The sequence below is a fragment of the Populus trichocarpa genome, chromosome 1 (assembly GCF_000002775.5).
Source record: "Populus trichocarpa isolate Nisqually-1 chromosome 1, P.trichocarpa_v4.1, whole genome shotgun sequence".
Taxonomy (NCBI): domain Eukaryota; kingdom Viridiplantae; phylum Streptophyta; class Magnoliopsida; order Malpighiales; family Salicaceae; genus Populus; species Populus trichocarpa.
In genome coordinates, this window is record NC_037285.2 from 44,792,585 (window position 1) to 44,854,062 (window position 61,478).

Consider the following 61,478-nt stretch of genomic DNA (forward strand, 5'->3'; position numbering starts at 1 on the left):
TTCACCATCCGGCCGGCACACATAAATCGAAATGCGTAAGTACTATCCACACTGTTGGTAAGGCTTAACATCGCTGATTTTTGGATAATTAACTGATCATCCAAATTTTTAATGTTTCAAGTTCTTTAAACCCCTCTTAGGGCCTAGGATGTTATGAAACTATCTATATATGGCTAGCTAGGGTTCGTCGTAATTGCAATTCTGATTCCCTAAGGATTTGCACTAATGATTAAACTGTCTACAGAAATACATGAGGTTATAAACGGCTACTGATTCTGAAAGAATATATGAACTAGGGTTTATCAAAGCAACCAAATATGATTTGGAACAGCAATGATCAGTGCACAGTTGGATTTGAATTCATGATCATTCCTCCATGTTGGAAAAACTGATATATAAAGAACAAATTATTGTTGATAAACAAAGAACAAAGAACAAAGTCTAAAGTCTTTACAGTTGAAAGAACAGGGAGCAGAAAATGTTTCAGATAGTTACTGCCATCCCTAGTGTTTTATTTATAAAAGGAAACAAACATTACAGAAAAATAAAAAACTAAAGAAACGTACCAGCTATGTTCTCCTTTATCAAAGGAGTTGTATAACAAGCTAGTCTAATCCTAGATAAACTTAAACAAATGAATTGAAAGAAACATCCTAATCTAGATAATGCTATCAGCTAACAGATAGATAGCTATCAGCTAATAGATAGATAGCAATGCAGTAGATTACTACAAAGTAATCCTGTTCCAGCTTTGGTACCAAACTTCAACACTCCTCCTTGGTTCCAAAGCTAAACATTCCAATTCTTCCCCTCAGATCTTCAAACATGTTTTTTGTTTCTAGTTCAACTGCTGCTTTGAATTTAACAAACTCAGCAAACGCATAAGATTTTGATTTCAAAAAGTAAATCCAACAGAATCTACTATAATCATCAACAAATAAAAGAAAATACTTTGAACCATTCAATGATTCATTATGCATCGGCCCACACACATCTGTGTGTACAAGCTGGTGTTTTGACAGTGCTTTGAATGCATTATCAGGAAAAACAACTCTAGTTTGTTTTCCTAACTGACAGGCTTCACAAATACTCTTTTGTTCCTGTATATCTGGTAAACCATGAGTCATCTGCAGGTCAGCCATTCTCTTTAAAGTTGCATAACTGAAGTGCCCCAACCGTTTGTGCCAAAGAACAGATTCATTGTTCTCACAAGTGTTAGCACTCAAACATACTTCTCTCCAATCAACATTAAAACTTCTGTTCATCATTTTTGCAGAAAGCAATAGCACTCCATTTTTATCTTTAATATCACATACTCCATCATTAAAGAATATTGAGTAACCAGATTCAATTAATTGTCCCACACTAACTAGATTATGATTAATCTTAGGCACATAAAGAACATTTTTAAGAGTTTTTGTACCTGACAAAGTTTCTACTTCAATTGCTCCTTTTCCTTCAACCTTCACATAGTCTCCATTCCTAATTCTAACTCTAGATAGATAGTTTTTATCCAAATCTTTGAATAAGCTCAGATCTGCTGTCATGTGATTAGTGCAGCCACTATCAATAAGCCATGATGAGTCATTTGCCTTGGCTGTGTTACACATCTCCTGTATTGTAGCCATGAATAAAAAATCTTCCTCTACTTCTGAACTCTCGGCTACTTGAGCTTGTTTTTCTGGTTCTGCTTTATTTTTGCAGAATCTTTGAATGTGACCAAATTGCTTGCAGTTTCGGCATTGTGCATTCTTGAGCCAACACCAGGCTTCAAGATGATTTGTTTTTTGACAGAATTTGCAAGCAGGAAAATATTCTTTCTTCTCTTTCCCTTCAGTGAAGATGTTGTTGCTGTTCTGTTGCCAATTATTAGATTGCCAGCCTCTCCCTTTTTCTCTTTTTTCTTCTTGATTGTTTCTGTAAAAATTCTTAGCCCGACTCTTCTCCTTGTAAACTGCAACAAGAGCTCCTTCACTTGTTCCTTCTTGTCTATAAGTTTGTCTTTGCTCCACAGCTTGCAATGCATTTACCAGTTCTTGCAGACTCATTTCTGAGAAATCTTTAGAATCTTCTAAAGAGCAAATTTTATGTTCAAATTTCTCTGGTAGACTTACCAGAACTTTCTCTACTATTCTTGAATCTGGAAAATCTTCTCCTAAAAGTCTCACTTGATTCACAAGTTTTGAAATTTGAGAAGAGAAGTCTTTGATGGTATCGGTTTCTCTCATCTTCAGACCTTCAAACTGCCTTCTGAGATTTAAAACTTGCATCTTCCTTGACTTCTCATCACCATGAAATTCTGCTTTTAATTTATCCCACGTTTCTTTGGCAGATTTACAAGCCATAATCCTTGTGAAGATTTCTTCACTCACAGCATTATGAAGACAGGTAAGAGCTTTGAATCGCTTTGCCTTTTCTTCATTGAAAAATTTCATCTGTGCAATCGTAGGATTGTTTCCTAGTGGAGTGGGTTGCCTATCACTCTCCACTATCTCCCACAAGTCAAAAGCTTTGAGATATGTTTCCATTTTTACAGCCCACACACCATAATTCTGCCCTGTGAACACTGGTGTTTTTGCTGGAAAATTTGCAGAATCCATTGCTTAAAAAAAACTCACTTAATCTCTCGTGTTTCACTCACAAACCCTTCAAAGCAGAAAGCTTTGATTTAACCTTATTATTCTCTCGTGTTTTCACTCAAAACCCTTCAAAGATCAGAGGAGCTCTGATACCAATTGTTGGAAAAACTGATATATAAAGAACAGATTATTGTTGATGAACAAAGAACAAAGAGCAAAGAACAAAAAACAAAGAACAAAGAACAAAGTCTAAAGTCTTTACAGTTGAAAGAACAGGGAGCAGAAGATGTCTCAGATAGTTACTGCCATCCCCAGTGTTTTATTTATAAAAGGAAACAAACATTACAGAAAAATAAAAAACTAAAGAAACGTATCAGCTATGTTCTCCTTTATCAAAGGAGTTGTATAACAAGCTAGTCTAATCCTAGATAAGCTTAAACAAATGAATTGAAAAAAACATCCTAATCTAGATAATGCTATCAGCTAACAGATAGATAGCTATCAGCTAATAGATAGATAGCAATGCAGTAGATTACTACAAAGTAATCCTATTCCAGCTTTGGTACCAAACTTCAACACTCCCTTCTTGCCATTATACTGTTTCACTTGGAACAGTCAACAAATTCCTTTATGTTCGGCTTCTTTAGTGCACTTGATTGGTAATTTTCCACTACAAAGGGCATAGTTCATGGGCATATAAAAGGAACTTGTCATAAAATACGAACATCTGATGGAGTTTACAGAAAACTAGCCATGATTCTTAATCTTTGGTGCCGTTTTGCTGACCTTTCTTAGCAATTGCCTCTGTCACTTTGACCGACATCGAATCTATATGCATTTGAATCAGTGTCAAAAAGTACTGAGTGACATTCTACGCATGCTACCAAAACACATTATATTCTGTTGAAGTCATTCATGTCATGGTGGATGATCGATCCTAGTATTTTTTCCTTCTGCCCGTTCCAACTTTTTGACAAAAATGAAAATTTGATTTCTAGTATTTATACTAATTATCGTGCTCCTGTTGCAGTGGAAAGAAAGGGAGAAAAATGTACAAGGAAAAACAGAACAGAAACGAAATGAAGGATGTGATGACATCTGCTTATGGCTGGGGATTAGGCTGTATGATATATATATCCCCATGTATGTTGAATAAACAGTGGGGAGTGAACATTGATGCTTTCTGAAATTTGTGTCTGTGGACCTTAATTTTGTATTGCCTAGTGTAACTCTTGGTTTTAGAACTGGAACCTGTTTTCACAATCTGGGATTTTGGAGACACTGTCTTCTGCTATTGGATGCGGTTTTCTTTAAACATGTTCATGCATATGGTTTAGGGTTTATAAATCTTGACCTCAAGGTATATTATCATAATGAAAGAAATGCTGTCCGAAACCACTAATCACTCATTAATTGCTTTAAACACATGGGAATAGACATTTATACACTAAAATGGTGTGCAAATGTAGCACTAAACCTAGGGAATATGCAGTTGCAATAATCACTCATCTTCTAGGAAGGATATCTGAAAAAGAACATTCATGGAAAGGTGGACCTGCAACACAGAGCAATGCATGAGTTAAATGACTTTGCATTTCAAAAGAGTTGTCACATGTATGGAAACTGCAACACTCCATAAATAATCCCAAAGGATATCTCTGACCACGTTATTTTAAAGCAACAGAATCGTAATTTGAAACTTTGTAAATTGGGTCCTGTTTCCATAAACTTTTCAATACATAATGGCCATTTTGACGCATCTTGCAAAGGCAATTGATAGCTTGCCCTGAACATCTATACGGAAATTTCATTTGTAACCAATATAAGCTTCAAGGATTTACCTACAGAAGAGTAATAAAATTTGGAGATCACTGAAATGTAGTAAGCATGAACTCTACGAGCCTCTTACAAACCTGCATATATGATGATATTTTTATTATTCATTTAATTTGGTCATAAATTAATATTTCATCAATCTAAAGGTATAAACTACATATGCATTTCCAGGAACAAACAAATCTTCTTTCCATCCAACATCATGACGGAAAGAGATTTTTTTGGAAAATAAATATTTTTTCCTAATTAATTTTCTTTCTTTTTATTTTTATTTTTCTATTTAAATAGAATATTTATTTTCCTAGTTTATTTTTCCTATTTAGTGTTATTAGGGTTTTCTATAAAAATTATATAGAGTTGTAATTTATCCTTTTGGCAAGTGGAACATTAAGAAATAAAATTAAGTATTTTGAGAATATTTTCATATTTATATTGTTTTTGGTCTTTAAAAATTTTAACATTGTGAATCCTTCATACAAATATAAAACATCAAATTATCCCTAATTAATCTTATAGGTAACATTTGGTTACTATCTTAAGATAAAATAGACAAAGACAATGATGACAGAGGAGACAAAACAGAAAAGGAGATAGAGATATAATAGTGTTTAATAGTGATCTACAAAACAAAGTAATTGTCTTTGTATGATGTTTGGTTATGATAGACAAGACATAATAAAATATAAAAAAATCTATTTTATCATTAATATGTATTATTGTCAAACTTACATATTTGAAAAAAAGAACTGGATATTATTTTTTTACTTAGTTTATATTGAGTTTTGAAATTAATAATTTTATAATAATCATAGTTATAAAATTGAGATTTACCTAGCAGGTCGACCCGATACCCGACTGACTTGAGGCTTGAATCAGTCTAAGCTTAAGGAAAAACTAAAGGAATGATTAACCCGATCTAACTCAATCAAAAACCTTGGTCGACTCACAACCCGTTAGACTTTGGCTAAAACACAAGTCAAAAACCCGTTTACTTTTCTTCGAGATTTTTTAGGTCAAAATAAGGCTGCCTTGATTTTGTTGACCCTCCTGACGTATACCTTGCCCAATTCGACTCTTAAGTCGGGTTTAAAATTATGATAATAATCATTTTTATTCATACGTTGACTCAGATCAACCCAAGTTGACCCTCCCAACCTGTGATCTAGGTCTTGTTCCTGATCAACCCTCAAGTCGGGTTTTAAAATTATAATAATAATATTAATTTTTATCTTTACTTTGACACAGTCAATTGGGTTGACACTCCCGACCCATGGCCAAGGTCTTGTCCTAGGTCAACCTCCGAATCAAGTTTTTAAACTATAATAATAATAACTTTTATCTTCATATTAATATGGGTCAGTGGTTAACTCGACCAATGACACAAGCCTTGCCACAAGTCGACCCCAAAATCAGGTTTGAAAACTATTATAATAATCGTTTTTATTTTTTATATTAACTCAAGTCAACCTGAGCTAACCCTCCCTACTAGTGACCTGGACGTTGTCATGGATCGACTCTCAAGTTGATTTTTAAAACTATAATAATAACATATTTTATCAATACATGTCTTAGTTGAACAATTTTATAAATGAGAATTTTTTACAATGATAATTTAAGAGTAAAAAATAATAAATATTGTCTACGTAGGCATGTTCCTTTTATACCTTATATTTTAAATGTACAAAAAATCACTTCAAATTATCTCAGAAATAAATTTATTTTTATGTTTTCTATCTTTACAACCAAATATATTTTTATTTCTGTTATTTCTGTCTCTTTTGTCGCATGACATTTTGTCACATGACACTATATTATCCCCAATAGCGAATAGCAAGTTAGTTGATTTATTGTTTGTTAAAATGTTAATTACACTATTGCGGTGTGATTTGTGTCTAAAGATAAAGTGAAGGAATCCTCCATGTCAATCAGGTTTTTTTTTTTTAATGGTTGGATTGCCGCCGATGAATATTGATTATTTGTGTTTTTTCTTTCTCTCTTCTAAGAACTAAAGTGCACAATTATTCTCTTTATTTGTTGTTTGTCAAATCATGCAAGGTTGTTAGGCCTAAACACCTTGGGTCTGGCAACCATGTGCAAGTGTAGTGTGGACTAAGACACAGTCCATTGTATACTTGCACAGTGGATTTTCCAAGCTCTGAAGGCTTGAGATGAGGCTAATATTGTCTTTTCACATAAAGTTAAATTATTATTTTGTCCTTTGGTTGAAAAAATGGAATCCCTAGTTGTGGGGGTACTCAGGGGTTTTTTTGACCTTTCACAAACTGTTATATAGTTAAAATATATCGTTAGCCTTAGAAAGGACAAAAAATAAGCTTTGCATATATAAGTATTTTTGTTGATATTATTTTATTATTTCTAAAGTCGAAAAGCTATGCCGGACCCACGTTTACTTAGGTCTGGAAAACATGCTAGACCCAACTTACTTGGGTGCCAGACCTAAGTGCCTTGGGTCTAGCAACCCTGTGCAAGTGTACTATGGACCAAGACACGGTCCACTTTAGACTTTCACAGTGGATTTTCCAAGCTCTGAAGGCATGGGATGGGGCTAATGTTGTCTTTTCAGATAAAGTTTAATTATCATTTTGCTCTTTGGTTGAAAAAATTAAGGCCTTGTTGTGAGGGTATTTCAATATTTTTATTCTTTCACACTATTTTTTGTGTAATTTTTTTTAATCATGGGGGACATTTTTGGTATTTTTGATATTGTTTTATTATCCAAACCCAAGTAGCATGGGCCTTGCATGCTTGTGAAACCCAAGATGCTTGGGCCTGACATTCATAACCTATTAAATAGTTAAAATACATCTTTAGCCTTGAAAAAGACAAAAAATAAGCTTTGCATATCCGAGTATTTTTGTTCTTTCACATTGTTTTTTTGTGTAATTTTCTATAATTATATGAGGCATTTTGGTATTTTCATATTGTTTTATTATTTTTAAAATAAAAAAGTTGTGTCGGACCCACGTTTACGTGAGTATAACAAACATGTCAGCCCCAACTTACTTGGGTACCAGACCTAAGACGATTGGGTTTGCGCTTGGGTCTGACAAAGAGTTGATTAGAGGTTTAAAAATTAACTCATTTGGTTAAGTTTAATAACACTATTAAAATATTTTCCACACTTAATATTTTTTTATATTAAAAAAAAAATTAATATTGACCCACTGCGAATAACGTGCCATACTAGAAAAGAAAAACTGAAGCAATGGCTTACACAAGGATGTCCCAAACCCTTGAACCTTTGCATGTATCAAGCCTCACATTTCAGGATGAATTATCCACCCAGTGACTGTTCTCAGGTTGCACTTTGTTGCAAAAGTTATTTTATACTGTTGTAGATGGAAGAACGTTAAGAAGATCCACATTTCTTTCCCTACTCTAAGGAAATTTTCTAATTATTATGATCCATTTTTCCCTGAATTTAGTAGATTGTGAGGTCAAGGTCAGTGCAGTGGATCTCATATCCATGGAGTGCACAGTTTTAGTGCAGTAGATCACTGATGGACCTCTTGCAAAAATCACAACATCTAGAATGTCTCGAGTCTTGGCATTTTCAGCTAGGAATCTAAAGCATGAATTTAACAGATTTTCTACTTCTTATTGCAATTTTAGATTGTGAGGAAAATAAAATTTATATCTTTGTCTGACCCACGCTACATTGGACTTGATTGATTGTCAAGTTCAAGTTCTTTGGGTCTAACATGCTTGATAGACCCATGTAGCATTGGGCTTAGCTGTCTGTCAAATCCAAGTTCTTTGAGTGTGGCATGCTTGCTAGACCTAGGTTACCTTGGGCTTAGCTGACTGCCAAGCCCAAGTACTTTGAATCTGGTATGTTTATCAGATCCACGTTATCTTGGACTTATCAGGCTGCCAAGTGCAAGTTCATTGGGTTTGGCATGGTTTCCAAACTCATGTTACCTTGAACTTGGCTGACTACCAACACTACCAGATTTAATAGTTTTACCGATAAATTTCTTCTGGTATTTACACCAGCAGTCCATCGATACTCGTATCAATGGACTCATGGATGGAAACAGTCCATCATAAAAAATCTTGTCGGTTGTCGCACGTGTGCGGCGTCGCGGCGATCATCCACCCTAAATTTTTTTTGTAAAGGTCTATCTAGGCAAAATATGGTAAGATAAGGAATTCTTGTCTTTTCCATGGAAAAGGGGAATAAGAGTCGCCACCTAGTATTTTGGTCACTAAGAACCCTAACTAGTCTCAGAGATGGGGTACGGAGACTAGTTGCGTAAAGGGAAGGTATTAGCACCCCAAATACGCCCAACCTAAGGTAAGCTGTATTGTTTTGTTGTCTGATAAAAAACTATAGTCTTATTACGTTTTCTAATTGTTGGTTTGTCTAAGGTTCAAGAAAAGCCCTCCTTAATAAGGAGGTTCTTATCTTAATGGGGTAAAACCTAACCGTTCTAGCGTCTGAAAAAAAAATAATTTAATATCCGGAATACGTATTACTTATAATATCGTACCCCGGATACTAAAAGACAAACAAAATAAATTTTTTGTTGTTTTTGAAATTTTGGCCAATGTTCTCTTGACTTTAATAAACTGGTTATTAAAGCCAAAATGCATGCTAAAACATTGGTTTTTTTTTTTATGAAAAACACAATATGATTTTTTAGCTTTGAGACACTTGGCCGTATGCACAAAAATATTTTTTCTTTTTTCAATTTTTTTTTTGTATTTTTCAAAAGTTGACGAAAACCGGGTATTTTAATACTGGATTTGTATTTTTTTGGTATAAAAATACCAACCAAATACTAAGCAAAAATTAGTAAAAAAACACTTTGAATTGGGTCGGACCCGTTCCAACCATTTTGGGCTGGCCTGGCGCTGCCAACCCATTAAACAGTGGGCCTCTCCACTGTTCACATGCAACGTGAATGGTGGAGAAAAAGACGCAGAGGAAGAAGAAGAAGGAGTTGGAGGAGGAGAGGGAAAAAGACTGACCTGCAGTGGCTCACAGTGTTGCTGGCGGCGGTGGAGGTGGCAGGACGTAGCTACTGGCGACGGTGGAGGTGTCAGCGATGACGGTTCTCACCGTTTCTTCCCTGTTTTTTCTTCTCGTCTTCTTTTTTTTTCCACTCTCGGTTCTCTCCTCTCTATCCCTATTCTGCTCCTATCTTCTTTCTCTCTATTCCTCTTTATTGTTTTTTTTTTCTTTTTTCCTGTTTTCCTTCTTTTCTTCCTCTGTTTTTTATTTTCTTTCTCTCTTTCAGTTTTTTGTTCTCTTCTCTACTTTTTCCTTTTTTTTCCGGTCCTCTACCCTCCCTTTTTTTTTTCTACTCTCTCTTCCCCTATTTTTATAGGAAAAACAGGGGAGAGAGAGGCAGGGGCAACCACTATGCAGCCGGCCCAAAAACAGCCCGAGGGGCACATTCCCTCCTTTTTTCACCGCCCCTTGATAGGCCACAGGTCAGAGGTTATACAAGTGGGGTTATGGTCGGTGTCTTTTTTATGCTTTTTGGAGAAAGAGGGAGAGAAAAGTTGGTGAAAAAATCTCATTCTTCCCCTGCCTCGCATGTCCAGAGGAAGAAGAAGACCTACAGTGCCGTTCAAAACGACACCATTTGGGTCTTTTTTTTACGTGACCAGTGCATGAAACGGCGCTGTTTTGGACAAAACGCGTCGTTTCATTTAAAAGGAAAAGGAGGCAAAAAGGTGTCAGAGTTCACATTGGTCCTTAATTTGTGATTTGTTCAATCGAGTCCTCAGTTGCACTTTTGATTGTAAAAATCAATTCAATTGCATCCCTGCCAAATTCAATTGTCGGCCCTGAAGTTGGCTGCTTTTTCCACATTGGTCCTTGGTCTTGAATTTATGCAATTTGACACTCAATTTATCAATAAACTTCTAATTTCTTTAATTTCGCCCTTGATTTGGTTTAATTGCAGCCCTTCTATTTACGCGCGTTTTTCATTTTGGTCCTTGACTTCAAAATTAATTTTTCTTGCAATCGAACCCTCCATAAATTCAATTAAACCTTCAATAAAATATAATTGAGTCCATGAACATCTGATTTTGAACTTTTCTTCCTCAAATTGCATTTTCTTTGTCAACATGGCTCTCATCAATCAACAAAATACTGTCAAATTTTAATTTTTGTATTTTTAAACCTCCTCAACCAATTTTTAGTCATTTTATGGGCGCTCTAGCATCCTCTTTTCACTGTTATATTTTTTTTTATTTTTGATTTTTTTGTATTTTTTTGAAGAGAGAAAAAAATGTGAATTGGGGAATAACCCAAAAATGGGTTATGACATCGGTAATTTATGGATTGTCGGTGAGTTTGTCGGTAATAAATATATCAATGGATGTACAAACAGATAAAGCACTCCAAAAAAAATTACCCGCTTTATTCCGTCGGTATATCAATCGGTAAAATATAACATATCACAACAGATCAATGTGCGTTAACAGTAAAAATGACATTTATAGTAACCCCAATAGTAATAGTGGCACTTGCAATAATTCTTTTCTAACTCTCTAGAATATACCTATGGAGTTGTGTTGTCGGTAACCCCGTTAGTAATATTTTAAAAATATTTTTTAAAAATATTAAACATTAGGCCTTCCATTGAAAGGTCATCCTTTCATTGGGCCTTGTACTTCCAGGTAAATGGATCCTACGGTGAAGGGACCCCCCCTCGATGTTGCAGCATCTCACTTGATAAGCCTACATCGTGAGTCGATGCATATGCCTTAGGTACCTGTTCTTGGTCGGCACCTAATGACTAATGGTTGTTAGCATCGCTGCTAGAACAACTAGCAGTGATCCTGTCCTCATGATGTGCAATAGACTTTTCCCTACGCATCTACACAAATTAACAGTTAAAAATATTAAACAATTCCTATTTAATTAAAAAACATTCGATCGCATCTCTCATATATGGGAGACTATCCAAAAATTTTAAACCTGCAAATACAAAACATGTATGTCACAAACTAGTTCATTTTATTCAATTTCTTCTAACAATTTAGCATAATTCAATTTCATAGAAAATTTTCATTTTCTACGTAATAATATTTTTAATCATAAATTTACAACAAAATTATTCTAAATTTACAAAAATTCAAAATAGTACTTAAAATTAATCGTACACATTTTATTGAAATTGTATAGCAAAATTGAAAAAAACAACTAAAAATAAACAAAATAATGGAAAAAAAACTAAAAGCCTCAATTTATCATGATTTCAGTATTTTATTTTAGTTTTTACCTACGGGAAATTAAATATTAATATTTTTATCGGTGATTTCGTCTGTAAAGTCAAATGGAAATTTTCAACTTGCATGAGAATTTTCAGAAAGCCCCTCCAAATATTTCGTTGGTATACCTATATGTAATGAACACCGTGAATAGTTCCATAGTGAAGGGAAACTATTTCCATGGTCTCTAGAAAATACCGACAAATATATTTTGTCGGTATAACCGTATTTAATATGCCACAACTTAGATTTTAAATAAAAAATTTGTGACGAAATCTCCAAATCTGAATACATGTCATGTATTGCCTCCCACGCATCTTTGGCAATTGGTAAAAAAAGATGTGGTTTTCCAATAGCTGGCTGTATTGAGTTGATAAGCCAAGCAATTAACAACGAGTTATTTGACCTCCATGTTTTAAGATTAAGATCATCTGCTGCTAATTTGCTCACTTCTCCATTTAAATGACTGAGCTTGCTTCTACCATCTATTGCTAGCTTCACAGACTAGGCCCATCCTAGGTAATTTTTTCCATTCAATTTATGAATGGTAAGTTGAAAGGAAGAATGTGATGTTGAAAAATTTGTACCACTGTTTACTACAGTAGCTTCAGACTACACATTCTCTGTAGTTGCTTATGAGGAAGATGAAGTCTTGTTTGCCCTGGTCATGGCAGGTTTTGCCATTAAAGATTAAATGATAATGAACCAAAGCTCTGATACCATGTAAGTTCTTAAGAAGGAAAAGAACTTTCGTCTTATTTCTTAAAAATAATAGAAGTTGCAGGGGTTTTTTTATACCTAAAGTAGTGCTGGTAGAAGTCTATCCTAATCTACCAGATTACATAAAAATAGGAAATGCCAAGAGAATAGGAACCAATAACAGACTAACTCCCCTAACAAACTTGTTCAAATCTAAATTTGAATTTGAAATAGAAACTAATTATCCTTATCTTCAACAAATATTATGAATAAATCAGGAAGATTTGAATATTGACTCAAGATGTTATATTGAAATGTAGGAGAAGCATTTGAAGGGGGACCCAACTTTTCAGGAGCTTGTATAGCAAGAGCTTAAGGAGGGACCACAGGAAGGGCACAACAACAACCAGGGAGCGCAAGCCGAGCTTTTACAGTAGGTAGGTGTTTTGTACCTATACTTTATATGTAATGTTAATTTTGCTAACTTATTAAATTCTTGGTCCTTGCATCTATGGGTGAAACCATAAAGAGAAAGGATAGAGTGAAATAAATGAGAAATTAAAATGGATTTCAGTACTTGATCGATTTAAGAATATGAATTACATTAATGGACTTCGTTGATGATCGTTCCTCGAACTTGATTAGCTGGTCCCGAATATGGAGGCTAATGATGTTAGTAAGGTTTACTAACATCGGCATGATCATCTCTGAAAATGAGAGATATCAAACTTGATTAACTATTCAGGTGAGAATAGTTAATGATATCAACTAGTGACGTCTATATCGTCAATCACATGAAACTTAATTAGCTATCCCTAAAGTGAAAGTTAATGATGTCAAGAATCTTGACATTGGCATTTCCATAAATATTCAAAGGTATTATGGAAAGAAAAATCTAATTGGCTATTTCGGGTTGGAAATAATCAATGACATCAATTAGTGACATTAATGTTGGCATTTACAACGAACTTGATTAGTTGATCTTGATATAGGCGACTAATGATTCATTAGCGTCGGCATTTCCTTTCAAGTTTTGGGGGAGAGATGTTATAATGGTAGTCCCGATAGGGAATTATTAAAAGTGTTAATGAAATAAGGTTTGACATCTTGAAAAGATTATTCATTTGGCCTAAACAATGTGGATATTGATTGGAAATTGTGGAATAAGATGGGTGGAGGAACTAGTTACCCGGTAATGGACTAGTTGTATCACTTTTTCTAATGAGTGGAATATGTAATTAGAGTTAAACTGACTTGTGTGGTGTTAACATTGTTAAACAAAAGTGATTAATTGTGTTTATGTTATGGATTATTGAAGAAATAAAAAAAATTAAAATGATGAAGATCTAATTTGTTCTGTGTATAAATAATTTATTTAAAATAAAAATAATAATAGATTAAAAATAAATAAAATTAGAAGTTAACACCAACCTCAAATTTTTGAAACCATGCATCGATATAAGGTCTTTAATCAGGATGTATGGAAATGTGACTCCATTGAAATAATTAAATCTCTATCAACGATTTAAACATCGATGTTATTACTCGGGCGGCCTCAATGTTTGTGAACCTAAAAATAAATAAAATTAATGAAATGTTAATTAGTTGTTCACAAATTATGTTATAATTAAAAAAAACTAAAACCAAAATATACTTACATTGAAAGGTCGTCCTTCCAATGTGCCTCGTACTTGCAGATGAATTGACCCCGCTGTGAAGGCACACCACCTCTGCGTTGTGGAACCACGCTGGAAGAGGCAGCATCGCGAGTCAGCGCATGTGCCTCTTCTTGATTGGCACCTAAGGACAAGTCATCCTCGCCACTAGAAGAATATGCTCACGACATGCTGTTGATTTCATTATACGCATCTACATAAATTGAACGAATAATTACATAATCAAATTCAATTATTTAAAAAAAATTTAGCAGCACCTCCCCTATACTAGAGACTACCCAAATTTTTGAAATCTCTAAATTTTAACAATATATGCGATAAACCAGATGATTTTATTTTATTTATACTTGAAATTTCATATTTTTCAATTTCATCTCATTTTCAAAATGATAATAAAATGTTTCTAACCATAAAATAAAGAAAAAAAATCCTATATATAACCTAACATCTATACAAATTTAACAATAAAAAATAAAAAAAAATTAATTTAATTCTATATATTCAACTAACATCTATATGAATTTAACAATAACAATTAAAATTCATGAAAACAATCAAACACTCTATTATACAATAATATAGTAAAATTGAGATAAAACAATTTAATTTAATCATATATATTCACTTAACATTTACAAGGCAAATTCAACAAAATAATAAATTATTATGGCAATAAAAACAATAACATAGGTGAAGATAAAGATATAACTATAGATAGAGATTACAAGAAAAAAACAAGAGATGTTTTGAAACGAAGGAGAGAGAAAAAACCAATGAAACGAAGGAGAGAAAAAAATGAACTGAAGGGGCTTTCGATGGGAGTTATACTACACTTTTTCCAACAAACTCACCGATGGACTATTAAATAATATTATTTTTAATTATTTCATCAGTGAATTAACTTTAAATTTTTCAATTTCGTACTAAAATCTTTAAATAACCCTCCAGAATTTTCATAGTCTGTCGGTAATGTGAAATAAGTATACATGGTTAGAGATGCATTAATTACCCGTGCTTTGGAATTCACATTCTATCGGTAATTCCATCGGTGATTCACAGGACTTCATCGACATATGAGGTGAATAGTTCCCATCACCCTCTGGAAAATAACGACGGATGTATTCCATTTGTAGAGATGTTAGTGATTGTGGCATATGGGGTAAATATTTTACAACTCTTTGGAAAATATCAACGGACTTATTCCATCTGTAAAGACATCGGTGAGAGTGGTATATGCAGTAAATATTTTACAACTCTTTAGAAAATACCAACATAATTAAGTCCGTCTGTAAATCCGTCGGTGATGTGCACAGTGCATGACAGATTGTGTTTGTATTGCCTATTTATCCTCCCTGCAAACACTTAAATTGAAAACTGCCCACACAACACAATACCAACAATGAACATAACAATTATAAAATAATTTTTTCATGGTACAAAATTTCATCCATAATATTACATTATAAAAAATTCCTTTACACTTTCGTGTTCTGATAGTTAGTCAGAATTTTCTTCTTCTTCTTCAATTGAATCGTCATCAGCTCCATCATAATTTTCAATGTGGATATAATTATCATCTTTATCGACATGTGCTTGTCCGCTGGACCTCAGAACAATATTCAACTCCTCTATGTCAACATCAATAAGACTATCATCAAAAACGTGAAAATTTGAATTTTCTTCTAAGTCAATCGAAAGAGCAACTCGATATGGTTCAACCAACTCACTAACTTAAAAGACATCATCTCACACAATCTTGACACGACCCCTGGGTTTGGTTTTTAAAACGGATAACCAATCAATTCTTGATCGGTCCTTTCTAAAGGAAAAGGTGTATGTGTAATAAACTAACTTGTTGGCATTGCTTTGTGAAAACAAAGACATCATTTATGTTATGGAGTCTAGCTTTTGAGTTGAATTTGACCAGACCATAATGAGGATCTACTCTGATTTCTCTGTTAGTGGTGTCATACCAATAGCATTTGAATAAAAACATTATGTTATGCTCGCTATGATATTACAATTCGATGACCTCTTCTAAGTTACCATAATTGTCAACTTCAAACTCACTACAAGTCGATCCCTTAACACAAACACCGTTGTTATATGTCTTTCTTCCATGCCCGTATTCTTCAGTATGAAACACATATCTCTTGACAAAATACTCATTGTAGCACTTAACTTTCTTTTAGGACCCAGGCTTAGTAAAGACAATGAAATAGTAACACTCCTTCCCATTTGATAAACCTTGTATATCAAATACAACAATGAATAATAAACAATAATTATGTAATGAAATATAGTAACTTGCAAGAGATAATGAGTTTGTGATAGTACTTACATGTATTTTTGACCACGTGACAAATTGTTCATCTTGTAATCGAAAGATTTGGGATTCGGTTAGCTGTGAGTTATTGGACAGTAAATATTATTGATGTTACCTACAAAGTTTTCAACATTATATGAGTTTATGATATTACAATATATAAATAGTATATTTTTAACAAAGTTTTAGTGCATATACTTACTTAATAAAAGGTCTCAACACATCACAATTAAATAGAACATTTGTCTAAACTCTATTTCAAACAAATATCTTCCCCTTACGACATTTTTAGGTATGGGTCGTCCAAGATTGGAGTAGTATCTACGATTATGAATTTATACATAAAATATATTCCTGATATTAATAAGGTATTTCTTTTGATGACATAGAATTGTTAGGTTCTGCTCGATAAGATAAGGATCTCCTTACCAAGGAGAACTTTTCTTAAACCATAGATGGATCGACAATTAGAAATACAATAACACCTTAGCATTTATCAAACAATCAAACAATGTAGCTTACTGATGCAAGCATATTATTCGATAGTTTCACCCACATTTAACTAGTGTTTTGCCTATTTTATATATATAAAATGTCTTGATATTCTTTGTTTTATGTTTTGAATGCACTTTTGGATGAAAGATGCAAAAAGGAGTAAATTTGAGGTAATTGGCAGATTTGACCTTCAATCGATGTTTTGTGCAGAGCATGAGCTCTAGAGGTCAAAATGAAGTGATTCCAGTGGCATTAAAAAGCTAACATCCATACCTTTCTGGAAAGCTAAGGAAAGAAAATAAAATAAGGAAGAGCATGGAAATCTCAGCCTTCAAAGTCATATCTCGCAATCTGCCAGTGTTGACCTTCGGCCAGTCTGACTTGAATATCTAGAGCTATAGAAGTCCAATTGATGCAAACTCAATTGTTTTGGATTCCTGAGTCAAAGAGCTATCAACTCTTCAAATTTCAACAAAAAAATTGTCATATGAGGGAGATATGATTTTTCAAAGATGACAATTGAATTCTGCCAGCAAATAGGTTTCGTGAAGAAACGAGTCAAAATTACATTCCAAAGCATCTAAACCGATATCCAAGTTTTTATTTTAGCAATTTAGCTCCTCTAATTCAAAGCTTGAAGATTTCATGCAAGGCTATTTCTCTTTTTTTAGGAAAATAGTTATTGAAGTACTTAAATGTAAACTGTCTACTTAAGGGGAGGACTATTTTGTAAAATAGAGACTAGGGTTTCCTAGGATATAAAAAGAATGAGAGAAGAGAAGGGAGGCAGCCAGCCAAGAAGAGAAAAACCCCCCTTCCTCTAAGAAACCCGAAATCATGCATTCTTCCTTCTTTTTGATTAGTTGTTCAACAAACATGCAAGGCTAAACACTTTTTCTTGGTTGCAAGGACACGAAAACCTTGGGATTTTAAGAGCTGTGATATTTATTTTACCTTTTCTTTTCAGTTTATATGATGAATATGTTTGTTCTCCTATGCTTATTTTTCCTATGATTGTTTATGTTAATTGCTAGAGCGGACTCTAAGTTATTATTGTAGACAATCTATTACTAAGTTTGATATCAAAACCAGAGTTGTGGTATATGCACTTGTGAAGCAACTAGGTATAATAATTGTGGCGGATCTACATTATTAATCTTAGGGAGAACATTCAATCAAATCAAACATAGACTGCGGACAATTATGTTTTCTTGATTAATCAACTTATCTAGTTCTTAAGGTTGCCATTGAATTAAATTACTAGTGCGGATACTGTGGTTGTTTGATGGTTAGGGTTAATTATACGGCAAATCCGTTAACTAACCAATGTTAAGAAGACATAAATATTTAGAATATAAATTATTGTTTTGTTTCCATGATCAGTTCTGATTTCTGTAGGTGGATGTGTGCTTGCAACCAAGGTTTGTTCTCTTGATAATTTTTTTATTTTATTTAATTTCGCTTGATAGTTTTCTGTTTTCTTTTGCTTTAGCCTAGATAATGTCCAAACTCCCCCCCCAAAGTGCATATCATCTAGCATAAAAATTTGACTTGAACCTTCCTCGTGGGATCGACCCCTTGCTTGCTCTATACTATCTTGTGTGTTGTGTTTTAAGCTAAGGTAATTAATTTATGCGACAACAACATCGCAACACTTACCTTAGGTCGGGCGTATTTGGGGTGCTAATACATTTCCTTTACGCAACCAGTCCCCGTGTCCGATCTCTGAGACCAGTTAGGGTTCCTAGTGACCAAATACTAAGTTGCGACTCCTATTCCTGCTTTCTATGGATAAAAGACAAGAATTCATTTTTTCCTTATACTTTTCAAATAGATACATCATATACTTGAGGGTGGACGATTGCCGCAACGCCACACACATGCGACACAACATAATACATGTTCCACATATTAAAAAACGATTACTATTTGTTCAATAATTGTTTCATGAAAATTCAATCTTTTTTTAATTTCACTTTTTTGTTTTCTATGTCAAGGATCTCACCACCAAGGAAATTCTTCTTTTCGGTCAGAGTAAAGATGGCCTTTATGTCTTTTCCGCGTCTTTTGCCATAACTCTGCTGCAAGCTTTTTTGTCCACCAGCATGGCCATTTCTACTGATATTTAGCATTGTCGACTCGGTCACCCCAGTTCCCATATTTTGATTCTCTTAGTGTCCAATAAATTGGGGAAGCATAAAGATTGGTGATAAATTCCTAACAATGTCTTGTCCTTTTTATCATCAATATCCTTAGCTATGATTTGCTCCAATTCCTCACAGTTTGATATCGTTAGATAATTCAGCTGAACAAGACTAGCAATCATATTGTCTGTAAATATATATGTGTCAGTCTCTTACACTCATTCACAACCAAAGTAGTCAAATTGCTCGGCACGAGACCCTTCCATATACACCTCATGTCAGGCAATAAGTTCAAGTGTAATTTTTCCAAACTCAAGAGTGAAAGTTCATGCCCACCTCTTATATTAGTTACCAAACTCCTAACCTGCATTAAATCTTGTACTCCTTCACAGTTTCTAATATATATTTCTTTTGAATTTATAAACACCTGCATCAGAAGAAAACAAGGGTACCAATTTGTTAGAAGTAATTCCTAGTAATTATTGTGAACTTTTGGAACTAAAAGAGAGGCAAGAAATCAAGTCAAATTAGCAGCACCTCTGATTGAGCACCCATTGAACCATTTGATGTAGTAGCATGTTTTGTGATCAGCTTTGGGCATTGACGCATCTCCAACTTCTCCGAACGAGGGAATAAGAAATCATAACATCTGGGAATGGAGCACGCAATACTTGGTAATTGTTGAAGTGACAACTCCTGCAGATTAGGGAACACCATCTCCTTCTCAACATTGACAGGCAAAGCATGATCATCCTGCCCAAATACTCCCAATAATTGAGAGGATTCTCTTATTTCAAGTATTTGGAGCTTTGGGAGACCTGAAGCCATGGCTATTGGGAAGAGACTGTTCAACTTGTTGCATCTTTTGATTTTAAGTTGACGCAAATTGGGGAAGCATAAAGATTGGAGATCACTTCCTGACAATATCTGATCCTTTTCATCATCATTACCTTAGCAATGGTCTGCTCCAATTCCTCACACTTTGATATCTTTAGAACTTCCAGTTGAACTAGACTAGTAATCATGCTGTCTGTGAATACATATGTCAGTCTCCTACACTCTTTTACCTTCAAAATAGTCAATTTGCTCGGCATGAGACCCTCCCATATACACCTCATGTCAGGCAATAAGCTCAAGTGTAATGTTTCCAAACTCACGAGTGAAAGTCCATGCCCACCTCTTTTATTAGTTACCAAACGTCCAACTTGCAATAAATCTTGTACTCTTTCCATGTTTCCAATATATAATTCTCTCAAATTCATAAACCCCTGAATCAAAAGAAAACAAGGGTACCAATATGTTAGATTTAATTCCTAGTAATATTATTGTGCACTTTTGGAACTAAACGAGAGGCAAGAAATCAAGTCAAATCAGCAGCACTTGAGCACTCATTGAACCATTTGTTGTAGTAGTAAATTTTGTAGTCAGCTTTGGACATTCATTTCATAACAACTATTATTTTCTAACTTTTTAATCCCTGCATCAAGAGACAGAGAATGATATACTGAGACGACTACTTTTAAATTCAATGAATATCTAAAGTATTTAATAGCATTTATCAATTACTTTAGTTTTAGAAATTTGGTGGAAGAAAGAAGAAATTATCACAATGTATTGAAGTTGACAATTTAAATTAGAAAAGGAAAAAAATTAGTGTAGAAATATAAAGGATGTACTTGGAGCAGTGCCAACAAATTATCAAATTCTTTCGTGGCCATAGATTCTTAGATTTTACAAAGAAGGCAATTGGGCAGCAAAATTCTTTGGAACAAAGAAGCAGCAATTTGATCTGGAAAAAAAGAGACAATTATCTTAGCTGAGGGAAGTTGATGATGTCATCTATGGTGAGTGCATCTCCTTTTCCACTGTAAAATATTTGCTTTAAATTGCCAGCATCTCTAATCATTATCTGTTCCAGGTTCACAAGACTTGGAGACACACAGACAGGGAAGACATGTTCCCAGTTACCACATTCAGATATGAAGATAGTTTTTAATTTTGGGAAGCGAAGAGGCTCTGAAATTATTTCCCTTTCATCATCTTCTTCTCCGATAATATGCTTAAATTCACCGCAACTGAGTATCAGTAGTGTTTCTAGATGAAAAAGACTTTGAGCGAGGGACGGTGTGAAGATAAATGTCAGTTTATGAAGAGACCACAACTCCAGATGAATAAGACTTTTAAGGCTGACATGTTTGGTGGGCCCCTTCCATATACATTTGAGCTCAGGTAACCATTGCAGATGTAACCTTGTTAAAGATGACAGCAGCGGCAGCTCCTTCTCGTTAATTCCTTCATCAGCCACACCCAATTCAAATACCTCTTCCAATGATTGGCAGTCTTCAATTTCCCTCTCCTTAGATTTTTCAAAGCTTGCTGCCATTTTGCGGGAAACAAAGTGCGAATATCCCCACATCCATTCACTTCTACATGTTCTAATTTTTTTAACAATTGCTCAAATGTCTTTGCATTTACGGATGAGGCGCTTGTCTTATCCAAATATAATACTGTCAAGGTTGGGTATATTTGTTCGTTTACTTTCTCACTAATATAAAATCCTTAGTTTCATCCTTACAAGCTGTTAAGAACAACGTATGGCTTCGTTACCTTCATTAATTTCCTCTTATTTCATTGTCTTTTTAACAAATCCATCCAAGTTAGTACAAACAAATATTTTTGATACTAAAATTATACTATCATAAAGGCTATATATGCATATTATCATAGTAATGGTCACATCATTGTTTTGACATCGTTATGAATTCTAAACTAAAATTTATTTTATGAAGGTCATCCCCTCCATTATACATCACAATATTGTTATTATCATAATTTATCTATTTTTTTCTCTTATCGGTCTCCATCACTCATCGAGATCTAACTACTTTCAGTCTTATATTTATACGGGAGTGTACAATTACCATCATTATTATTCCTACTAGTATTATTATTATTGACGCGGGGGGGCCACAACGTCGTCGTCGGCAACAAGGTTTTATCATGCCTCTTGAGGAGGTAGGGGTGTGTGTTTGGAAGAGCTTTTTGATATAATCATAAAATTATGATTAAGGTTCAGGAGTCGCCACCTAGTATTATGGTCACTAGGAACCTATAGTCTACGAGAGTCTTGAGTAAGGGACTAGTTGTGCAAGGGGAAGACGCATCACCTCTAGTGCACCCTACCTAAGGTAAGTTGCATTGTTGTTTGATTGTTTTTCTATGTCGGGTTTTTATTCATTGATCTTTTCTAAGGTTCAAGGTAGACCTACCTTATCGGGTTTAATTCTAACCATTCTAAAGTCAAAATTTAGCATCATATTTTTACACCTTATATCTTTAATACCTGAAGATGTAATTTATTGTGTAATTTTACACCCCACATATATTAAAGTCTACATCTGGACCCTCAAAAAAGATTGGAAAAAGGTTTTTGACATTTTGATCAAACCCTAATGGATGACCATAAACTAGTTATGATATTTATTTTTCTTGGATTTTCAAAACATGAGAAAGATGTAATTTTTTTAATTAAAATATGATTGGAAAATTTTTAAGATTTAGCCGTATGTATGAAAAAAAAATTTCTTTCTTTTAAAAGGGGAAACTAATTTAAAAATTTTGAGTTTTTTTTTTAAAAACAATTTCGGAGATAACTGGGTATTTTAATATTGGGTTTGTATCTTACAGTGTAAAAATACAACTCAATATTAAGAATAATTAATAGAAAAACATGGAAGAAAATCATAAATTTTTTGAAAGGATTTTTAATTTTTTTTTGAAATTTTTGTTTGTTTAATATATAAATATATATAATATTATAATTAAATATTATAAAATATGTGGGTTGGGTTTGCCGTAGCCCAAGAATGATTGGGTTGGGCCGAAATCTTTTTTTTTTCTAGGGGTGGGCCAAATCAGCCTAGCCATTTTATCTGGGATGGGCCAAGTTCGGCCTGACCTAAAGCAAAGGTAATTATTTGCAGGACGTGAACAGTAGTTCACATCCTGCATGCAACCGAAATGGTTGCAAAAAATAGAGGTTGATGAAGGAGTGGCTCACTCAAAGCAGGAGTCTCGACGATGATCAGGAGGCTTAGTTGGTGGCTCGAGTGGCGTCACTACGAAGAATGGTGGCTGGAGTCATTCATGAGGGAGAGAAGAAGGATTTTACAGAAGTGAGAGAGAGAGGAAGAAACGACGGTTGTTCCAAGCGTTGAGGAGGCTAGCTGGCATTTGGGGTAGCTACTTGTGGTAGAGCTGGTGGCAGACAAGCTGGTGGTAACGTCCTTCTTCTCTCAGGCCTTGACGGTGGAGAGAGAGGGGGAGAGGGTAATTTTGTCTTCACTAGGAAAACATTTTGGCCCTTGATTCAACTGGGAAGGATCCCAACCGTTAGCTCAAAATAGGCATCATGAACTGTCAAATTTGATAGTTCAAGGCTGCCTGAGTTGGTCTCTTTGGGCTGGTGCCACGTCCGTTGTGGTTTTAATGAGCTAGTAAGGACCATATCGGGGCATATAGGGATGTCAGGTGATTAGTTTCATACAAGTTTTGCCAAATTTGGTGAAGGTTAGATACATTAAATACACCTGCAAAGTAGATAACCTGATTAGCTTTTCTGTGTAAAAAATGAAAAGATAATGAATAGTGACCAAACAAAACGTCGTCTTGTCTTTTTTTTTTTTAATGCAAAATGGCGCCGTTTAGGGTTATATTTGGGATTTTTGTCAAACATTAATGTATTCCTCCAGCTTTTAATTGTGTTCAATTGCACTCCTAATTGACCTTAAACTTTTGATTTAATGCAATTAAGCCCCTGTCGAATTACAATTTCAACCTCGGATTTAAACGCCTTTTGCACCTTGATCCTTGGTCTCAGATTTATACAATTTATGCCCTAATCGACCCCAAAACTCTAATTTACTTGCAATATTTCCCCTTATTTCAATCAATTAACTTGGTAAAAATTAAATTTGATCTCTTAAAATTTCAATCTTCTCAATTAAGCCCAAATTAGGCTCCCAAACTTAATTTTCCACCAAATAAAATTAATTTGACCCTTTGAAAGTATAATTAAGGACTTGCAGTTAATTAAATCCTTCAATTGGGCTCAAAGTAATTCTTAAACATAATTAAAATTTAATTTGGCTCATGATTAAATCAAATTGGCCTACTAAAAATTTAAATATGTTCTTGGACTTAATGTTTATGTAAATTCATCCAATAACCATTTAATCTGACCTGGAATTTGCATTGTTTCTCTATTTTTTAGCATAATGGGGTATAATTAGGTCTTGAATTTTCTTCAAAATTACAATTTGATTTTTTAGTATTTTTTAAAATTCTCCCCGGCCTGCTTTCTCCACGTTGTCAGCCCTTATTTTATTTTTTGATTTTGATTTTGAAAAAAATGAATTTTGGGGGATAACCCAGAATTGGGTTATGACAATTATTATTGAAATAACAAAAATCTCAAACTTGTTTTGAAGGATAAAATAAAAAACCATAAAAAATTTGACAAAAGGGCAAATGAAATAAATAAGAAATCAAACGAAAAAGGACCAAACCAAAATAAGAACATCAAAACTAACACCAACAAAAAATAGGGATGAATTTAGGAGAACTGAATATAAAAAAAATAAAAATAAAATAAGATATTAAAAGAATAAGGAGGACTAAAATGGAAAACACAACATATGAGAAATTATAATTAAAGGACAAAATTGAAAACAAAAAAAAACTTCTAGAAAAGGAATAAGGACAAAAAAAGAAACTAAAAAAATGACGATTGAAATTAAAAAAAAAATAAACAAAAAGAACAATTATGTACTTTAACTGTTAAGAGAGAGAAAAGAAAGAAAAAACAAAAACAATCTATCACTGACGGCAATTCAACCACCATAAATCTACGTGCGTCACCCCATGTAGAAAAGGACACAACTGTGTTTCTAAGGAGATCGAGAATAGCTAGAATTAGCTATCGTGGTGTCACATATAATTATAAAGTTATTTGGTGATAAGTGGTCTTAAAATGTTTTTTTGCACTGAGAAATACTCAAAAACATCATTTTGATTATTGATTTCCAACAAATTTTCAAAAAGCTTTTCCAATTTTACCAAGCATTTTTTTTCATTGATTTTTAGTAACAAAACATCAATTTTATTATAACGTTGTGCATGTTTAGTATCTAAAAACATTGTCCATAATAAACTTCTCCAGTAATGAACTGCCATTTATGAGTTTGCACTTTCTTTTTCTTAGGAAAACTGTAAATAAAAAAAAACAAAACAAAAAGTTGAATGTTTCGAAACTAGCAAGTCGTAGAGCCAATAATTTGAGCAAAAAGGAGAATGCAAATCCACACATTAAACAATAAGCACCCACATGATTAAACTTTATGCCCTTGTTTTTAAAGGTTGAAGTTTCAGACACTTAAAAAGAAACGCAAATGGGCAAACAAACAGACGCCTTTATTTATGGAAGTTCACTCATCAAACACAGATACACAAGTCAATATCTTTCTTTTGGGAGTTCTATAGCAGTTAAGACTGTTACAATGTGAAGCCAAATTGAATCTCATTGTCAATGAAACAATTGATATTACTTCCATCAATTAAAAAATATTCACAGCACCACAGCTCAAAGACATGAATCTCCATGAAATCGCCCAATGTTGAGATGATCATGTAATAGGCATATCGCATATGTTGATTTAATTCAACCATTTAGAGTTCAAGGAGAAGGAGAGAACATAAAAAAATACAGCCATATTACTTTGGTTGGGAAAAAAATGAATTGTTAGCATGTTTTTCAAATTCCAAAGCCAAACTAATCTTCTTACCCATCATCATCACCAATCCAACCATCTTCCTCTTTCGTCTACCCACCCACCTCGGGCTCACATTCTCCAAGTGCTGGTTGGCAGGGAGAAACCAGTGCTTGAATCGTCCGCTACTTGAGATACCTGGAAACCAATTTGCGGGAGAAGTTGCTTTAGTGGATACATCCTGTTATAGGCCACTTGCTTTGGGTTCCGATTTTGATTTAATTATGGGCCTAGCGGATGATGTTATAGTCTAAATTTACTGGACAAGCTCTTGCACTGCGACAAAAAGATGCTTTGTCGACTTAATCTAGTTCGTTCAGGTTTACATAGCCCAAATAGAAAGGAAGTTTCTTTTTCATTAATGCTTTTGATTTGTTATTTTATATTCGGTATAATTCTTCATTCTATTAAATTTTTTGATCCTTCTCATCATTGTTTTGAGAGAGTTCGTTTATAAATTCTAGTTGTTGTTTATTCTCATTTGTGTTACCAAAAATAAGATATTTAATAGACTTGAGAAAAAAAAAATACTACAATCAACTACAAGCTCTTAAATGGCAGACACTAATTTTTTCAATGCTAGAGGATTTATCCTTCACTCATTCACATTGTAAGTTGATTTTTTTATATACTCATTCACATATATTTATATATCTATGTAGAAACCAGATTATTGCACGGTACCAAGTTAACCAAGTGACTTGCTATATATAAAATACTAACTTCAAAAGAAAATTATTTGTTATTTTTTCCACAAAAACTTAAACTTGAGATTTAAATATACGCACACACTTGTATAAGTAAAATTAGGGGTGTTCAAAAAAACCGATAAACCGAGTAAACCGATAAAACCGACAAAAATTAACTGAAAAAACCGAACCGAAAAATAAAACTGATTAAACCGATTAGATTATGTAGAAAAAACCCCGGTTCAGTTCGGTTTTCGGTTTTGTAGTGCAGAAACCGGGTTAACCAGACCGGACCGGTTCAAAAAAGGATCCCTAGGCTAGGCTAGTATAAATAGAAAAAGTTGCGCCGCGCCCCTCTCTTCTCGCCAGTTTACTCTCCGCTAACCCTAAACCTTTCAATTTCAATTTTCAAACAATCTCTCCTCTCACTACTCAGAGCCACCCACCGTCCCCCTCGCCTCCCGCCCTCTCCGGCCTCTGCTAAGGCCGCCCCCGTACCAGAGCACCCGCAACCCGTCCCCTCTCGCCTCTTCGCCTCTCCCTCTCCACTCTCCTTAGACTAAGACAACATAAACACAGATCGACCATCGACGTTTCCTCAGTCTCAACTGGACCAAAATAGTCTGTGTTTCCATCAAACCGACATTTCCTCAACCTCTCAAAACCAGTGAGTTTTAATTTTTTTTCGCATTTCTAATTAATTCATTAATTAATTCGGTTAAGGTTATTGTTATTTTTAATACAGTTAAGCTTATTGTTTATACGTTTCTTCCTCAGTCTCCACTGGATCAACAGTACTGTCGGTGACTCCGTGTTTCCATCAGACCGACGTTTCCTGATTTCCTCAACCTCTCAAAACCAGTGAGTTTTAATTTTTTTCTCCTTTCTAATTAATTCATACAGTTAAGTTTATTGTTATTTTTAATCAATTTTGTTGGGTGATGAATTTTGGTTTAGGTTTAAATTAGAATTTAGAGCTATTTGGGTGATTAAAGCGAATTTTTTTTCCTTTGTTTGAATAGAAGGGATTTAGCAGTTTAGGATGATGATTATTTTTAATCAAAATTGTCGCTCTTACTTCTTACAATTGTTTGCAGTTTAGGATTAGAAATGTCTTGTACATGTAATTTTATAGTTTATTTTGCTGTTTTGTAAATGTAATTTCAATATCTGCTACTGTAAACTTGTGTTGATTCTGTTACTGTAGCCTGTTGCTGTGTTGATTTTGTTGCTTTGTTAGTTGATTACTAAAAATAGATGAATTGTTGATTTTTTTGTTGTGTTGGTTGATTTATAAGGTCACACCAAGTAGTTTGATTAAAATCATGTTTATAAGCCTGTGTTGATTGACTTGATTCTGCAAATTAGTTTTGTTTTGATGGGTTTTTTTTATTCGGTTTTGTTTTGTCATTCTGTAAAATGTATTCATTATTCCATTTTGGATGATCTTGATTGGCATTTTGTATTCATTAAAATCATGTTATTCTTGTATTCATTGCTCTGTTACTTCTGTAATTATTTTTCCTCCATTGATAGATTTTCTAAGCTTGTTTTGACACATTTTCTAAGCTTGTTTTCACATGTTACTTCTGTAATATTTGTTTCATTTTAATTTTTAAACATGATTTTAATCTTTATGTTTATTAAGTGCTGAAAAGAATTATGCAAGTGATAATGAACATATTTGCATTTGGTAATTACAGATGGAAAACCTTCAAAATCAAAATGCTTCATCCACTGGCACTACCCCAACATCAACCAATGCCCCAGCTTCAAACACTAACCCAACATCAACTATTACAGTATCCACCATGGAAAAAAAGGTAAACAACTTCAAGTCCTTGCATCTAGGAAAAGAAATGTTGATGATAAAAAAAAGTCACAAATTTGGGATCATTTTACAAAACTTGATGGTGATCCTACAACCTCTAGAGCTGAATATAATTATTGTGGAAAGGATTATGCATGTCATACTATTATTAATGGGACAAGTAATATGTGGAGTCATTTGAAAGTATGCAAAAAGTTTCCTTTTGTGGTTATTAAGAAGCAAAAAAATTTGGTATTAGAACCTAATAAAGTAGGGGGTGAATTAGGAGATCGAAGTGTGGGAACTCTTAAGGCAATAGGTTATGAATATGATGAATGCAGAAAGGCACTAGTGAAAATGGTTATAATTGATGAGTTGCCTTTTAATTTTATGGAGGGTAAGGGATTTAGATTATTTTCTAGGACCTTACAGCCTAGATTTGACATTCCTTCTCGTTTCACTGTTATGAGAGATTGTTTGAAACTTCATGTTGAAGAGAAGGAAAGATTAAAGAGAGATCTTAAGGGTCAACGATTATGCTTAACAACAGATACATGGACATCAATCCAAAACATTAACTATATGTCCTTAACGGCTCATTGGATTGATAATGAATGAAATTTGCATAAAAGAATTCTGAATTTTTGTCAAGTTTCCAATCATATGGGTGAGACAATTGGTCAAGTTATTGAGAATTGTTTGTTAGATTAGGGGATTGATAAACTTTTAACTGTTACAGTAGACAATGCAAGCTCTAATAGTGTTACTATTTCATATTTAAAGAATGTGATGAAAGATTGGCCAACTAATATATTGTCAAATGAACATTTGCATGTTAGATGTTGTGCACACATTGTAAATCTCATTGTATGTGATGGTTTGAAAGAGATGAATGTTTCAGTTGTTAAGATTCGAAATGCAATTAGGTTTGTGAGATCTTCACCCTCTAGGCTACTTGCATTTAAGAAGTGTGCAGAAAAGTTGCATATCGAGTGTAAGAAATCATTGTGTTTGGATGTTGCAACTCGATGGAATTCAACTTATCTTGTGTTAGAAGCTGCTGAAAAGTTTGAAAAGGTGTTTGTGAGGTTAGGTCAAAGTGAACCTAAGTATGTGAGTTACTTTTTGGAGGTTGATTCAAAGGGGAATAAAAAAAACATAGGGCCACCTAGTTTGGAGGATTGGGAAAATGCTAGAACTTTGCTGAAGTTTTTAAAGATCTTTTACATGGTTACATTGAAATTTTTTGGCTCATTGCATGTTACATCAAATTCTTTCTTCAATGAATTGATTTACATGCATACAAACTTGTTGCAATTGTGTAAAAGTAGAGATAATATTTTGAGTGGAATGACGATGAACATGATGAGTAAGTTTGAGAAGTATTGGGGTTGTGGAGCAAATCAGAATTTTTTTATTGCATGTGGCTAATGTTTTGGATCCACGTCTTAAGTTGAAATATGTGAAATTTTGTTTTGGTGAGTTGTATGATTATGACAAAGCATAATTGCTAACAAAAAAAGTGAGAGATAATTTGGTGAGCTTATATAAGTTTTATTTGAAAGCTGATGAAGTGGTGGATGATAATAGGCATAAACAAGATGTTAATGATGCTATTGATGACATGGAGGTAGATGTTAACACTTTAGCTCGGTTCAAAAGGCACTTACTAGAGGAAGATAGTGTGGAAAATAGAAATGAGGTTGAGAGTTATTTGGTTGATGGTTGTGAGGATCCTAATGATGATAAATTAGATATTTTGGGTTGGTGGAAGATTAATGCTTCAAAATATAAGATACTTTCGAAAGTTGCACAACATGTTTTGGCTATTCCTATATCCACAGTGGCTTCCGAATCAGCCTTTAGCACAGGTGGTCATATACTCGATCAATTTTGAAGTTCTCTATCTCCAGCAATAGTTCAAGCACTTATTTGTTGTCAAAATTGGTTGCATCATGGTCCAATTCCAACTGATAATACAACCTTGATGAATGATTTTGAAACCTACGAAAACCTTGAATCAGGTAATGTTTTTTAAAAACTTACACCTTTTATTTTATGATTTATTGATTAACATATTTTTATTCTAATGTTTAATATTTTATTTTGTAGAATTTGGTGGAAAGTTGCATTTACCAACGGATGATAATTAGTTCACAAATTGTGATGCATTTATTGAAAACATATGGTATAAATATCTTTTTTTATTTTTATATCTTCTGATTTAATTTATCATGTTATAATTCTAGATTATGAATTTCAGGAATCAAAGTGTAATGCTCTTGAAGTGCTTTTTTATTGAGACGATGTGCACATGAAGATTTATTTTTTGTGGCTTGGAGTGTTTTATGATAATGTTATTTGTTGTTTTTTCGTTAAGCCCTTTGAAGGCAATGGTTTGTAATTTGGATTTTAACTTATTGGTGTGTGATTGTGAGTGTGTGTTATTTATTTAAACTTTTCGGAAGTAGAAAAATATTAGCAAGTTCAAAAATATATTGAACACAAGATTGACATTAATAATGTCATATAAATGAATATTCATTGGCCAAAAAATTTAATAAACATAAGATTGATAATAATAATTTAATACAATTGAATATTTAGGGGTAAAAAAATTAAATATATTTGGAATCTTCAAAGAAAATGAAACAATATCAACATTAATTGTAAGCCCAATAGAAATCCATTAGAAGCCCATTAAAAAGCCCATTAAAAGCCCAAAAAAGCCCAAAATAAGCCTATAGGTTTGTCCGGTTTTTAATCCAAAAAACAGGACCGAAACCAGACCGGAACCGGCCGGTTTGGGCCGGTTCTGGTTCGGTTTCGGGTCTTTTTTTTTTTCGGTTTGGCTGTTTTTTTCGGGTGAAAACCGAACCGAACCGAAAATGATCACCCATAAGTAAAATGGGTATTGTAAACCATCTAGTAGGTGGCCTAGTGGTAAGAGTTTAAGACTAAGGGGTTTACTCCCTTTGTGGTCTTAAGTTCGAGCCCTGTGGTTGCTAATATGATGGCCTATAAAGACTTACATGGTCGTTAACTTCAGGGCTTGTGGGATTAGTCGAGGTGCACGCAAACTAGCTCGAACACCCACATTAATCGGGTATTGTAAGAACATAAATAGTGTTTTACAGTAACATTCATTCCAGATCTCAAGTAGCATTGCTAGGCCTATTTGAAAACCACATAAAGAATTGTAATAGAAATAGAACATCAAAATGACGGGGAAAACATGTTGATGAGGCAAATACACAAGTCGTAGAGCCATTAGTTTGAGCAGAAAGGAGAACGAAAATCCATACATTAAACAATATGCACACAAATGAGTAATATTATGCCCTTGTTTTTGAAGGTTCAGACACTTGAAAAGAAACACAAATGGGCAAGCAAACATACGCCCTTATTTCTTGAGGTTCGCACAAATAATGACTAAAGACGCAACATGACATGCATGGGTAAACAACACACATAGATAGAGAAATCAATATCCTTCTTTTAGAAGTTCTATAAAATTACAATACAAAGCCAAAGCCAAATTGTATGCCATTGCCAATGAAACAGTTGAAATCACTTCCACAAATTAAAAAACATTCGCAGCACCAACCAACCAACCTGATGCAAACATGAAGAACAATTATTAGCCATATTACTTGTATGCCTGGATATTGCATATGTTGATTTAATTTAACCATTTAAAGATAAATAATTGCAGCTATTTTACCTGCAAGAATGAATTGTTAGCATGTTTTTCAAATTCCAATGCCAAACTTATCATCTGACTTAATTATCATGACCACCTCCATCCTCGTCTTTTTCCTCTTCCACCTTTTCCTCTTCCTCTTCCTCTCCCTCTCCCTCCTCCCATTCCTCTTCCTCTTCCACCTTTTCCTCTTCCTCTTCCTCTTCCTCCTCCCATTCCTCTTCCTCTTCCACCTTTTCCTCTTCCTCTTCCTCTTCCACTTTTTCCTCTTCCCACCACCCATTATTTCGGGTCCACATTCTACAAGTGGTGGTTGGCACGGAGCAACCAGTGCTTGAATCCTCGACTACTTGAGATACCTGCAAAACCAATTCAAGCAAGTCATACGCATTCTAACTTATAAGTTTTATTATTGAGTGAAACAAGAAACAAAAACACTAAAAGAAAGGCAAGAAATCAGGTCCAATAAGCAGCACCTCTGATTGAGCCCGCATGGAACCATTTGATGTAGTACCAAATTTTGTGGTCAATTTTGGACATTGATGCACCTTCAACGTCTCCAAATGAGGGAATAAGAAATCATAACATCCAAGACTAAAGCAGACAATACTCGGTAATTGTTCTAGAGACAGCTCTTGCAGATCAGGGAGTACTATCTCCTTCTCAACATCGATAGGTGAAGCATGATCATCCTGTCCAAATACTCCCAATATTTGAGAGGATTCTCGTACTTCAAGTTTTTGGAGCTTTTTGAGACTTGAAGCCATGGCTACTGGGAAGAGACTCTTCAACTTGTTGCATCCTCTGATCTTAAGTTGACACAAATTAGAAAAGCATGAAGATTGAAGATCACTCCCTAATAATATCTGATTCTTTTTATCATCATTATCCTTAGCAATTATTTGCTCCAATTCCTCACAAGTTGATATCTCTAGAACTTCCAGTTGAACTAGACTAGTAATCATGATGCTTGTGCATACATGTGTTAGTCTTTTACAATTCCTCACCACCAAAGAAGTCAAATGGCTTAGCACAAGGACTTTCCATATACACCTCATGTCAGGCACAGGCAGGGAGTACACATGTAATGTTTCCAAACTTGTTAACCCCTGCATCAAAAGAAAACAAGGGTACATATTTGTTAGATATAATTCCTATTAATTTTTGTGCACTTTGTAATTATTATATAATTTTGGTAAATGGATGAACCAATTATACCCAATACCTAAATACTTATCAACAAAAAGATATAAATAGACAGGGAAATTGGGCATGGGAATATGAAATCATAATTTTTCATATTTATGGTAATCTAAATATTAATTATTATTTTATACTAGTTCAATTAAAAGCAACCATGAAAAAATTATACTTATTAAGTAAAAAATAGTTTTTTTATACTTGATTTATGATTAAAAAAAACAAATTATAACATTAACCAAAAATAAAAAAAATACAAAAGACAATAATTTTAACTACAAAATGCTTTATTGTTGATCATTTTAATTATTTTTTGCATACGAAAGTGTGAAAAAAATACAAAGAAAAAACATGAAAAATATATAATAAATAATAAGTTTTTTAAACTAAATACAGATTTTTTATTAACTTTTTGAATTGTTTTTAATTTTTGTCATAAGTTGCAGCACTGAAATAAACAACTCAGTATTCTTAAATGAAGCTTTACCGTCCTGTCCAAATACTTCCACTAATTGACAGAAAAGCCTCAATTTCACTCAAATTAGGAAAGCATAATGATGATTGAAAATATAAGTATTGACAATTAAATTATCAATTAAATTCAGTTTTAGAAATTTGGAGGAAGAAAGAAGAAATTATTACAGTTTATTAAAGTTGACAATTTAAATTAGAAAAGAAAAAAGATTATGGAGAAATATAAAGGACGTACTTGGAGCTGTGCCAACAAATTACCCAATTCTTCGTGGCCATGAATGGTTAACACTTGCAAAGAAGGCAACTGGGCAGCAGAATTCTTTGGACCAAAAAAACTGCAATTTGAAAGAATCAATTTTCTTAGCTGAGGGAAGTTGATGACGCCATCTCTGGTGAGTGCATCTCCTTCTCCACTGTAAAATATTTGCTTTAAATTGTCAGCTAATGTAATCTTCATCTGTTCGAGGTTCAGAAGACTTGGAGACACGGAGACAGGGAAGACATGTTCCAGTTTATCACAGCCACTTATAGAAAGAGTTTTTAATTTTGGGAAGCCAAGAGAGTTTGGAATTATTTCCCTTTCGCCATCCTGTTCTTTGATAAGACTCTTCAATTCATCGCATTGTTCTATCTGTAGTGTTTCCAGATGAATAAGACTTTGAGCGAGGGACGGTGTGAAGATAAATGTCAGTTTGTCAAGAGACAACAACTCCAGATGAATAAGACTTTGGAGGCTGACATGTCTGGTGGGCCCCTTCCATATACATTTGAGCTCAGGTAACCATTGCAGGTGTAACTTTGTTAAAGATGATAGCAGCCGCAGCTCCTTCTCCTCGTTAATTCCTTCATCAGCCTCACCCAATTCAAATACGTCTTCCAATGATTCGCATTCATTAATTTCCACACTCACTAGATTTTTCAAAGCTTGCCGCCATTTTGCTTGAAACAGAGTGCGAATATCCCCACATGCAGTCACTTGTACATGTTCTAATCTTTGTAAGAAGTCCTTTTGCGACCCATGGCCATGGATGGTCATCTGATCAGAGGACAATACTATATTTTTTAAACCCTCAATGTTGCTAAAACCAATTTGAGACACAGTAGGAAACAACTGCTCAAATGTCTTTGCTTTGAAGGATGTGGCGCTGATATCACCCAAATATAACCTTGTCGAGGTTGGGTATTCTTTATCGAGTGAATACCAATCCCCTAATAGTATATCATATTTGAGCAGCCTGGGAAAAACAAAATCTCTGGGAATGCATTCAACCTTCGGTATCATCAATGATAATACAGCTAAATGAGACAGCGAATCGAGTTCTGTTAGGCTCGCATTCATTCCTTCTGTGCTGTCACATCCAACAACATCCCATCCCTTGAAGCTCTCATCCCCGATCAACAGTTCTTCTAACTTCTTCAACCTTCCAATCAAATTCACAGGAATCCTTCTTAGCAATTCACAACCTGTCACATCCAACAACCTCAACTCCTTGAGCTCCCCCATTTCACTAGGTAATTCTTCAACGGAAGAGAACCTTATAAAACCAAGAATCTTAAGTCTTTGCAGCTTTCTCAACCAAATGAGGCCCTTGCATTTACACCTGATCAACAACAACGATTGAAGGTTCGTTGAGAATTCAAGTGATTGCAATGACAAACACCCTCCATCAAGAGACAAAACTTCAATTGCTTTCATCCCTTCAAAAAACCTCTCTGGAACATTCAAACCATCATCCAGTCCTAACAATAGAACTTTGAGCTGTGGACACACCAATCCTTCAGGAAGTTCTGTGAGTTCATTGCCCATTAAGGAAATTACTGTACAACCTTCAAAGCTTTTATTGCTCATTGGCCACTCCTCCAACCCAATGCCAGCCTTTACCATGAATCCGTATTTTTCTGATGATGCTATCTGAATTGCAACATCACGAACCAAGTCATGCATTTTCACATATTCTTCACTTTTAGTTCCTAACAGCATACAACAAGCTTTGAGGTTTTTGATTGCCACATAAACTCGTTCCCTTGCATCTTCAATGGACTCCACATCTTGATGTAACCCATAGCCAACTGCGTATCTCGTCAAGTACTCAATTGGAATGTTGTAATCTTCTGGAAATAAACAGCATAGCAAGAAACATAACTTGGTTTTCTCGTGCTTCAAATAATCATAACTCAACTTGAGACATGCATATGCATTTTTTTGTTCATCAATTTGTTCCATGTGCAAATATTGAGAGTTTTTGAGCTCTTTAAACGCTACTTCCCACTCAACAGCAGATTTATCTCTTAGAGCCCTTCCCACTGTCACAAGTGCTATAGGCAATCCTTTACATTCTCTCGCAACCTTCTTTGCCACTGTGTTCAAGGTAGAGTCCTCATCATGTAAACCTGCATTGATTTTGAATAAAGCCCATGCTTCATTTTCAGATAAGAGACTTAACAACACTATTGGCTGGCACTCCATATAAGAACATATATCCTTAAGACGTGTTGTTAGAAGAATTTTACAACCCTTGTGAGCATCACCAAATGGGATCCCTATCTCTTCCATGTTAATAACTTTCCAGACATCATCTAGGATTATAAGCATCTTCTTTCCCTGCAGTCTCTGCCATAATCGATCTGCTCTCCCTTTTTTACTTTTCTCGTCAAAACGCAGACCTAAACTATCTGCCATTTGATCCTGAATGTCTGTGACATTTGGATTCTGGGACACCGTGGCTATCAAAACTTCATGAAAAAGATGCAACTCTTTGGCTCTCCTGCCTACTTCTTTCACTAGGGTGGTTTTACCCACCCCTCCCATGCCGTACAGTCCGATCATATCGATACTGTCATCTTTGAGAGCTTCCATAATTTGTTCAAAAGCTTTTTTTGACGATTCTGAGGGTGTGAATCCCTTTGATGGAAGAAATTCTATGTCTTGAAGAGGTGCTTTGTGGGACACTGTTGGAAACTTTTTGCTATTTTCTTCAAGGTTTCTCAAAGTCTCCGTCTTCTTTGCCAGTGCCTTGCTTAACTTGAATTGTCGTATCGAATTTGGACACCAAGTAAAGCATTTGCCATTTTTTCCTGTTTCATTTTCCAATGGATCCACACCTTTAATTTCGTTGTTTGCATCCTCCAACCATTTGTTGACATCTTTCTCAATTTCTTCAGCATTTCTTTCAGCAACTTCGACAGCCTTTTGCAAACGATCTAGTGTCAAAGCCAGGTTCTTCTTTTGTTCATTGAATTCTTGAACAAAATTGTTGAAACAGAACATGTAACGAAATTGCCTTATTGTTGGTTCCACCAAGAGTTCTGCTATCTTAGATACAATGGATTCACCAACACTTTCGATAGCCATTTTCCACCAGTCTGAAAATCAGAGAAATAAGGATACCGACTATGAGAGTGAGACATTACAAGTAAAATAGGAATCAAAAGTTAAGATATAGAATATTAATATATCTTAGTTCTATTTCACTGGTTGTATTCATGGATTCTTACGAAAAAAGATGTTTAGAAAAGAAAATTATAAAGTTGTAATAATTATAAAATTTCTTATTATATCAAGACATTGTTCATAGTGCTTCTAGTTAATGCTTTATTAATACTAGAAATTAATCAAAGTTATTGAGATGGATACATATTTTATTTTTTTCCTTATAAAATGAAGCAATTGTTCCATAAGGTTAAGGTGTAAGGGATACCTAAAATTAATATGTAGGTGTTTATTTAATGAAAAACACTAAATTGAGTTGTAAGAGGACTGTAAAGAGAATTTATTCTTGAAAGGAATGGTGAGAGGAAAATAGAATTTGAAGAAGTTCAAGAACCATAAACTAACATTCAATTAGAACCTGAGCTCGAATATATAGCACTAGATACTCAGCTTAAAGATCAAGAAACACAATAATTCCATAGATCTAATAAGAGATGTCATACACCAATGGAATATGAATTTTTCATAGAAGCTAAAAATGATGAGTTGCTCATACTTAATGACGATACCAATTACATGAAAGCCAATATCTAATATTAATTCCATGAAATGACTCAATGATATAAAATTCTAAATAGATTAAATATAATTTGGTTGATTAACCTAAAGGAGTAAAATTCATTGGATGTATGTAGATCTTTAAGAAATAGATTAGTATTAATGGCAATGTATAGATGTATAAAGCCAGACTAGTTGCCAATGGTTACAAGAGAAGACAAGAATTGGCTTTGATGAAACCTTCTTGCTGGTAGCTATGTAAAACCTTCTTGTTATAGCTACATGCTAATATTAAGAATTCTAGCAAATAGATGTCAAAAATGCATTCTTGTAGAGGAATATTCATAAAGATATGTATATTACACTACCTAAAGGTTTTGAATCTAAATAATTTTCCAAAAAAATATGCAAGCTATAAAAATTCATTTATAGACTTAAACAAGATTTGTTGGCACTAATAATATACTTCGTTGAGAATAAATTTAATTATGTTTCATATGAATATCACATTAATAAGCATGAAGAATTTCATGAAAAATCAATCAAAAAGCCAAAGAAGGAAGCAAAGTGAAGACTTAGTTTAAGTATTCATTTTAGTTCTTAATTTGTAAATCTTTATATCTTACTTGATGGTATAATTAAAATGAACTCACACACATCACTCTGCATATATTAAAGGATTGATATATCAAATGATTTAAGATAGATGGTTCTAAGAATTCACCTAGATTAAAATGGTTGAATATGGAATTCTACATGAGCTGGACGACTGTTTGTTCATCAGTGATAAACAATTGGAAATTCTGCATTAATCAGACGACTGCTTGTTCATTAGTGATGAACACTTAGGAATTCTAAAAGAATCGGTTGATTGATTGGCTTGACTAGTCTGAACTGGTTGACCGTTTTACTCATTAGTTGGCTTCCAATAACTAGTTTATATAGCTTGTCTAATTGTAAAATTAGCAATGAATTCCAAACATATATGATAAAAAATCTACTCCAAGATCAAAATAACAATAAGATTATCAATAGTTGATCATACTCTAACTAGTGCTTTTAAACTATCATATTATAACACAAAGAGTATATATTTTCATTCTCACTACACTTAGATACTTTTAAATCTTATAAGTGCTACTTAGTGAGTTATAAAGATATTAGAAATTTATTTGTATCATCCACTCTATTGAAAGAGTTTGTTGTAAAAAAAATCATACTTGTAAAACCATAAGAGTTAAGTAAAAACTCTTGGTATTAGTGAGGGAATATCATCAAAGTAAAATCTTGAAGAGGGTATATCTTCAAGTAAGAAAAATCTTGAAGAAGGGTTTCAAGTGGTGTAAAAGGCTTAGTGTGGATTCATCAGGTGGCTATTGTACTCCTGAACTTAGACTAATAAAAAAAATATAATACTCAAGTACGGTTTGATATTTGAGGTGTGAATATAGCAAGTTTGCAAATTCTCTCTCTTAACTCTTTACTTTAAGTACTTTAATTATATTGTTGGTTATTATGTTTACTTGAAATAATTTGCATTATTTGATATTATTAGTTGTCTTAATCCTGGAATAACAATTGGTATCAGAGTTTAGTTCTCATATATAAGTTTACTTAGACTTTGAGTAGAATAACAACCACTAGTTATAATCTTCAAAATAAAGGATCATTTACATCTATAGTATCTTTTATTAATGGTAATGATTATGCATATTGAAAATGTAAGGCCCAAACTTTTGGCCTAAGCCCAAGTCAGCCCAAACTCAGCCTAAGTTAACCTAGAAAAGGTTGTAAGAGAATTGTTTTTCTCTTTTTTTTTGTGGTTGTTGTGACCCTACCCTCATCAAATTAATGATTTATTTTGGGGATCTGCAAAATTGAAGACTATCAGATTAGGATTCTTAGAATCCTGATCAATCGATCAATGAGCTGGTCTAGACCAACCAACTGATTGGCCTATGATAGCAGTCAACCGGTTGGTATCTGGTTGACCAGTTGGCCTAACAGTAGGTTTTTATCGAGTTTGTTGGGTTCGATCAATTTAGGTTATGTACGGATTTGATCAGGTGAAACAGTTCAATGTTATATTTATGTTTTGGTCTTTAAGCTTAGAGTTTTTAATCTTTTATGATACTTTGTGTTGTTACTCATTTTTTAGCCCCACGAGCTGGAGATGGTGTGTATCCCTCTTGAAGCGAATGCAAGAGTTTAGCTCATGGTTGCTGGAAGATTGACAAAAGCGGAGAATAAAGAAATGTTTTTCTAACCATGTTTCAACTATTTTCTACTCTCTTTATCCTCCCTCTTCGCTGCTAAAATCTCTAGGATTCTTAGGCTAATTAGGAGTCTTCATAATGATAAATTCATTCCTTCTTTATCTGGTCTTTAAGGTTAGATAAATCCTTCAGAATTTGTACTGAAAACTGATTCTGCTGCTATCAAAATTTTGTTGTAAACCAATTCTGTTTCAGCTTTGACCTTGATTCTGACTTGGTTTTGTGCAATATCCGACCATCCCAGCTATATTATTTCATTCATGACATGTTAAAGAATTGATTTGCACCTTTATTGGGTCCTAGGGATCACTGTTTTTATGTCAAACTCTCAGTTATATTGGGATGCTCGGTATTGTCAGTTTCCGAATCAAATCAGGAGACCCATTTTGACCAGCCAGTTTGCGGCCAGATTCTGTTCTTTAGAATGATTTTATCTAAATTTAAATCCTTCATTAAAGTTGTATTCCTCTACGTGTAGATGAATTTGGGTTTTTGAATCACCTGATTTAGATATCAAAAACTCAAGATATTCCCATTTGAATATCTAGTGTGAAAGCAGAGAATCTTGTCGTGAGAAGGATTTTTTGGCCCGAGTTTGTAGGGACACAATTGCAAGATACTTAAAGTTTGAAGGCCAATTGCGAGCCAATTTGAAGGACTTTTTTTTTTTACCAAAGACTGAATTGAAAAAGTGCTAAAATAAGGGAGTTGATTAAAGATGAAATTAGAAGAAATTCTGCCGGATTTGAAGAAATTGAAGAACAGGGATTAGATCAGAAAATGAAAATTAGCCATGCTGGATTACATTGATGTTTCTTTATTTGTTTTTGCCTTTCGGTTCAAAAAACAAAACGACATCATCCATCTCTTAGACATAACTCATGTTTTGCTCTCATTTTCAAACAAAGACGACGTCGTGCAACCTTGGTCTTGAAGCAAACCGCACAGCCTCATCATGGAAATATAATTAACATAGCACTTTTCATTTATATTTTGAGAACAGTACCTCCTCGTCTGCAACTGCAACCGTTCCTACTAGCTTTTGAATTCACTCGTCCTTGCATCCTCCGCAACCTGATGTGTACCACACAGCTCCCCCTTTCACGCCATGTTTTTTAGCCGCCAGTCATGATTTCGCAAGGGAAACCGTTCTACACCTCCTCTGTGCCAGCTGCGGAATGACATAAAGAGAGGAACATCGCCATCATCTAATGGCTGGGATTTTATCCCTAACACAGATGGCTGGGATGAGAGTGTTAATGTGGAGAATAGTTACTGGACTCACAAAATAGGAATTTCGTTTCCTATTTTGCTTTATTTGATTGTAAATCACCCAAGATTATATCCTAGATTAGTGTAATGAGTCGTTTCCTAAACAAAGCTCTGTGTGTGTGTGTGTGTGTGTGTGTGTGTGTGTAAGCCTCCTCTACTGACCTAGATGGAGGAGAAAAGGAAAAACAGAAAAGAGAGGAAGAAAAAGAGAGAGGAGAGGAAAAAACACAGAGAACAAAGGAGAACAGGGGAGCTAAAAAAAACAGGAGAATAAGAGAAAAAAGAAATAGAGAGGGTTGGACGCAAAAGAAAATGGATACAAAGTTAGGAACAAAAAAACACACAGACATGGAGGAGGCATAGAAGAATACCCAAAAAAAGACAGAAAAACCAGTAGAGAGAGAGGGATGAAGACACAGAGATAAAACTCAGGAGACGAACACTAATAGAGAATAGAGGGGAAAAGGCTAAAACAGACTAAAGCGCTGATAGACCAGCCAGCACGCCTTCTACATCGCCTTCGTCCCTTCGTTTTAGCCTCCATGTTTGTTCTCCTCGTCTCTGTGCATGCATTTTCATTTGTGTTTTACTATTCAAGTGAATTATAATTCACTTGAATATTAACTAAGCATGCACGCGTGAGGAAACTCATGCGTGCCTCTTGTTTGCTCAATCGGGTCTGGCGTATTTATTTTAAGGTTTGTATTTTGATGTTGTAAAAATACAAATATGGTATTAAGATACCCAGATATATATATATATATCTGAAAAAACAAAAAAAAATATTTTCATGTATACGACCAATATCCTAAAAAATATTTTTAACATTTTTTTAGAAAAAAAAACATTCAAAGTTTTAAAAATGTGTTTTAGCATGGATTTATTTAACATAAAAATTATGTTCTTGCATTTTGGATTTTACAACATGTTTGTAAATTCCAAAGGGTATTGGCCAATATTCAAAAAATATAAAAATCTTATTTTTGGGGAATTCATCTTTATTCACTATTAATATTTGGATAAAGAAACCCCAAAGGGGTTAATATCCAACATATTATTGGGAATAATTTATTATTATTCATTGTTAATATTTGGATAAAAAAACCCCAAGTGGTTAATATCCAGAATATTTTTTATAGGAATAATAAGTCATTATCCCTTAATAATATAAGGGCAAAAAAACCTATGAAAGGTAAATGTCCAAAATATTGTTGAGAGTAATAAAACTTGTTTATGTTTAACATAAGGGTAGATTTATGCCCAAAAATGTTATTTAGAACAATTTAATTACACATCCTTGAAAGAAGCCTCAATTATAATTGAGGACATTTTAATTTTTGATTCCATGGTTTATGAGCCGTGAAATTGTGAAATACTAAAGCAAAAATGGGCTTCTAAAGTGCTCTGAATTTTCTTAGATTTCTAATTTAGTAGTTTTTCTTCTTCTCTTTCTCCTTGTGATAACAAGTCGAGAACACTTGAAATACCAAGGGAAAAGTGAGCTTTAAAGCATATTGAATTTCTTGTATTTCTATTTTAGTTGTCTCCTAATCCACGAGTTGCCAAAGACTCATGAGATTACCATGGAATAACAAGAACAAGAGGAAAAGTCAAAAAAACGTTTATCATTTAAAATCATTCACCATATTGAGGGTAATGATGATGATGATAATCAAGAAAGCATTAAAGAGGATATTGCCTTAATTACAAGGCAATTCTGAGCTTTCTAAGGAAGAAACAAGGAGATAAAAGATTCTTAAATTTAAAGAAAGATGGGGAATAAGGAAAAGTCTAGCAAAGAACTTCTAAGTTGTTTTAAATGCAACAAGACAGGACACATCAAAGTAGATTGTCCACTTCTTCAATACAAGATGAGAAATCATCATCATAACAAGGCAATGACAACTACTGGGAGTGACAATTCTGACTCAAGTTTACATGATCAAGAAAAGCATGTGGCAAACATGTGCTTCATAGCTATCGAAAATGAAAATGAGTTACAATCTTTGGATGATGAATCTAACCCTAACTATAATGAGTTGCATGATGCTCTTGAATCTTTATATGATGAATTTAAAAAATTAGGTTTAAAATATAGTTTATTGAAAAAGAATTATGCATGCTTATTTGTAGAAAAAGAAACTCTAGAAAATAAAACTTGTATTGTTATTGATGAAAATAAAAAGGTTAATCAACTTGAAAAAGAAAATAAATCCTTAAAAGAAAAGGTTGAAAAGTTGAATACAACATTAGCTAAATTCATACAAGGCTCCAAGATTTTAGAAAATATGTTTTCATGTCAAAAGAAAATATGCTTTCATGTCAAAGGTGTGTTTTTAACAAAAAAAAAAAGGTTTAGGTAACCTAAAAGGAACCGAAAGTATTTGAAAAATTACTATGTTAAAGTCAAACAATCCTATGACCCTAACCATAAATGCAATTATTGTAAAGTTAGAGGTCATATTATTTATGCATGTTCTATTAAAAAGGAAAACGCTTAATATAACTTAGGTTCTAAAAGGAATCACCACTAACAATAAATGAATGGAAAAAAACCAACCAAGCTCAAGCAATAATCAAGAAATGGTAAGTAACTCCTTCATACCACTAAAAGAGCTAAGGTATGTAAGCTACCATCCTCCCGGATTAATTATCAGTAATCTATTTAAAGGAACTAGAATTATAGCTTCTCTTAGAAACATTAGTGGGCATTTTGTATTTGTTTCTCAAATAGAACCCAAGTCCTTTCTAGAAGCTGAAAATGATGAAAAATGAATTTTGGCCATACAAGATGAGTTAAAGTAATTGAAAACAAATATTTAGGAACTTGCCCCTAAACCTAACAATCAATCCACAATAAAAACAAAATGGATTCCTAGAAAAAAATTGATGAATATGGGACAATAATTAGAAATAAAGCTAGACTAGTTGTCACATGTTATAATCAATAAGAAGGTATTGATTATAGAGAAACATTTACATTGGTAGCTGGACTATAATCAATAAGGATGTTTTTAGTCTATGCTTATCATGCTAACTTTACACTTTTTCAAATGGATGTTAAAAATACATTTTTTTTAAATGGTTTTATTATGGAAGAAGTGTATGTTAAGCAACCACAAGGTTTTGAAAACTTTCATTTTCTCAATTATATTTTCAAACTCAAAAGGACCTTCTATAGTTTAAAAGAAGCACCAAGAGCATGGTATGATATATTAAAATCCTTTCTTATTGATAATGGTTTTAACATTAACAAAATTATCTCTTTGTAAGAATTTTACAAAATGCATGCAAGATGAATTTGAAATGAGCAAGGTGGAAAAATTGAACTTCTTCCTTGTATTGCAAAGCAAATACACAAGGGATGGTATCTTCACCAACCAAAGCAAGTACATCAAAGATCTTCTACAAAGATTTAGGATGGAACAAGTTAAAGTTGTCGATAACTCATGGGAACATCAATTAAGCTTAATATGAACAAAAATGGTAAGAATGTAAACATCACTAAATATCAAGGTATGATCGGATCTCTTTTATAATTATCTGCAAGTAAACCTGATATCATGTTTTGTGTATGTTTATGTGCATGTTTTCAAGCTTGCTTAAAAATCACGTGTAAGTGTTGTAAAACATTTTTTTTTCTTTTTGCATGGTACTATAGATTTAGAGTTATGGTATCTGAAAGGAAGCGAGTTAAACTTGATCATATATTCAAATACATACTTTGTCAGATGCAAGGTTGATAGAAAAAATACTAGTGGAACATGTCATTTTTTAGGATTCTTACTAGTATCTTGGGCTAATAAAAAACAAAACTTAATAGCCCTATCAATCACTAAAGCAGAATACATAGTGGCATGTAGTTGTTGTGTAAAAAGTTTATGGATGAAATAAATCCTAAAAGACTATTGACTTAATTTTGATCATATACTCATTAAGTGTGATAACACTGGTGCTATAAGTCTTTATAAAAACTCAATCCAACACTCACGTACAAAACATATAAAAGTAAGACTTCACTTCATAAGGAATCACATTGTAAAAAGAGATATTGTACTCAAGCTTATAAGCACAGAACGCCAATTAGTAGATTTCACAAAGCCACTAAGTAAAGATCAATTTTGCAAACTACAAGGAATTTGAGTCTAAAGGTTGGAAAAACTGGTATATCATTACTCATAAAATATATTTGGATGATAAAATTTAAAAAATATAGGTTTTTGTGTGAACCATTCGATCGACTCATATAACTAGATTAATTGGCTGGTCGGTTGAGTTAGATGATTGATAACAAGGCTATTATTCATATTTTCAATTTTTAGCCCCTCGATTTCTTTGTCTTTTGGATATAATTTTTATATAGAAAGGATTTATTTTTAGTACAAAGAAAGGATCTGAAGAGAATTTTAAGAAATTCTCAACTTGGGATTAATTGGCCGACCAGATGAGCTTAACACAAAACAATTAGTTGGTTGATTGCTCGGCAGTATATATATTTGTTATTTCTAAAAAAAAAATAGAAAATAAAACAAACCCTAAACCCAACTTTCTCTCAAAAACTCACCGAAATACATCCTCTTAACATATTTTTAGCTTATTTCTTGAAGATTCAAGTATAATAGCAAGCAAGAAAAGCACAAAAAATGTGGAATCAATGAGCAAAAGGGCTAATGATTGAACCTCTTACCAAGGTGATGATATTCAAAGATTTCAAAATTCTTCTGCAAATAGGTCTAATGCTATAAAAAGAGGCTTGGGAAATGATCTTAATGCTTTTGATATAGACATTAAGTTTTAGAAAATGGTTGGAGCATAATATATTATTTGAAGAAAGTTAGTTATCCTAAGTTAATAAAAATGTTTTCTTTGTTAATATGAGGATAACAATGGAACCAAGGATTATAAAGTCAAGATTTGATGTTAAGAACTAGATTGCTACATAGGATTATAGCACACAATATATTTCCAAAGAAAGAGCATTTTGATGAGGTAACTTTGATGGATATGTGCTTAATCGATTGCGTTATTAGGAGATGGCTAATAAATCTTCTGTATATTATGATTAGGAATACGATCATGCCATATGATCAAAAGCAAAAGTCTATTTCATATGGTGAAGCATTAATTTCTATTTTTTAGCATTTTAGGATTATTTTGACGGGTATAGATAGGAATCCATATTTAAAGCTTATGAAAATAGATAATAAGACCCTAACCAAGATGAAATGTCTTAAATAAGAACGGTGTTTGGGTTCCTAAGGACCAACTAAGAGTACATGCTGAAGAAGAGCATGATGATGAGGAAGAAGAGCATGAGACTAGTAGTGATGACATAATTGAAGCTATGTTTAGGTCACCACCACCTGCTTCCTTGCCTGAAGAGGCTACATCTAGTACATGGAATTCAAGTATGAAGAGTCACCTAATACATTGCAAAAGATAGGGGGAGACATATTTTTATATCTAAGTTATATATTTATTGTTATCATAAACAAATAGGAGACTGTTTACCTTTAGATTCTTTTATAAAAGAAAATAGTTGTTCTTATAGGCTAGGATATAAGGTATATTTGAAAGTAATATGTAGGTGTTTATTTAATGATAAGCACATTAATTGCACAATGATTTCATATGGAGAGATTACCTATTTACATGAAAAGACTCTTTTGACAATTTTATAAGTAATCCTTAGACTTGAGATAACTAAATTATCTTATATAGGGAAAACTATATTTTGATCTTGACTACACGTTTCTTAAATCAGATGTAAAAAATGATCAGGAATTGGATATAATAAAAAATTTATGAAGGTATTTAAGTGATCAAAAAATGATTTATCACCATAGAAACTATAAAATATTTCATGTATTCTCAAATAGAATTGATTATGAAATCCTTATATAAGGTAGAATGATATTTGAAAAGCATTTTAAATCTTATTCAAATAATCAATGATTATCGTGTTGAAAAATGATATAATTTGACAACATAAACACACTTTATGGTCAAATGTCTACATCAAAACAATACAAATGAAAGAATATTAGTTATATTGATATACTAGTTGTTGAAAGGTTAACTCAAACCATAAATAATGTTTTTAATATGTTAAAAATCATAATAGGTTGTAATGCATAGTACATAACCTTCAAATATATATTAATCAATTATTAGATTGATGATAAATTAAGTTATTTAATACATCTAATCATATTTTAATTAGGATTATAGTTTATAATTGGGTTAATATATTAGGAACAACAAGAAATTAAAATCAAGTTTTACTTGACTATAAATAAGTTTTTAAAAATTGAGGGACTAATGTAATTTATATAAAGGATTACAATTGCAGACCTAGAAAAATTAAGTAGGGACTTATTGAATATATTTTTAATAGTTGTGCCGAAATAAAACATGTGATATTTTTTAGGGAGCAAAGTGATATTTTATTATAGTTAGAGTTATGTTTTTCCTATAAATACAATGATGTTACTCATAACTCTTATAAAGATATTTATTAAAGAGTTAATAAAGAGTTAGAAAAAAGCTAGCACTCAAGATTTAACAATCATTCAATTCTTAAAGGGTTTATGAGATTTCTAATTTTGTAATTCATGTGGATTATGATTAAAAATCAGATAATTAAACAACTAGTTATTTGTTACAATCTAGCCTCAAAGAGTCTATCAAATTCTAAAAGAAAGAATTATTCTTAAACTTATCTTCACTCAAAACTAAATGACCCTAAAACATTACAGTCTAGATGTATTTATATTAGCATCACAAAGACTTGTGAGTTAAAGAGGCAATTTCTATAAATAATGCAATTTCATAACATATAAATTAAGGTTGTATGCGTATCATAAATACAATAATAAACAAATAAAAGAAGAAGAATCTGTACAAGAACTTACTTGATAGTAAAGAGAGAAACGAATGAGAAATTCGCGTTGATCAGTTAAACACCTACATAGATGACATAAATTTAATTAATCTAATGAGTTGAGTTATGCATGAAACTATATCTATGGTCTCTCAAGAAAGAAGTTTTTTTTATAGAATAAAAAGAAAAGTCTTCAAAATAAGTAAATAATTAAGGAACCTCTCTCTTACTTGCAAGGACCAAACTCGAGCTAGCATCTAATAGTAACTTGCTTATGACTATCCTTATGATATATCCATAAAAGCTAAAAGAGATTCCTTACTTCAAATTTGATTTGCTCACGAAGGCCAGAGCCAAAAATATTCAAACTAAAAGGGGATTTTGTATTTCAAATTTGATCAACTTTCTTTTTTTTTTCTTATATTATCATATAAGGCTAAAGGTTTCATGAATGGATGAGCAAAAACAAATATCAGCATATATAAAACATATTTATAACAAAAAGAAATCAACCTTTCAAATCAAACATGAAATTTATAATAATAATAATAATAATAATAATAATAATAATAATTTGTTGCAACTTGAGTACACTAAACAAGACATAATAAATAGTTATTCTATATGTTTTTGACTTGGGTGTTTTTTTTTTTTTGTTCTTTTTTAATTGAATATTTTTTTGTCCTTTTTTTAATTGAATATTTTTTTTATTTCATCCTTCAATATTGGATTTATTGGGAATTTGACTTCATAATTGTTTTTTTCTTTTTATGGATTTATCTCGGTCTTAAGACTCGGGTTTGATAGGTTGACCCGAGATTTTTTTTTAATTGATTTTTTTCATTTTATTCCTTCAATATTAGGTTGAATGGGAATTAAGCTATATAAAAAAAAAATATTTGCTTTCTATGGGTTTTTTACGGTCTTATGATTCTGGTCGCAGGTTAGCCTAGTCGCCTTAGGGTTTTTTTTTTATCCTTTTTCAATTGAATGTTTTTTTTTTCAATTTTATCCTTCAATATTGGGTTGATTGAAAATGAAGCTTTATAATTTGTTTCGTTTTGCTTTCTTTGAGGTTATCTTGGCCTCATTGTCATAACCCATTTTATGGGTTATTCCCCAAATTCACCTTTTCTCTTCCAAAACAAAAATAAAAAAAATATATTGAAAAGAAATATAAAAAAATAGAATTGCAATGAGAAGAGGATGTCGGAACGCCTAGAAAATGGCTGAAAATTAGTTAAGGAAGTTTATAAATACAAAGATTTAAATTTGACAGTATATTTGTTACTAATGAGAGCCCTGTTGACAAAGAAAATTCAATTTAAGAAAAATCCAAAATCAGATGTTTATGGACTCAATTAAATTTTATTGAAGGTTTAATTGAATTTATGAAGGGTTTGATTGCAATAAAAATTAATTTTTAAGTCAATTTGGGCTTTAATTGGAAGAAATTAAATCCAAAGTCAGATGTTTATCGACTCAATTAAATTTTATTGAAGGTTTAATTGAATTTATGGAGGGTTTGATTGCAATAAAAATTGATTTTTAAGTCCATTTGGGTTTTAATTGGAAGAAATTAAAGTTCAGGAGTCAAATTATAATTTTTAAGAGTTGATATGGTCAAATCAGGGTCTTAATTGCACAAATATTGAAGTTTGATGGTCAATTAGGAACTTGATTGAAGAAATCTAAAACCAAGAACCAAACTGGAAAAGGCCAGTAAATAGAGGGACTGAAATTGTTTAAATCAAGGGCCAAATTAAAAAAAAATTAAAAGTTTATTGATTAATTAAGGGTCAAATTGCATAAATCAGAGACCAAGGTCCGAAATAAAAAGGCGGCCAACTTTAGGGCTGACATCCGATTTTTAGCAGGGACGCAATTGAACTATTTCTTAAAATCAAAATTGCAATTAAGGACTTGATTGAACAAATCACAAATTGAGGAATGATTTGGAATTTGACATGTTTTTAGCGTCATTTCCTTTTAAATGAAACAGTGTGTTTTGTACAAGACGATGTCGTTTCATGCGTTATTCATTAAAAAAAAACCACAAAATAGAGTTGTTTTGAACGACACTATGCTTCTTCTTCCCCTAGACACGCAGCAGGGGAAGAAGAAGTTTTGTTCCCCTATGTTTTCCCTCTCCCTCTCTCTCCCTACTTGCCCAAACCCTGACATAAACCCACGCCCCTTATGGCCTACCACCATCATGGAAGGGGCATGGGAGCCATGCCCCGCAGGCAGCTCTGGGCGACTGCACAAAGGCCGCCTCAGCCACCCTACCCTGTCCTCATGACTGTACAAGGGTAGGGTAGCTCCCGCTCCCCTTGCCCCTATAAATACCCCCTTCAACAGGCGGTGAGAGAGGAGGGAAAAAACAAGTGAGGTTATAGAGAGGGGGATGAACAAGACAGTTTTGGAGGAGGAAACAGAGGAGGAGGAAGGGAGGTGAAAAAAAGGGAACATAGAGGAAAACAACAGAGACGAACATAAAGGAGAGAATTGGTGGGAGATAGAAAAAAACACTAGAGGCGAGAAGAACAAAATAAAACGAACACATAGAGGAGAGTGAAAGAAGAACAGAAGAAAAACCAAAGCAAAAAAAAAATGAAACAGATAAAGGAAAACAGAAAGAAGAAAAAACACCGAGAAACAGAAGAGAAAAAAGTAGGAACCACCGCCTGACGCCACAACATCGCCACTTTGAGCCACCATTAACGACAACACCACCACCGCCAGGTCAACCTCATCCCCCTCCTCCTTCTCCTCTTTCTCCTTCTTCTTCTACGTCATTTGTCATAGTCTCCACTATTTTGTACAGTGAACAATGGAGAGTTTTCTCATTGTTCACTGGGTCGGACTAGGTCCGGCCCAAATCAAAATGGTTGGGCCAGGTCCGGCCCAGTCCAAAAAAATATAAATTTTTTTTTCAAAAATCCTTTCAAAATTTATGATTTTCCCGCGTATTTTTCTATCAACTTTGCTTAATATTGATTTGTATTTTTATACTGTAAAGATATAAATCCGGTATTAAAATACCCGATTTTCTCTGAAATATTGTGAAAACTTTAAGAAAATGTCTTATTTACATGCATACAACCAAGTCTCTCAAAGATTAAAAAAAATATATCGTATTTTCATACAATAAAAATTCAAAAAATATGTTTTAGCATGCATTATGGACTTTAATAACCACTTTATTAAATCCATGAGAACTAGTCTAATATTTCAAAAATACTAAAAAAAATTATTTTGTTTTCTTTTAATATCTAGGATTATGAATTTATACATAAGACATATTCTCAATATTAAAAAAAAAATAGTTCTTTTATGTATAGACATTAGAACGGTTAGGTTTTACACAATAAGATAAAGATCTCCTTACTAAGAAAGACTTATCTTAAACTTTAGACAGACCAACAATTAGATAACACAATAATACCTTAGCATTTATCAGACAATTAAACAATGCAGCTTACCTTACGTAAGGCGTATTTGGGGTGTTAATACATTCCATTTACGCAACTAGTCCCCGAGCCCGATCTCTGAGACCAGTTAGGGTTTCTAGTGACTATAATACTAGATGGTGACTCATATTCTCTCTTTACACTAATAAAAGACAAGAAATCATTGTCTCCACATTTTCCGATATCATACGAGAGTGGACGCATATTCGCCGCAACGCCGCAAACGTGCGACGCTCATGGATTTGGTCGGTTGACTCAGGTGATTATTGTGTACTTTTTTTAATTGTTTTTTTTTTCTATTTCATCCTACAATATTGAATTGACTGGAAATTGAGCTTAATATTTTTTTTCTTATTAATTTATTTTCTATATGGTTATTAGGGTTTTATGACTTAGGTCGAAGACTTGGCTAGTTAACCTAGATTGATCTAATTAAATCCAGGTCAATTCAATATGTTGTCGTCTTAATATTTTCTTAAAAAAATATCATCTTGATTTTCTTAGACAAACTATATTTTACCACTTGTTTAGGTTGTCTTTGTATCTGTAAAGTCAACTAAATCATTTTGGTCAACCCCTACATAGTTTTTTTTTCTACTAGAAAACATGTTAAATAAACCTAGATATTTTTTTTCTTTAAAAAAAATTAATTTAACCCGCTGCGCAGCGCAATAAATTATCTAGTCTTGGCAAAAAGAGAAGGTCTGTTATTACTATGAAATTCGCGGATTATTGGGCTTTCCAGTAAAAAAAACCGTAAGTGATATAATAATGATAATAATAATAAAGGAATGATGGTGTCAAGATCAAATTATGGTGGTGAAAGCTAGGGGTGAGCAAAAAAACTGAAAAACTGATTAAACCGAGAAAATCGAGAAAAAAATAACCGAAAAAACCGAACCGAAAAAAAAACCGATTAAACCGATTAAAATTTTTGTAACAATTTTCGGTTCGGTTCGGTTTCGGTTTCAGAAACCTGAAACCGGAAAAACCCCAACCGAACCGAACCGGTTCGGTTTAAGGGGTACTACAGTATAAATACAAAAAAAAACGCATTATCTTTCTTAACCCTAGTCGTCCTTCTCCTTGCTCTTGAGCCGCTCCCTCAACTCACAATTCACAATTTCACATCTGTAACAAAATCAATCCATCTTCATCTACAAGACCACAGTCAGCCACATCCCTCTCTCACCATCTTCATCTTCAAACGCCAGTCAGTCACATCCCTCTTGTCCCTCCCTCACACGGTCACACCCAACCTTGAGTCCAACTCCAGATTTAGCAAAAAAGACAAAAAAAGAAAAAGCAGGAAGGCATTCGTCATTTGTTGTGGGGGGTTTGTAAAGCACTCCACTCCATGTTTTTGAAACGCTGCAGCTGCAATTCCTTCACTAGCTAGATCTACTTGTTTGGCTTTGGACATTCCTTCCACTTGAATCCACAGAGAGGAGAGGAAGCTTGGAGTTTTGCTAAGGAAGTTGCATTTGTTTCTGGATCCAAGCGCCATCATTTGAATCCAAGGATACATGTTTCGCTTTATCTTCTTCTTCGCTTTTAGCATGTAAATTTCTAGTTTTTTTTTTTATAAATTAAATTCGATCATTCTGTAGGATGTCTTGTTGTTGTGGTGGTTAATTGAGAAGCAGGCTTGTTTAGCTTAAAAATGGAGGAACCACTAGGTGACGAAGGGGCTAGAAAGGCCCCGACTTTAGAGAGACAGGTTTTCCGGTTTTTCTATTAAAAAAACCGAACCGAACCGAACCGAAACCGGTCGGTTCGAACCGGTTTCGGTTCGGTTTCGGTTTGAATTTTTAAGTTTTTTAAAATTTGATTTTGGTTAGTTTTTTAGTTAAAAACCGAACCGAACCGGTTTTGCTCACCCCTAGTGAAAGCTAGTCATGCACTATAAAAAATCCAAACATTTTTATTTTCATTATAATAGAAAAATAAGGTTAAAAATTGAAGGGGCCGGATCCAACTTTTACAAGAGTACTATTATTGAGACCATTACCCTATTTTAATTCAACAAACACGGAGAAATTTTACTCTTGTGAATTTGTAGCTTTTACATCCATATCAAATTTAAGGTAAAGTTAAAAATGTTAGCTATCAAGATTTTAATTGGATGTATTATTAAGAAGATTTTAAAACTAATTATTTATCTAATTGACGAATAAATTAAAACACCATAATCTTTTTAATAATGGGTATTTGATCTGTATTTACAATTATTTAACCCTACAACGAGATAGACTTCGATATAAAATTAATTGCATACAGAAATTGAGTGAGTCTGGTAGGAGAAAATGGGGATTAAATTGAACAAATATTTCACTTTCTTTCTCCATGGATCATACTTGCAAACATGTATGAACTTACACATAATAAGATAATATAAAGACAATAACAAATAACACAAGAATTAGTAGAAATACACACCTTGTTTGTAGTAGAGACAGGAGCGAATGGAAGATTCACGATCACTTAGACACCCACAACCTCTCTATCAATCGATTGCAACCACAAATATAATCCTTAATGTATGTAGTGTTACTATAATTATGATCTCTCAAGGTTTTTTTTTTCTTTTTTTGAAAATGATGATTGGGGGAAAAAAAACGAAAGGACCTAAAAATTAAGAAGACAACAATTAATTAAATGAAGAACACTCTCTGCCACTTCCAAGGATGAAACTCGAGCTATATGATTGTCCCTATATCCCACTCAAGGAATATGATTTGCCCATAAAGAAAAGAAAGGAAAAAAAAAGACATTCCTTGCTTTAAATTTGGTTTTACATCAACATTTGCAGGCTAAAGAGAGATTCTCATTTCAATTTTATTTATTTTTTTTTTTGGGTGCATGCAGGCCAATGGCTTAATGGGTAAGCGAAAACATTACTGTTGCATGTACAAAACCAATTTAAGGCATGTAAGAGGCCATAAAGCCTTCAATTTTCTATATTACCCTATAGAGTTTTAGATACAATAAAAAACATTTTTTTTTTATGAATAAATAACAGTATTATAAAATATGACCCGGCTTGATCGATCAATTAGATAACTCATCGACTAAAAAATGATTTGTCTCTTACTATAACAATCTGGGACCAAAATTAAAAAAAATAAAAAAAAAAACATACCACAGGCTGATTAATTTTTGCATGTGTTCCTTCATATCATTGTTTTGAGAGCGTTACATTTATAAATTTAATTTATTGTTTATTTATCAAAAATAAAAGATTTAATAGACTTAAGAAAAAAAATAGTACAATCCTTTACTCATTAACATTCTATCAATAAATTTGTAAGTTGATTTTTTTTTACATATGCTCATTCACATATATTTATATATCCATGTAGAAACCATATTTTTGCACGGTAATAAACACACACACAAGAAATTAACCACGTGACTTTCTATATATAAAAATACGAACTTTAAAAAAAGATTATTTGTTATATTTTTGCACGGTAATAAACACACACACAAGAAATTAACCACGTGACTTTCTATATATAAAAATACGAACTTTAAAAAAAGATTATTTGTTATTTTTTCTCTAAAAATTAAACTTGAGATCTAAATCAACGCACACACTCGTATAAGTAAAATGGCTATTATATAATCTTGAGGGGTATAGCTCAACTAGTTAGGCTCTGAGTTTGCTTTCCAGAGAACACTAGTTCGAGTCTCACAAATCTCAAGATCACTGGAGGTTTATATGGTCGTTAACTTCAAGACCTCGGGAGATTAGTCGAAGTGCACGTAAGCTGGTCCGGACACCTACGGTTACCAAAAAAAAAAAAAAAGAGAATGGGTATTATAAGTACATGTGTTTGTATGAACATATATATTATTTTACAATAACATTCATTCCAGATTTCAAGCAGCATTGCTAAGGCCTATTTCAAAACCTCATAAAGAATCATAATAGAAACAGAACATCAAAATGACAGAGAAAACATGTTGACGAGGCAAATACACAAGTCGTAGAGCCATTAGTTTGAGCAGAAGGGAGAATGAAAATCCACACATTAAACAATAAGCACACACATGAGTAACATTATGCCCTTCACTTGTTTTTGAAGGTTCACACACTTGAAAAGAAACACAAATGGGCAAGCAAACATACGCCCTTATTTCTTGAGGTTCGCACAATAAATGACTAAAGACACAACAGGACATACGCCTTTATTTTCTAGAAGTTCAATATCCTTCTTTTAGGAGTTGTATGGTAAATATGACTGTTACAATGTATAGCCAAATTGTATCTCATTGCCAATGAAACAGTTGAAATTACTTCCACGAATTAAAAGAATACTCGCAGCACCACCGCTCAAAGACATGATTCTCCGTGAAATCATCACATGAAGAGGTAACCAGCCAACCTGATGCAAACATGAAGAACAACGACCATTCAGGCATATCGCATATGTTAATTTATTTCAACCAGTAAGAGTTGAAGGAGAAGGATTAAACATAAATAAATGCAGCCATATTACTTGGTTGGGGAAATATTGAATTATTAGCATGTTTTTCAAATCCCAATGCCAAACTAATCTTCTTACCTATCACCATCATGAAAAAAACCAATTAATCTTATTATACCCTCTTCCTCCTCCTCTTCACCTTCCTCTTCCTCCTCCTCTTCACCTTCCTCCTCCTCTTCCTCCCACCCATTATATCGGGTCCACATTCTACGAGTGTTGGGTGGCACGGAGCGACCAATGCTTGAACCCCCAGCTACTTGAGATACCTGCAAAGCCAATTCAAGCATGGCATACACATTCTAACTTGTAAGTCTTATTATTGAGTGAAAACAAGAAACAAAAACACTAAAAGAGAGGCAAGAAATCATGTCAAATAAGCAGCACCTCTGATTGAGCACTCATTGAACCATTTGTTGTAGTAGCAAATTTTGTGGTCAGCTTTGGACATTGACGCACCTTCAACGTCTCCAGTCGAGGGAATAAGAATTCATAACATCCACGACTGAAGTAGACAATCCTTGGTAATTGTTCTAGATACAGCTCCTGCAGATCAGGGAGCACCATCTCCTTCTCAACATTGACAGGTGAAGCATGATCATCCTGCCCAAATACTCCCAGTAGTTGAGAGGATTGGCTTACTCTAAGTATTTGGAGCTTCGGGAGACCTGAAGCCATGGCTACTGGGAAGAGACTCGTTAACTTGTTGCATTCATTGATCTCAATTCGACACAAATTGGGGAAGCATAAAGATTGGAGATCACTTCCTGACAATATTTGATCATTTCCATCATCAATATCCTTAGCTACGATTTGCTCCAATTCATCACAAGTTGATATCTCCAGAACTTCTAGTTGAACCAGACTAGCAATCATGTTGCCTGTAAATACATGTGTCAGTCTCTCACATTTCCTCACCACCAAAGTAGTCAAATGCCTCAGCACGAGACCCTTCCACATACACCTCATGTCAGGCACAGGCAGGGAGGACAACTGTAATGCTTCCAAACTTGTTAAGCCCTGCATAAAAAAAAAATAAAGGTGCCAATTGTTAGATATAATTCCTCGTAACGTTTGTGTACTTCGGAACTATTATATAATTTTGGTAAATAGGCACCTCCGGATCAACAAAAAAGATATAAATAGATAGGGCAATGGGTCATCGGATTATGAAATCATAATTTTTTATATTTATGATAATCTAAATATAAATTATTATTTTATATTAGTTAAATTTAAATTAGAAAAGAAAAAAAATCATGGAGAAGTATAAAGGACGTACTTGGAGCTGTGCCAACAAATTACCCGATTCTTCTTGGCCATCAATGGTTAACTCTTGCAAAGAAGGCAACTGGGCAGCAAAATCCTTTGGACCGAAGAAGCTGCAATTTGAAAGAGACAATTTTCTTAGCCGAGGGAAGTTGATGATGCCATCTCTGGTGAGAGCATCTCCTTCTCCACTGTAAAATATTTGCCTTAAATTGCTAGTAACTATAGTCATCTGTTCCAGGTTCAGAAGACTCGGAGACACAGAGACAGGGAAGACGTATTCCAGTTGACCACAGTATTCTATAAGGAGAGTTTTTAACTTTGGGAAGCTAAGAGACTCTGGAATTATTTCACTTTCATCATCATTTTCTCTGATAAGATGCTTCAATCCACGACAACTTCTTATCTTGAGTGTTTCTAGCTGTGGTAGACTTTGAGCGAGGGACGGTGTGAAGATAAATGTCAGTTTGTCGAGAGAATCCAAATTCAGATGAGCAAGACTTTGGTGGCTGACATGCCCGGTGAGCCCCTTCCATATACATCTGAGCTCAGGCAAGCAGGACAGTTGTAACTCTGTTAAAGATGACAACAACGACAGCTCCTTCTCCTCGCTGCTTCCTTCATCAGCCTCACCCAATTCAAAAACCTCTTCCAATGATTTACAGTCTTTAATTTCCACACCCCTTAGATTTTTCAAAGCTTGCCGCCATTTAGCTGGAAACAGAGTGCGAATATCCCCACATCCATTCACTTTGACATGTTCTAATCTTTGCAAGAAGTCCTTTTGCGACCCATGGCCATGGGTGGTCGTCTGATCAGAGGACAATACTATATTTTCTAAACCCTCCACTCTACGAAAACTAATTTGAGACACAGTAGGAAACAACTGCTCAAATGTCTTCGCATTTAAGGATGTGGCGCTGATTTCACCCAAATATAATCTTGTCTTTGCAGTTGGGTATTCATTATCAAGTTCTGAATACCCATTCCCTAACACCCAAATATCATATTTGAGCAACCTGGGAAAAACAAAATCTCTGGGAATGCATTCAGCCTTCGGTATCCTCAATGATAATACAGCTAAATGAGACAGCGAGTTTAGTTCTGTTAGGCTCGCATTCACTCCTCCCCTACTTGTCCCAACGACATCCCATTCCTTAAAGCTGTAACACCCGATTAGCAGTTCTTCTAACCTCTTCAAACTTCCAATCAAATTCACGGGAATCCTTCCTAGATTTCTACAACCTGTCACGTCCAACAACCTCAACTCCTTGAGCTCCCCCATTTCACCAGGTAATTCTTCAATGGAGTCGCACCCTATAAAACCAAGAATCTTAAGTCTTTGCAGCTTTCTCAACCAAATGAGGTCCTTGCATTTACACTCCATCAACAGCAACGATTGAAGGTTCGTTGAGAATTGAAGTGACTGCAATGACAAACACCCTCCCTTTAGAGACAAAACTTCAATTTCTTTCATCCCTTCAAAAAACCTCTCTGGAACATTCAAACCACGATCCAGTTCTAATAACACAACTTTGAGCTGTGGACATACCAATCCTTCGGGAAGTTCTGCTACTTTATTGCCCATTAACGAAATTGCTGTGCAACCTTCAAAGCTTTTACTGCACATTGGCCACTCCTTCAACCCAATGCCTGCCTTTACCATGAATCCATATTCTTTAGATGATGCTATCTGAATAGCAACATCACGAACCAAGTCATGCATTTTCACATGCTCTTCAGTTTCAGTGCCTAACAGCATACAACAATCTTTGAGGGTTTTTATTTCCGCATGAACTTTTTCCCTTGCATCTTCAATGGACTCCACATCTTGATGTAACCCGTAGCCAACTGCATATCTCGTCAAGTCCTCAATTGGAATGTTGTAGTCTTCTGGAAATAAACAGCATAGCAAGAAACATAACTTGGTTTTCTCGTGCTTCAAATAATCATAGCTCAACTTAAGACATGAATATGCATTTTTTTGTTCACCAATTTGTTCCATGTGCCGAAATTGAGAGTTTCTGAGCTCTTTGGATGCTACTTCCCACTCAACAGCAGATTTATCTCTCAGAGCCCTTCCCACTGTCACAAGTGCTATAGGCAGCCCTTGACATTCTCTCGCAACCTTCTTTGCCACTGTGTTCAAGGTAGAGTCCGCGTCACGTAAACCTGCATTGATTTTGAGCAAAGCCCATGCTTCATTTTCTGATAAGAGACTTAAGAACACTTTTGGCTGGCACTCCATATAAGAACATATGTCTTGAAGACGTGTTGTTAGAAGAATTTTACAACCCCTGTGAGCATCACCAAATGGGATCCCTATCTCTTTCAAGTTAATAACTTTCCAAACATCATCCAGGATTATAAGCATCTTCTTCTCTGTCTTCAGTCTCTGCCATAATCGATCTGCTCTCCCTTCTTTAGTCTTTTCGTCAAGATGCAGACCTAAACTATCTGCCATTCGATCCTGAATGTCTATGACATTTGGATTCTGGGATAGTGTAGCCATCAAAACTTCATCAAACAGCTGCGACTCTTTGGCTCTCCTGCCTACTTCTTTCACCAGGGTGGTTTTACCCACCCCTCCCATGCCGTACAGTCCAATCATATTGACGTTGTCATCTTCGAGAGCTTTCATAATCTGTTCGAAAGCTTCTTTTGACGATTCCGAGGGTGTGAGTCCCTCTGATGGAAGAAATTCTATGTCTTGAAGAGGTGCTTTGTGGGACACATTGGGAAACTTTTTGCTATTTTCTTCAAGCTTTCTCAAAGTCTCTGTCTTCTTTTCCAGTGCCTTGCTTAACTTGAATTGTCGCATCCAATTTGGACACCAAGTAAAGCATTTGCCATTTTTTCCTTTTTCATTTTCCAAACGATTCACACCTTCAATTTCGTTTTTTGCATCTTCCAGCCATTTGTTGACATCAATCTCAATCTCTTCAGTACTCCTTTTAGCAACATCCACAGCATCTTGTAGACGATGAAGTGCCAAAGCCAGGCTCATCATTTGTTCATTGAATTCTTGAACAAAATTGTTGAAACAGAACATATATCGGAACTGCTTGATTGCTGGTTCCACCAAGACTTCTGCTATCTTAGATACAATGGATCCACCAGCACTTTTGATAGCCATTTAATTTTCCACCAGTCTGAAAAATCAGAGAAATGAGAATAGTAATTTTATCACCTTAATTTGTGAAGATATAAGCGGAAAGCAATAAAATAGCGGGAGGAACAAAAGGATATCAATATCTATCTATGCCAACGAGCAATTAATCCCTTGTCCCCTCATCTAAATCTCTATTCATGCCATCTACAAAAGTTACTTAGGGTGTTATCTTTTCTTGAACACTATAATATCGATCTTCAAATTAATTTGTCATTAATCTTAAATTGTCATAATGTTGTTAATAAAATATAGAATGTTAATATGGTTGTATTGTCAATCAAAAAAACTCTATACATTAAAAGTTAAGAAATAGAATATTAATATCTTTCACTCCTTAGTTCTTTAAGATTTTTTATTCCCTTGATATCTTTATACAGTTCTAGGAGTGTCTTTGCTAGGATCCAATTGCAACGACTTTATAGTGGATATAAATTACATTTTAAAGACAGAATCTTTATGCCACAAAAGTATACCTTAAAATTCATTTATTTTATATGATGTTTAAGAGAGATCGATACTAGTGTTAAGACTTTTTATGCAATGAAAAAATAAGCAAAATTACACTAGACTGGACTTGATGATAAAAACTATCATGATTAGACTAAATATTAAGGCATGTAAATCTAAGTTTTAGAGTTCATTAATAAGGTTATTATTAGTGAATATGCTTTGTAGTCATTCGATTGGTTAAATGTAGCATTGATTTTATTCATGTAAAACATATTTGTTATTAATAAAAGTTTTTTTATCTTTAATATTCATTTATATTTAATTAATGAAATCTATTATTTAATTAATGAATCTAGAGTAAAGATAAAGTTCATGAGACAAAAAAGCTTTACAAAAAAATCATAAAGTTGTTATAATTATGAGATTCATATTGCATCAAAATATTGTTTTTAAATGTTCTAGGTCAATATTTTATTAAGACTGAATATTAATT

The 61,478-nt window shown here is 33.7% G+C and overlaps 4 protein-coding genes and 1 long non-coding RNA gene across 9 annotated transcripts in view; 2 read left to right on the plus strand and 3 right to left on the minus strand.

The window, feature by feature from the left end:
* Positions 1 to 3,894, plus strand: part of LOC18095922 (homeobox-leucine zipper protein MERISTEM L1) — an 8,369-nt gene extending 4,475 nt beyond the window's left edge. For 3 of the 4 annotated variants that reach the window (XM_052448230.1, XM_052448231.1, XM_024594892.2), the window contains exons 10-11: positions 1 to 35; positions 3,610 to 3,894. The exon at positions 1 to 35 is cut by the window's left edge and continues 358 nt beyond it. The gene's annotated coding sequence lies outside the window, so the exon portion shown is untranslated. Of the gene's footprint in view, positions 58 to 3,609 lie in introns of all 4 variants that reach the window. The other variant, XR_002980255.2, reaches the window with a different exon arrangement.
* A 15,333-nt stretch (positions 3,895 to 19,227) lies between these two features.
* On the minus strand, positions 19,228 to 20,241 carry LOC127904493 (uncharacterized). Its single transcript, XM_052448453.1, has 4 exons — positions 19,960 to 20,241; positions 19,547 to 19,762; positions 19,374 to 19,436; positions 19,228 to 19,281 (listed from the first exon to the last, which is right to left on the minus strand). Exons 1-4 carry the CDS (start codon positions 20,239 to 20,241, stop codon positions 19,228 to 19,230), a joined length of 615 nt encoding a protein of 204 aa, XP_052304413.1.
* Positions 20,242 to 29,892: 9,651 nt separating this feature from the next.
* On the plus strand, positions 29,893 to 30,633 carry LOC127904461 (uncharacterized). The gene is made up of 2 exons (XR_008057695.1): positions 29,893 to 30,359; positions 30,448 to 30,633. It is a non-coding gene; the product is annotated as an uncharacterized LOC127904461 (long non-coding RNA).
* A 1,028-nt stretch (positions 30,634 to 31,661) lies between these two features.
* On the minus strand, positions 31,662 to 37,071 carry LOC18095926 (probable disease resistance protein At4g27220). Of its 2 annotated transcripts, XM_052448242.1 has the most exons (5): positions 33,948 to 37,071; positions 32,515 to 33,147; positions 32,221 to 32,397; positions 32,060 to 32,163; positions 31,662 to 31,950 (listed from the first exon to the last, which is right to left on the minus strand). In XM_052448242.1, the coding sequence occupies exons 1-4, from the start codon at positions 37,062 to 37,064 to the stop codon at positions 32,119 to 32,121; spliced, it is 3,972 nt and encodes a 1,323-aa protein (XP_052304202.1). In that variant the 5' UTR covers positions 37,065 to 37,071; the 3' UTR covers positions 31,662 to 31,950; positions 32,060 to 32,118. The 2 variants fall into 2 exon arrangements, with proteins under 2 accessions (XP_052304202.1, XP_024438157.2); XM_024582389.2 differs by having other exon boundaries at positions 32,060 to 32,397.
* Positions 37,072 to 55,641: 18,570 nt separating this feature from the next.
* Positions 55,642 to 60,504, minus strand: LOC18095929 (probable disease resistance protein At4g27220). Its single transcript, XM_024593592.2, has 4 exons — positions 57,377 to 60,504; positions 56,482 to 57,114; positions 56,176 to 56,363; positions 55,642 to 55,995 (listed from the first exon to the last, which is right to left on the minus strand). The coding sequence occupies exons 1-4, from the start codon at positions 60,497 to 60,499 to the stop codon at positions 55,971 to 55,973; spliced, it is 3,969 nt and encodes a 1,322-aa protein (XP_024449360.2). The 5' UTR covers positions 60,500 to 60,504; the 3' UTR covers positions 55,642 to 55,970.
* Between the last annotated feature and the right edge of the window lie 974 nt (positions 60,505 to 61,478).

Coding starts and splice junctions, on each gene's coding strand:
- LOC127904493 (XM_052448453.1), bottom strand. CDS start 20,241: ATGGAAAGAGTACAAGATTTATTGCAAGTTGGACGTTTGGTAACTAAT. Junction 19,437..19,546: donor CAATGGGTGCTCAATCAGAG/GTGCTGCTAATT, acceptor CTTCTGATGCAG/GTGTTTATAAATTCAAAAGA. Junction 19,282..19,373: donor GAGTACAAGATTTAATGCAG/GTTAGGAGTTTG, acceptor GCCTGACATGAG/GTGTATATGGAAGGGTCTCG.
- LOC18095926 (XM_024582389.2), bottom strand. CDS start 37,064: ATGGCTATCGAAAGTGTTGGTGAATCCATTGTATCTAAGATAGCAGAA. Junction 33,148..33,947: donor ATTTGTTGGCACAGCTCCAA/GTACGTCCTTTA, acceptor CTTTTGATGCAG/GGGTTAACAAGTTTGGAAAC. Junction 32,398..32,514: donor CCATGCGGGCTCAATCAGAG/GTGCTGCTTATT, acceptor TTGGTTTTGCAG/GTATCTCAAGTAGTCGAGGA.
- LOC18095929 (XM_024593592.2), bottom strand. CDS start 60,499: ATGGCTATCAAAAGTGCTGGTGGATCCATTGTATCTAAGATAGCAGAA. Junction 56,364..56,481: donor CAATGAGTGCTCAATCAGAG/GTGCTGCTTATT, acceptor TTGGCTTTGCAG/GTATCTCAAGTAGCTGGGGG. Junction 55,996..56,175: donor TTTTTTCATGATGGTGATAG/GTAAGAAGATTA, acceptor TGTTTGCATCAG/GTTGGCTGGTTACCTCTTCA.